The 72,089-nt window shown below is 43.1% G+C and overlaps 1 pseudogene; it reads right to left on the bottom strand.

The window, feature by feature from the left end:
* Window positions 1–29,347: 29,347 nt before the first annotated feature.
* Window positions 29,348–69,812, bottom strand: LOC132402338 (sin3 histone deacetylase corepressor complex component SDS3-like; annotated as a pseudogene).
* Window positions 69,813–72,089: the final 2,277 nt, after the last annotated feature.

Below are 72,089 nucleotides of genomic sequence, written 5' to 3'. Positions count from 1 at the left end.
TATGGTTTTATATTGATATATTTCTACACTATTCTTGGTTGGTGCGACTGTAACGAAACCCAATTTCCCTCGGGATCAATAAAGTATGTCTGTCTGTCTGTCTGATAGAGTAAATGCAGGCAGCCCTGAGGTTGGGTGAGACTAGAACTAGAAGTCATGGGTTAAGGGTGAAAGGTGGAATTTTTAAGGGGAACTGTTACATACCCCGTGGGTATCTTGTGACTGTCTCATGACCATGATGTAATTGAGTATCTGCTGAGCATGATGTAATGGTCTTGTGATGGTGGGTTGATGTATTTCCCGCCAGTGTGTGGTCATGTGATGGCCTGTTCTCAACAGGTATAAAACGGGGAAAGCCTGCTTTGACGCAGGAGTTTTTGTTGGGACGTTGTCTTAAGTCATCTGTTACTCCGTTATGCTGCGTATTTGGTTTCATAACGCAGTTTTGTTTTAAAGTGGAGTTTTGATTCTTACTGTAAGGTACATTGTTGACGTGCTGACAGTTTTGAAAATCACTGCCAGTTATGTTTGATGTATCCTTGAGTTAATTTTAAAGTCTAAGTATTGGAGAGTGAAGACTTACCGAAGTATGGAAACCTGAAGGATTGGGTAAAGTTGGTGTCGTCAGCGGTAATATAGGATGGACCTCATTGGATCTTCATTCCAGAATTAGTAACCTGCATCTGAGATAGCCCCTGCATTTGTAAAAGCAGAAAGGGTTGGACTCAGTGTTATTCACCAAGGAAAAGGTCAGTTCCTTCAAGCCATTTTTATTTCCTTTGTTGTAAATCCTTCGGGCAAGACATATTTCGGCTCGGATCAGCAGCAATGTCATGTCGTCGAGGAATTCGTTACTTCAGGGAAGTCTCTCCTAATTGACAGTATAAATTATTTGGACTTTCGCGTTTATCGCTTAAGAAACTGTGTTTACATTTATCGCTTTAAGAAATGTTCGAGTTGCTGTATAGCAGTTAACTTCCAGTTAAGTTAGTTGTTTGTTTATTTTTCATTTTAATTGAGCAGAATTTAAATAAATGTTTATTTGTTAATAAAAAAATGGTCTCAATTCTATATTCGTTGTTGCTATATTGTAACAGGAACAAAAAGGGGAACTTCTTTACTCAAAGGGTGGTGAGAGTGTGAAATAAGCTGCCAGTGGAAGTGGTGGATGTCCGTTTGATTTCAATATTTAAGAGAACTTTGGAAAAGTACATGGATGGGAGGGGTATGGAGGGCTATGGTCCAGGTGCAGGTTGATGGGACTAGGCAGAATAATAGTTTGGCAAGGACTAGATGGGCCAAAGGGCCTGTTTCTGTGCTGTTGCATCCTATGACGCTATGACTGTATTATGTCTTTGAAGAGCCTAGCTTCTGTTTTGTGTTTTGTACTATGACCAGTCATCAAGAGGGGGTACGTAAAGAGAGCTACTTTTTCAATCAGTTCCACTATCAAAATTAAAAAGGCAGATCTTTGCAGCAGTGTCTTGGAGCTGGACAATGACCAGTCGCTGAGTGAGATTCATTAGAATGGGCAAATAAAAATATCGCAAGTGCAAGTGGAGGGGCCATTTTTGTGAGTGTGCCAGCTTTGGCTCATTGGGCTGAGGTGAGGTCAAGCTTGGGTGAGGTAAAGTAACTGGCAAGTTTCTCTTCTTGTTCTTATTTGTGCATTCCTCATTTGTCAGGGCAGAGTAGTGCAGTGAGAATCGCTCCAGGGCTAGGGATTTGTACTGTACTGTGTGTGGGATGTGGGAATCCTGGGTGACTTCGTGCCCCAGGTGCACCAAGCCACGGCCCCTGAGAGGACATATTAAAGAGCTGGAGCTGCAGCTCGATGACCTTTGGCTCATGCAGGAGAATGAAGAGGTGATAGGTAGGACTTACGGGGATGTAGTCACCCCTAGGTTGCAGGAGAAAGGAAACTCAGTGACTCTCAGGAGAAAAAAGGAGGAATACACCTGTGGCCATTCCCCTCAATAAGTATATAATATTAGAAACTATTGAGGATTGTTGACCTACCTGGGGGATGCCATAGTAACTGGACCTCTGACACTGAGTCTAGTACTGTGACTCAGAAGAGCAGAGAGGTGAAGAGGTGCACTGAAGATAGGAGATTCTTTAGTCAGAGGAACCCAGACAAGGTTCTGTGGGCACAATAGAAACATCCTAGATGTCTCAATCCGAGATGTCTCAGATTGTGTCCATGACATTCTCGAGGGGGAGGATGAGCATCAGAAGTTACAGATATATAGCTCCTGGTTAGCCCCCACTCGGAGTACCGTGCTCAGTTCTGGTCACAGGAAGGAAGTGGAAACTATAGAAAGGGTGCAGAGGAGATTTACAAGGATGTTGCCTGGATTGGGGAGCATGCCTTATGAGAATAGGTTGAGTGAACTCAGCCTTTTCTCCTTGGAGTGGCGGAAGATGAGAGGTGACCTGATAGAGGTATATAAGATAATTAAAGGCATTGATCATGTGGATACTCAAAGGCTTTTTCCCAGGGCTGAAATGGCTAACAAAAGAGGGCACAGTTTTAATGTGCTTGGAAGTAGGTACAGAGGGGATGTCAGGGTTAAGTATTTTCCCGGAGTGATATCACAGAGTGGCGAGTCCATGGAATAGGCTGCCAGTGATGCTGGTGGAGGCAGATACAATAGGGTCTTATAAGAGTCTCTTGGATAGGTACAGGGAGCTTAGAAAAATAGTGTTATGGGTAACCCTAGGCAATTTCTAAAATAAGTAAATGTTCAGCACAGCATTGTGGGCTGAAGGGCCTGTATTGTGCTGTAGGTTTTCTATGTTTCTATGTCTTGGGTATATTTTGCACCAAAGACATAAGTAGGAAAGTTGAAGAGGTCCTGAAGAGAGATATTAGGGAGCTAGGCAGAAAGCTGAAAAACAGGACCTCCAAGGCAGTAATCTCTGGATTACAAGCTGTCCAACACACAAGTGTGTGTAGAAAAGGATAACTTGGCAGGTGAATCTGTGGCTGAGGTACTGGTGCAGTGGGCAGGTGTTCAGATTTATGGATTATTGGGATCTCTTCTGGGCAAGGTATGACCTATACTAAAAGGACGGCTTACATCTGAATCTGAGGGGGACCAATATCCTGGTGGGTAGGTTTGCTAGAGTTGTTTTGGGGGGTTTAAAGCAATTTGGCACAGAGATGTGAACTGGAGTGATAGTACTGAGGATGAGTTAGTTGGTTTACAAACAGAGGCAATATGTAGTGAAACTCCTGGCAAGCAAAGTTGGTATTAGGGCAAAAATGCAGTCAACAGGATGAACTGCAATGTAAAAGCTGACTAAATTGAAAAGGGTGAATACAGGACTGAATGTGTTATACTTGAATGCACATAGTATATGGAATAAGGTAGATGAACTTGTAGCACAGTTACAGATTGGCATGGATGCTGTAGGCATCACTGAATCATGGCTAAAAGAAGATTATAACTGTGAGTTTAACATCCAAGGATGTACATTGTATCGAAAGGACAGACAGTTAGGCAGTGGGGAGATGGGGCTCTGCTGTTAAAAAATAGAGTTCAGAGGCATGAGCGACAAGTTGACAAGACTTGATTGGAAAAGAATTCTGGCAAGAATAAAAGCAACAGGTGGAATTTCTGGAACCAATTCCAAAGGCACAGAATATATGGATCCCAAAAAGGAAGAAGTATTCTAAAGGCAAGATGACACAAATGAGGCTAACAAGAGAAGTCAAAGCCAATGTAAAAGCCAAAGAGAGGGAATATAATATAGCAAAATTTAATGGGAAGTTAAAGGATTGGAAGCTTTTAAAAACCAACAAAAAGCAACTTAAAAAGTCATTAAGGAAAAGGTGATATACGAAAGTCAGCTAGCCCAATAATATTAAAGAGGATAACAAATTTGTCTTTAGATACATGAAGTGTAAAAGAGAGGTGAGAATGGATACTGGACAGCTGAAAAATGAGGCTGAAGAGGTAGTAATTGGGACAATGGTTCCAGATGACTAGAGAATTACAATTGTCACTCCACTCGTCAGGAAGGGAGAGAGGCAGAAGAAAGGAAATTTATAGACCACTTAGTCTGACCTCAATGGTTGGGAAGATGTTGGAGTCGATTGTTAAGGATGTGGTTTCAAGTTACTTGGAGGCACATAATAAAATAGGCCATAGACGGCATGGTTTCCTCAAGGAAAATCTTGCTTGATGATTCTGTTGGAACTCTTTGAAGAAATCACAATTAGGATAGGCAAAGGAGAGTTGGTTGAAGTTATTAACTTGGATTTTTAGAAGGCCTTTGACAAGATACCACACATAAGGGTGCTTAACAAGTTAAGTGCCCCAACCATCAGGCTGTTGAACAAAAGGGGATAACTACACACATTTAAAGTCTCTTTTATCTTGTTACTTCATGCCTGTTATTTATTGATTTTTATTTATTTTCTGCAAATGCACAGTTTTATACAGTTCACAGTTTCTGATGTTTGCTGTTTACAGATCCTATTTGCAGTTACCGTTCTATAGATTTGTTAAGTAGGCTCACAGAAAAAGAATCTCAGGATTCTGATAATAGATGTATGTACTTTGATAATAAAATTTACTTTGAACTCTTTTTGAACTTTTGATGATATTACTGGAAAGATATAACATGGATAAAGTGGTGTCTGATTGGCAGGAGGCAAGGAGTAGGAATAAAGGGAGCCTTTTCTGTTTCACTGCCAATGACTAGGACTTTATTCCAAAGAACATAGAAGATTGACAGGAGATTTAATTGAGGTATGCAGGGTATGAGGGATATAGCTAGGGTTAAAGCAAGGAGGCTTTTTCCACCGAGGTTGGGTGGGACTACAACTAGAGATCATGGATTAAGAGTGAAAGGTGAAACATTTAGGGGGAGCATGGGGGAAACTTCTTCACTCAGAAGGTCGCAACTGTGTGGAATGAGCTGGCAGTGCAAGTCATGCATGTGAGCTCAGTTTCAAAGTTTAAGAGAAGTTTGGATATGTATGTAGATGGTAGGGGTATGGAGTGCTATGGTCCCACTGCAGGTTGATGGACGTTGGTAGTTTAAATGGCTCAGCATAGACCAGAATGGGCCAAAGGGCCTGTTTATATGCTGTACTTTTCTATGACTGTGACTGTAAGATCTTGAGTGTGTATCTTCAAACTCTTGTCCTCTTCTTTGATGGTAGGAATAAGAAGAGGACATGACCTGGCATGGTAGTCCTTAATAATGGATGCTGCCTTTCTGAGACATCACCTTTTGAAGGTGCCCTCGATGCTAGGGAGTCTAGTGGCCCATGATTGAGCTGGCTGGGTTAGCAAGTTTCTGCAGATTATTCTAATCCTGTGCAACCAGATGATGCAACCAGTTAGAATGCTCTACATGGTAATCTGTTGCTTGTCTTTGGTAATGTAACAAATCTCTTCAAACCCCTAATGAAATAAAGCCGCTGCAAATATTCAGGAACATTCCAGAACCAAAGACCATGAACCATAAGATAAAGGAATTGAATCAGGCATTTTGTCCATCACATCTGCTTCACCGTTCAATCATGGCTAATAGAATTGGCTGAGAACTCTGTTTCTCTCTCCATAGATGCTGTCCAACATGCTGAGAGTTCCAACAATTACTTATTTTATTGTACAGCTATTAAAACATATTTTGTCTTTCGATTTGGGGCTGATTATCAAAAACATTCACCACTTGATCAAAGTCTTAACTCAATGAGACTTTGTCTGTTTAATTTTTGACAATGTATAGGCATAGGTGAGAGTATTGTTAATAATTAATACATTACTTTGCAGGTGTCATGGTTAGTGCAACACTTTCATAGCTTTGTAAAATTTCAGCAATTTCAATGTCAGATTTTAAAGAAATCTATTTAAATTCTCGACCTCCCATAGTGGGAGTTTAGAAGAATGAGCGGGAGTCTCATTGAAACCTACTAAATATTGAAAGGCCTGGATTGAGTGGATGTGGAAAGGATATTTCCTATAGTGGGGGAGACTAGGACCAGAGAGCACAGCCTCAGAATATGATGTTCCTATAGAACAGGGAGGAGAAAGAATTTCTTTAGCCAGAGGATGGAGAATCTGTGGAATTCATTCCCTCAGATGACTGTGGCGGCCAAGTCATTGGGTATACTTAAAGTGGAGGATGATAGGTCCTAGATTATTAAAAATGTCAAAGGTTATGGGGAGAAGGGTTGAGAGGGAAAATAGAATGGTGGAGAAGACTCCATGGGCCAAAGAGCCTAATCCTGCTCCTATGCCTTATGGTCTTATGTTCTAATTTAAATTCTCAACCATCCATACTGGGATTAAAACTCACAATTGATAAATTATTAGTCAAGGTCTCCAGATTACTAATGAAAACAGAAAATGCTGGAAGCAGTTATCAGGTCAGGGAAAGTGAAGCAGTGTTGGTGTTTCAGATCAATGATCTTTCATAAGGATTGGATTAGCAGTCCAGTAACAAGCCCTTCACATCATCATATCTGTGTACACTTGTTTCCCTAGGCTCTGCCTTCCCCTGTTTCTCTCAAATTAATTGGCTCTCTTGGCCCTTGCTGCTCTGGATGACAACTTCCCATGCTGAAAACTTCCTGATATTCTGGCTCGACCTCCTCATTCCTCTTGACCTCAGCCAAATCCTCCTCTTACTCTTTCACTTAAAACATCTACATTTCTTTGAATGAGAAATATTAAGTTTTATTTGGATAGAATACTGGACTGTCACCAAATACCAGACGCATCTCCACATGTGGGATGTCACCGAAGATGCTAGGAAATCTCTACAGTTGCAGGGGCTTGTAAATTGTAAAGGTGATGCCTCAGGAAGGTGGCATCCATCACGAAGGACCCTCACCATCCATGACATGCCCTCTATTCATTATTACCATCAGGGAGGATGTATAAGAGAATGAAGTCGCACACTTCACATTTTAAGAACAGCTCCTTCCCCTCCACCATTAGAATTATGTTGAGGAACCAGCCCATGAACACCATTTTGTTTTGATCTCTTTTTACTCTACTCAATTAATTTAATTTATACAGTATCTATACATATATATACTAAATTATAATTTTTGTATTGCAATTTACTACAGCTGTAAAACAAAAAAATGTCACAACGGACACCAGTGATATTAAACTTGATTCTGATTTTGATACAGCTTTGTTCACTTGCTTTTATGTAGTTTCTAGACTGCTTGGGCCACTCAGTAGAAAAACAGACTTGTTAATTTATTTATTTCTTTAGTGATGCTATGCAGGGTAGGCCCTTCTGGCCCTTTGATCCAAGCTACCCCACAACTCCAGTCTACCTGAATCTAGTCATGGAGCAATTTACAATGACCGATTAACCTACCTGGAACACCTTTGCAATGTGGAAGGAAACCAGAACACCTGGAAAAACCAGGGAAGGATCTACAGAGACTCCTTACAGAACAGACCTGGATTTAAACTCCAAATTCAAGGATGCCCTGGGCTGGAACAGAGTCGTGCTAACCGTGACACTAGCCATGCCACAGATGGTTATCTCCATGGACTCATCAGCAATAGCAACACTAAGGCACATCTTAGGACTATAAGACCATAAGATATTGGATCAGAATTAAGCCATTTGGCCCATTGAGTCAGCTCTGCCATTTCACCATTGTTGATCCAATTTTCCACTGCCCCAATCTCCTGCCTTCTCCTCGTATCCCTTCATGCCCTGACCAATCAAGAATCTATCAATCTCTGCCTAAAAATATACAAAAAGACTTGGCCTCCACAGCTATCCAATGACAAACCATTCCTCAGATTCAGCACCCTCCGGCTTCAGAAGTTTCTCTCAATCTCCATTCTAAAAGAGTGTCCTTCTATTCTGAGGCTCTGTCCACAGGTATTAGACTCTCCCACATAGGAAGCATTCTTTTTATGCTTTTTCAGTTTATCTGCTATTTCGTTGTCCACCATTACTACCTCCTCAGCATTATTTTCCAACGGCCCAATGTCCATTCAGCCACTCTTTTACACTTTATGTATCTGAAGAATCTTTTGGTATTCTCTTTCATATTATCAGCTAGCTTAATTTCATATTACATCTTAATCTTTTTAATTACTTTTTTTTGTTGTCTTCTGTTGGTTTTTAGAAGCTTCCAATCCTTTAACTTCCTACTAAACTTTGGCCTTTTATATTCCCTCTCTTTGGCTTTTATGTTGGCTTTGACTTCTCTTGTTAGCCATAGTTGTGTCAACTTTCCTTTAGAATATTTCTTCCTCTTTGGGCTTCTGTAGTGGGCTCAACCATATGTTGTTCTAAAAAGCCATCTTGTAGGCAATCTAGAAATTCCCCCTCCTGGAATCCAGCACCAACCTGATTTTCCCAATCTACCTGCATATTGAAATCCCCCATGAGTATTGTAACATTGTCCTTTTGACATGCATTTTCTCTGATTGTAATTTGTAGACAACATCCTTACTACTGTTTGAGGGGTCTGAATTCAACTCTCTTCAGGGTCTTTTCACCCTTGTAATTCCTTAGCTGTATTCACATGATTCAACAACTTCTGACCCTATATCACCTCTTTCTAATGAATTGATTTCATATTTTTTACTAACAGAGCAATGCCAACCCCTCTGCCTTCCTGTCTGTCCTTTTGATACAATATGTATCTTTGGACATTAAGATCTCAGCTATAATCTTCTTTCAGCATGATTCCATGATGCCTACAACATCATACCTGTGCTGCAAGTTCATCTGCCTAATTCCATATATTGTGCGCATTCAGATACAACACCTTTAATCCTGCGTTCACTCTTTTTGATTTTGTCGCACCATGCCAAACCTTTGGATTCCTAACTTTGTCTGGGGCCTTACCAATATCTCACTCACAGCCTCTCCACCAACTGTTCTGGCACTCTGGTTCCCATCCCCCTGCAAGTCTAGTTTAAACCCCACCACTGAGCATTAACAAAACTTCCCACTAGGCTATTAGTGCCCCTCCAGTTCAGGTGCAAACTGTCCCTTCTGTACAGGTCCTACCTTCTCTGGAAGCCAGTCCAAATGATCCAAAAATCTTATGCCTTCCCTCCTACACCAACTCCTTAGCCACGTACTAAACTGTATAATCTTCCTAGTTCTGGCCTCACTAGTGCATGCATAGGTAGCAATCCTGAGATCATAACCCTGGAGGTCCTTCCCTGTAACTTAGCACTTAACTCCCTGAACTCCCTATGCAGAACCTGGTCACTCATCCGACCCATTTCATTGAAACCGACATGGAGGCTTTTCACCCTCCCACTTAAGAATGCTGAGGACTCGATCCAAGATACCCCAGACCCTAGCACCCAGGAGGCAACATATCATCCAAGAATCTCGTTCTCACCTACAGAACCTCCTGTCCATTGCACAAACAAATCCCCTATCACCAGAGTGTGGCTCTTCTTCCCTCTTCCTGTCTGAGTCACAGAGGCAGGCTAGCCTCAGTGCCGGAGACCCGAATACTGTGACTTTCCTCTATAAGAGAAAATCTTCAGATGCTGGAAATCCGAGCAACACACACAAAATGCTGGAGGAACTCAGCAGGCAAGGCAGCGTCTATGGGAAAAGTACAGTCAACATTTTGGGCTGAGCCCCTTCGACAAGACTCAGCTTGAAACATCGACTGTACTTTTTTCCATAGATACTGCCTGGCCTTCTGAGTTCCTCCAGCATTCTGTGTGCGTTGCCTTGATTTTCCTCTGTTGACAGTATCCAAAGTGATATACTTGTTGAGGGTGATGGCCACGGGGGTACTCTGCACTGGCTCTTTAACCCCTTTCCCCTTCCTGACTGCCACCCAGTTTCCTGTGTCCTGAACCTCGGGTGTACCTACTCCTCTATATGTCTATCACCCTTTCAGCTTCCGCAACGATCCGGAGTTCATCCACTTCCAGCTCCACCTCGATTTGATCGAAGCTGTAGCTGGATGCACTTCTTGCAGTTGTAGTGGTCAGGGACACTGGAGGTCTCCCTGCCTTCCCACATGCCACAAGAGGAGCAGTCCGGTATCCTGCCTGTCAGCTCTACCTAGCTGAACAGGTATAAAGAAGGGAAGGAGAAAATCTTGAGCTTTTCTTTCACTGAGTGAAGCTTCTCTTGGCTGAAGCCTCAAAGAGCTAAAGCCTTAAGATTACCACTCTAACTGTGCCCATTCAGACAATGGCCACTGTGCTTGCCTCTGCCTTCCTTTAATTTGCTCTTACTAATTAATCCCAAATGCCAATTGGCTGCTGTGCAAAGCTTAACTATGCTCCTATGATCTGCTCCTGCCTTTTACCTTTGGGTGGTTGACCAGATTGAAGATCCTCACCTCCAAGCTTCCAATGTCCTGATTGACTGCTGGACAAAACTCTACATCTTACATGACAAAATACCCCAGGAAATATTGTAAGTTACTGTATGCTCTTATAAGAGGGTTAGCTACTTTAAACTCCTCGGTGTTAACATTTCAGAGGAGCTGTCCTGGGCCCAGCATGTAAGTGCAATTACGAAGAAAGCACCACAGTGCTTATATTTACTTAGAAGTTTGCAAAGATTTGGCATGTCACCTAAGATTTTGACAAACTTCTAAAGATGTGTGGTGGAGAGTACATTTGACTGTTCGCACCACAGCCTGGTATGGAAACACCAATACCCTTGTACGGAAAGTCCTACAAAAATAATGGATCCAACAGGAAGGAGGTACAGGAGCTTCAGGACCCACAGAACCATGTTCAGGAACAGTTACTACCCCTCAACCATCAGGTTCTTGAACCAGTGGAAATAACTTCATTCAATTTCACTCACCCCATCACTGAATTGTTCCCACAAACTCTGTTTTAAGGAAGCTTCATCTCATGTTCTCAATATTTACTGCTTATTAAAGCCTTTCTCCTGGCTACTGAAACCTTTCCCGTTTGGTTCTCACTCAAATTGATCCACGGATGATGAAATTGCCTCTGCCCTCCAGCCTGTCCTGTCCCACCTGGAAAATGGGGTCTCATGTGCCAGACTGCTGTTTATAGATTTCAGTTTGGTGTTCAACACCTTCACTCTCCAGTAACTGGTGGGGAAATTGTCCTCGGTGGGTCCTAACACCTCCCTCTACAATTGGATATTGGCCCCTCCTTAGAGACAGTTAAGTGCACCAAGTTCCTGGGAGTTCACATTATTGATGGCCTCACTGGTCCCTTAATATCAACTCCCTGAACAAGAAGGCATAATCGTGGGTGCCTCCACTTCCAAAGAAAATTGAGGCAGGCAAGGCTCACCCCTCATCTTAACTCTATTTGACAAGAGCACCATTGTCTTGTCCTGTCTTTTCCATGCTGCACCAACTGCTGCCACTGGTGTATAAATGTGCTGGAACAGTGTGTGGTTAAGCGCTCACTGCCTTGGCTGAGGCTTGAACTAATGACCTTCAGATCACCAGCCCAAAGCCTTAACCACTTAGCCATGCCAAGTATCCTGACAAGTTGCATCTCCATGTGGTATAGGAGCAGTTGAGCATCAGACCTGAAGTCCCTATAAAGGTTTGTGAGAACAACTGAGAGGATCATAGGGGACTCCCTATCATCCATCAGATATATTTATCAGGAGTGCTGCATTCACAGGGCCATTAGTATTAGGACTCAGTTTCTCAAGTCCCGGCAACATCATTGTAAACCTTATTAATATACCTCCTGTAATTCGGTGACCAAAACTGCACACAATACTCCAAACTTGGCCTCACCAATGCCTAATACAACCTCACCATAACATTCCAACTCTTACACTCAATACTTTGATTGATAAAGGCCAATGTACCAAAAGCTCTCTTTACTACCTTATTTACCTGTGACGCCACTTTTAGGGAATTTTGTATCTGTATTCCCAGATCCCTCTGTTCTACTGCACTCCTCAGTGCCCTACCATTTACCTTGTATGTTCTACCTTGGTTTCTCCTTCCAAAGTGCAATACCTCACACTTGTCTGCATTAAACTCCACCTGCTATTTTTTCAGCCCATTATTCCAGCTGGTCCAAATCCCTCTGCAAGCTTTGAAAACCTTCCCCACTGTCCACTACACCTACAATCTTTGTATCATCAGCAAATTTGCTGATCCAATTTACCACATTGTCATCCAGATCAGATAGACAGACAGACATACTTTATTGATCCCGAGGGAAATTGGGTTTCGTTACAGTCGCACCAACCAAGAATAGTGTAGAAATATATCAATATAAAACCATAAATAATTAAATAATCATACGTAAATAATGCCGTGGAAATTAGTGCAGGGCCAGCCTATTGGCTCAGGATGTCTGACACTTTGAGGGAGGAGTTGTAAAGTTTAATGGCCACGGGCAGGAATGACTTCCTATGATGCACAGTGTTGCATCTCAGTGGAATAAGTCTCTGCTGAATGTACTCCTGTGCCTAACCAGTACATTATGGAGTGGATGGGAGACATTGTTCAAGATTGCATGCAACTTGGACAGCATCCTCTTTTCAGACACCACCATCAGAAAGTCCAGTTCCACCCCCACAATATCACTGGCCTTACGAATGAGTTTGTTGATTCTGTTGGTGTCTGCTACCCTCAGCCTGCTGTCCCAGCACACAACAGCAAACATGATAGCACTGGCCACCACAGACTCGTAGAACATCCTCAGCATCATCCAGCAGATGTTAAAGGACCTCAGTCTCCTCAGGAAATAGAAACACCTCTGACCCCTTCTTGTAGACAGCCTCAGTGTTCTTTGACCAATCCAGTTTATTGTCAATTCGTATCCCCAGGTATTTGTAATCCTCCCCCATGTCCACACTGACCCCTTGGATAGAAACAGGGGTCACCAGTGCCTTAGCCCTCCTCAGGTCCACCACCAACTCCTTAGTCTTTTTCACATTAAGCTGCAGATGATTCTGCTCGCACCATGTGACTAAGTTTCCCACCATAGCCCTGTACTCAGCCTCATCTCCCTTGCTGATGCATCCAACTATGGCAGAGTCATCAGAAAACTTCTGAAGATGATATAGATGATATCATTGATATAGATGACAAATTACAATGGACCCAGCACTGATCCCTGTATGATTTCTATGTACATTATATGGTTATGTACATTATATGCATGTATGTAGTTAAATGACAATAAACTTCACCTGACTGGACATATTTTTAATATTATTATTATCTTTGTTTTTTTATTGGCACTGTTTGTTCTTTTTTACACATTGTTTGCCCATTCCCTTGGGTGTGGTCCTTCATTGATTCTATTGTGTTTCTTGTATTTACTGCCGTAGGATTTTGTGAATAGAACATGCAAGAGTTATTTTATGTGCTTAACAATAGCTGCAGCCCTTTACATCCATTACAAACAAGCCGGAAACAGTTACCTTACACCGTCATTATGTCAGACACTGTCCCTTAAATTAAACACAGCAACTCAATGCTGATGTTTCTGAATTATGCAGGACTGTTTCTATTAAGAACAATATGTGTTGTCTGTTGCACATTACATTACTCTCTACAGTGATTGCTCACAGTGAAATGTATCTCAGGGTTGTGGTGTATTTGGTGACATGTGTGTACTTTGAACTTTGAACTATTGATTGCACCGTTGACTACGTATCTGTACATCTCTGTTTCTATCAGTCTCTATTGATCCCACTGTAGACTACAACTCTATCAATCTCTGTTTTAAACATGTGACCCCTTATTCTGGGGCTAGGTTTCTTGGTTCTAGACTGTTCAAAGAGAAGAAACGTACTCCTTGTGTCAGCCATGAAAAATCCCAGCAGAACCTTATTCACCTCAATAAGATTGATTTTTGTTCTCTGAAACTCCAATGGCCTAAACTGCTCAATTTTCTTCATAAGAAAGCTCTTAACCCCAGGAATGAGACAATTGGATCTTCCTTGCATTCCTTTCTCCAATAATGAGATGAAACTGGTATACGTTTCTACAGGTGTGGTCTCACCAAGAATTCCTGACTGTGGTACTCAATTCCCTAGGTATGTTCAATCTCGACCTTGATTATATTTAATAATCCGGACTCCACAGCTCTCTGGGGTAGGGAATTTCAAATATTTACAGTCCTTTGAGGGAAGAAATTCCTCATCATTTCCATCTTATGTTACTGACCTGAGTTCAATCTGCTCCATCTGACTTTCCAGCATTTTCTGTTTTCATTTAAACCTGTTGAAATCTTGAGAGGATAAATATAACTTACATTTACACTCAAAGCCCATTTTATTAGGTACCTCCTGTACTGAATAAAGTGGCCACTGAGTGCATGCTTGTGGTTTTCTGTAGCCCATCCACTTCATGGTTTGATGCGTTGTGTGTGTTCAGAGATGATGTTCTGCACACCACTGTAATGCATGGTTATTTGAGTTACTGTCACCATCCTGTCAGCTTGAACCAGACTGGCCATTCTCCATTGATCTCTCTCATTAACAAGGTGTTTTTACTTACAGAACTGCTACTCACTGGATGTTAATTTTTTTTCACTTTTCACACCATTCTCTGTAAACTCAAGAGACTGTTGTGCATGAAAATCCCAGGAAATCTGCTACTTCTAAGCTGTTCAAACCACCCTATCAGGCTCCAATAATCACTCCATGGTCAAAGTCACTTAGATCACATTTCTTCCCCATTCTGATGTTTGGTCTGAACAGCGACTAAACCTCTTGACCATGTCTCCATGCTTTTATACATTGAGTTGCTGCCACATGATTGGCTGATTAGATATTTGCGTTGATGAGCAGGTGTAAAAATTACCTAATAAAGTGGCTAGTCTGGTCAGAATTGCTGTGGCCAGTGAATTGTATGACTGAATTGACTTTATTCTTACATCCTTCACATATGTGAGGAGTAAAAATCTTTACATTACATCTCCATCTGAATGTGCAATGTGCAAATTATAGTAATTTATAATAAATATTATGTAAAATAAAATAAACAACAGAACAGTCAACATAGCTTAGAAATACAATTGTGTCAGTATGAATTAATCAGTCTGATGACCTGGTGGAAGAAACTATCCCAGAACCTTTTGGTCCTGGCTTTAATGTTGCAATACCGTTTCCCGGATGGTAGCAGCTGTAACATTTTGTGTTTGGGGTAACTTGGCTCCCAGTGACCCTTTAGTCCTTTTTTACACACCTGTCTCTGTAAATATCTCGAATAGAGGGAAGTTCACATCCACAGATACGCTGGGCTGTCCACACCACTCTCCGCAGAGTCCTGCGACTGAGGGAAGTACAGTTCCCATACCAGGCAATGATGCAGCCAGTCAGGGTGCTCTGAGTTGTGGCCCTATAGAGAGTCATTAGGATTTGGGGACTCATGCTGAATTTCTTCAATCGTCTGAAGTGAAAGAGGTGCTGTTGCACTTTTATCACCAGACAGCCGGTATGTGCAGACCAAGTGAGATCCTCAGTGATGTGTATACTGAGGAGCTTGAAGCTACTCACCTTCTCAACCCCAGACCTATTAATGTCAACAGGGTGAGCCTGTCTCCATTACTCCTATAGTCCACAACCAGCTCTTTGGTTTTTGAATGGTAATCGCTTGTTGAAATCAAATCAAATTATGTCCTTTTTTCATACTTGAACTTTTTAAAAGTAGAATATTCTACGTGCCAAAAGCAATCTACTGCAGGAACTCCGTGGGTCAGGCAGCATCTGTGGATGCAAAGGGATAATGGATGTTTTAGGCAGAGACCCTGCAACAGAGCACTTGCACCCAAGACGAAGGACCAAAAGACCCAGCCTCAGAATACAAAGAGGTTTAAAATTCAAAGCAATTATATTGCCAAAGTACATACATGTCACCATATACAACTCTCAGATTTATTTTCTTGTGGGCACATTCAAAGCAAAGTAACCATAACAGAATCAATAAAAGACCACCCAACTTGGGCATTCGACGAGTGTGCAGAAGACAACAAACTGTGTAAATGCAAAAAGAAAGTGGTGAATCTGTAGAATTTTTTTGTCACAGGCAACTGTGGAGGCCAACTCTTTTTGTATGTTTAAGGCAGAGTTTAATAGATTCTTGATTGGCCAGGTTAAGAAGGGATATGGGGAGAAGGCAGGAGATTGAGGCTGAGAGGAAAATTGGATCAGCCATGATGGAATGGTGGAGCAGGCTTGATGGGCCAAATGGCCTAATTCTGCTCCTATATCCTGTGATTTTATGGAAAGAAATAATAATAAAATAAATAAATAATCAATAAATAGAGACAAAGAGTCCTTGAAAGTGAGTCCATTGGTTGTGGGAACATTTCAATGATGGGGCAAGTGAAGTTGAGTGAAGTTATCACGTTTGGTTATTTTGAAGTTATTTCCTTTAGAACAGACATGAAGAAGAATTTCTTTAGCCAAAGGGTAAAAAATCTGCTTTTATTAATTGCCTCAGACAACTGTGGAGGCCTCCATTTTTCACTCATCCATGTGTCTACCTCTGCAAATTCCCAAAAAAGTTACATTGAAAAGAGACAATGATGCAGAAGGCATATGGTGTACTCAGTAACACAAGAGATTCTGCAGGTTTTGGAAATCGAGAGGAAAACACAGTAAATACTGGAGGAACCCAGGTAGCATCTATGGGGTAAATTAAGAGTCTGTAGCGGTGTGCTACAAGCAGCGCTAAAATTACGACACGGAGTCGGTAACTGCAGTCGAAGGAAAAACTTTATTCGAAAACTTCAGCCTCACTTTTAAGCCTCTGTCAACCGGCCCCCCATGGCGAAGAGGGCTGTGAACTGCGGTGCCAGAACCGATGGGAACTCCGCCAGGACCCTGGTGAAGTCGTTGTCGGACAGCGTGATGGAGCCGAGGTGAGGGGCTGGCAACTGGGCCGCGCCCAGGGAGAACGTCTGAAAGGTCTCGGCGTGTACCAGTCTCTTCCTGGGCAGGTCAACCAGCAGGCTGTGAGCTCGCAAAAAATCCGCACCCAGAAGCGGTTGGGCTACGGCGGCCAGTGTGAAGTCCCACATGAACTGGCTGGGGCCGAACAGTAGCTGCACCTGACGGGTGCCATAGGTCCTTACTGTGCTGCCATTCACGGCCCTCAGGGGGGGACCCGGTGCCCTGCTGCGGGTGTCGTAACTCGTCGGAGGTAAAACGCTGATCTCAGCCCCAGTATCGACCAAAAACCGGTGTCCCGACCTCCTATCCCACACATACAGGAGGCTATCCCGATGGCCAGCCGCCGTAGCCATCAGCGGCGGCTGGCCCTGGCGTTTCCCGGGAACTTGCAGGGCGGGCGGCAACGGCGGGCTTCTGCGCCCCACCGCTGGTGGTAGAAGCACCAGTGGTCATTGGGCCGGGGGTTAGTGGGCTCTGCGGCCGGGCCTGGACTGGTTTGCTGCCGGGAGCGTGGCTGGGAGATCTGTGCGAAGGACGCCCCGCTCACCTTTTTGGCGTTCCACAGCAAGTCCGCCCGGGCTGCCACCTTCCGGGGGTCACTGAAATCCGCGTCGGACAGCAGCAGGCGTATGTCCTCGGGCAGCTGCTCCAGGAATGCCTGCTCAAACATGAGGCCTGTGTGTCCCTCGGCCAGAGACAACATCTCATTCATTAAAGCCGATGGAGGTCTGTCGCCCAAGCCATCCAGGTGCAGTAAACGGGCAGCCCGCTCGCGCCGTGAGAGTCCGAAAGTCCTGAGGAGCAGGGCTTTGAATTCCGTGTACTTGCCGTCTGCCGGGGGCGACTGTACGAACTCCGCGACCTGGGCAGCTGTGTCCTGGTCGAGGGAGCCCACCACGTAGTAGTAGCGGGTGTCTTCTGAGGTGATCCGGCGAACGTGGAATTGGGCTTCGGCTTGCTGGAACCATAGGTCCGGGCGCTGTGTCCAGAAACCCGGCAGTTTCAACGAAACCGCATGAACAGAGGCGGCGTCGGTCATTTCTGGTCCAAAAATCGTTTGGACCGTCGGGGTCACCAATTGTAGCGGTGTGCTACAAGCAGCACTAAAATTACGACACGGAGTCGGTAACTGCAGTCGAAGGAAAAACTTTATTCGAAAACTTCAGCCTCACTTTTAAGCCTCTGTCAACCGGCCCCCCATGGCGAAGAGGCTCCAAAGCTCTGTGCTCGCAAACCCCCGTAGGCTATCTAATTGTGAGTCGGTTTGGATACGCTAGGAAATGAGGCGCTACAAGTCAATGTTTCACCTGGGCTCACCTTCATTAGTGGGCCATGCAATATGATGTTTGTAATGATGTTTTCCAACTTTATGAAACATTAGTTTCCCCCTCCCCTCCCTCTCACCCCACTTTTTCTCCTTAAATACATGTTATAGAGTTGACAGCACAGTAAGAGGCCTTTTGGCCCATCTAGTCTGTGCCAAACCATTATTCTGATAGGTCCCATTGACTCACACCCAGAACATAGCCCTCCATACCCCTAAACCACATACTCATGCAAACTTCTCTTTAGTTGCAATTGATCCTACATCCACCAGTTCCACTGGCAGCTCATTCCACACTCTCACACTCTCTGAATGAAGACACTCCCTCTCAGCTTCCTCTTAAATGTTTCATCTTTCACCCTTAACCTATAACCTCAACCAATCTCAATGGAAAAAGAAGCTTACATTTATCCTATCTATATATGACCCTGGTCAGACCCCACTTGGAGTACTGTGCTCAGTTCTGGTCACCTCACTATGTGGAAACAATAGAAAAGGTGCAGAGGAGAGTTACAAGGATGTTGCCTGGATTGGGGAGCATGTCTTATGAAAACAGGTTGGGTGAACTCGGCCTTTTCTCCTTGGAGCGATGGAGGATGAAAGGTGACCTGATAGAGGTGCATAAGATGATGAGAGACATTGATCTTGTGGATAGTCAGAGGCTTTTTCCCAGGGCTGAAATGGTTGCCACAAGAGGATGCAGGTTTAAGGTGCTGGGGAGTAGGTACAGAGGAGATGTCAGAGGTAAGTTTTTTTTACGCAGAGAGTGGTGAGTGCATGGAATGGGCTGCCGGCAACAGTGGAGGAGGCGGATACAATGGGTCTTTTAAGATACTTTTGGTTAGATACGTGGAGCTTAGAAAAATGGAGGGCTACGGGTAAGCCTAGTAATTTCTAAGGTAAGGACATGTTCAGCACAACTTTGTAGGCCGAGGGGCCGGTAGTTTTTCTGTTTCTATATCCCTCATAAGTGTATATACCTTTATCAAATTTTCCATAATTCCTAATTCAATGAATAAAGTCCAGACCTATTCAACCCTTCCCTTCACTCACTTTACACCATAAACATGCATCAACCAATCATGTGGCAGCAACTCAATGCATCTAATAATGCAAATATGGTGAAGAGGTTCAGTTATTGTTCACATCAAACATTAGAAGGGGGAAGAAATGAGACTGGCTCAAGCTGACAAGAGGGTAACAATAACTGAAATAATCACACGCGATAATGAAAGAACTATCCTGGTCTGCACAATACATCAAAGTGGATGGGCTGCAGCAACAGAAGGTTACAAACATACACTCAAAGACCACTTTATTAGGTACAGGAGATGCCTAATAAAGTGGACACATGGTAAATAACTCAGGGCCTCAAGTCCAGGCAATCTTCTTTGTCTTTTCTTTGTCCTCTTTCAAACTTCTTGATACCTTTCCTCTTGGTTTGCGCGTGCATATCAGGAATATTAGGAAACAGTTCAGAGGGTGAGGCTTGAGTTTTATAACCTCAGGCAGTTACACAGATATGGGTCTGTGAGTGACGATTTGGCAGATAGAGTGTCCTGCTACTTCTGCATCATGACCCAAACACAGGCAAATTATAATTCAGCACGGCTGTTCCATAGTTATGTAGTGTTAAACCATATTAAGTAACAGCTGTCTCCAAATTACTACACAGCTCCCCTGATGCCTCAATGGCTATTCATTGCCATTCCCTCTCCAGTGGGGGATGCATTCCATGCTGGAAGCCATCAAGAACGTAATTGGATGCATTCAGTGGAGATGTACACAGGGCAAACACAGTCAGACAAGGTGATCCGACCAAACTCTTCATGTATCAGAAGCGCAGAGAGATTACGGTAAACAATCTGTGCCAGCAACCTCTTGGTGGGGCAGAGGTTGCTGGGACAGATTGCTAAATGCAGAATGTGCCAAAAACCTCTTGGGAGTTGTCCAGACATATTAGAGGTCCAATGTGTAATCAGTCATGTTGGGACTGTAATCTGTTCCATTCACACTAGTAAATATAGGGGGAGAGGACCATAAGACCTTAAGATATAGGAGCAGAATTAGGCCATTTGGCCCATTAAGGCTGCTTCGCCATCCCATCATGGTTGATTTGGCGTCTTCCTCAACCCTATTCTCTTGTCTTCTCCCTGTAAACTTTGACACCCTGACTTATCAAGAACCTATCAATGTCTACTATAAGTACAATCAATGATTGGCCTCCACCTGATTCACCACAGATTCACCACACTCTGGCTAAAGAAATTCCTCCTCATTTCTGTTTCAAAAGGATGTGCTATTCTAAGGCTGTTCTCTTTGGCTCTGGACTCTCCCATGATTGCATCCACTCTATTTAGGCCACTTTCAATATTCAATAGGCTTCAATGAAATCTCTCTTCATTCTTCTAAACTCCAGCAAGTACAGGCCCAGAGCCATCAAATGCATTTCATATCTTCATTTGTTATGTGTTAGTCATATGACATGGACAGTCATGGTCTTTTCATGCTCGTGATTGTTCTTGGCACATTTTTCGACAGAAGTGGTTTGCCATTGCTTTCTTCTGGGCAGTGTCTTTCGATGACCCCAGCCATTATCAATACACTTCAGAGATTGTCTGCCTGGTGTCAGTGGTCTCATAACCAGGACAAGATAGGACAAAGTCAGCATGGTTTCCTTAAGGGAAAATCCTGCCCAATGAACCTGTTGAAAAGATTACAAGTAGGATAAATAAAGAAGATGCAGTGGATATTGCATATTTGGACTTTCAGAAGGCCTTTGACAAGGTACCACACATGACGCTGCTCACCAAGTTAGGAGTCCATGGTATTACAGGAAAGTTACTAAGATGGTTAGTGCATTGGCTGATTGGTGGGAGGCAGTGAGTGGGAATAAGATAATTATTTTCTGATTGGCTGCCAGTGACTAGTGGTGCTCCACAGGGGTCGATGTTGGCACCACTTCTTTTTATGCTGTATATCAATAATTTAGATGATGGAATATATGGCTTTGTTGCCAAGATGGCAGATGATACAAAGATCAGTGAAGGGCCAGGTGCTGTTGAGGAGACAGATAGAATGCAGAAGGACTTGGACAGATTAGGAGAATGGGCAAGAAAGTGACAAATTAAATATAAAGTTGGAAAACGCATGGTCATGCACTTTGGTAGTAGAAATAAACATGCAGTTTATTTTCTAAACAGGGAAAAAAATCCAAAAATCTGAGATGCAGGGGGACCTGGGAATTCTTGTGCAGAACATCCTAAAGGTTAACTTGTAGGGCTGAATTGGTGGTGCGGAAGGCAAATGCAATGTTAAACTTCCTTTCAAGAGGTCGAAAATACAAGATCAGCGATGTAATGATGAGGCTTTATAGGGCATTGATGAGGCCTCATCTTGAGAATTGTGAACAGTTTTTGGCTCCACATCTTAGAAAAGATGTGCTGGCATTGGAGAGGGTTCAGAGGAGGTTCACCAGGATGATTCCAGGATTGAAAGGGTTATCATATGAGGAAAATGTGATGGTTTTGGGTCAGTACTTGCTGGAATTTATAAGGATGGAGGGGGGGATCTCATTGAAACCTTTTGAATGTTGAAAGAACTAGACAGGGTAGATGTGCAAAGGATGTTTCCCAGGGTGGGAGGGTCTAGGACAGGAGTGTACAGCCTCAGGATAGACGGGTGTGATTCAAACCAGAGATGCGGAGAAATTTCTTTAGCCAGAGTGTGGTGAATTTGTGGAATTTGTTGCCAAATGTAGCTGTGGCAGCCAGGTCGTTGGGTTTTATTTAAGGCAGAGGTTGATAGGTTCTTCCTTGGACATATCATCAAAGGTTACAGGGAGAATGGGTTTGAGGAGGAGAATAAAAGAATCAGCTATGATTGAATGGCACAGCAGATTCAATGGGCCAAATGGCCTAATTCTGCTCCTATGTCTTATGGTCTAATTGACTTCAAATATACACCAGCTGCTCATACAACCATCCACCACCTGGTCTCATGGCTTCACTTCAACCTGATTACGGGCTAAGCAGGTGCCACACTTTGCCCAGGGGTGACAAATCTCCCACCCGCCGCCCTACTTCAAACATTAAACTTTATATTCCTGATTTCATATTCACTTACCTCCGCTGAACCCTCTCCAAACCCAACACATTCTTTCTTAGACAAGGTGCTCCAAACTGCTCATACTACTCCATATGTGGTCTAAAAAAATGGCTTATGGTGATATCAGATGGGTTGCTTTGTTAAACAGGGAGTGTTCTGTCTGTGGAAAAGGGTAATAAATCAGCCATGATGGAATGGTGGAGCAGACTCGAAGGGCCAAAGAGTCTAATTCTGTTCCTATCTCTTATGGTCTTAATCTGAAAGACAGAATGTCAGAAGAATGAAAATAGGATTAATGTAAAGTTAATAATAGAAGCATTTCCTGATACAAATTTGTAAAGTGATATGGAATAAATAGATAGTCCACAAGACCATAGGACAATAAGACTAAGGAGCAGAATTAGGACATTTGGCCGATCGTGCCTGCTCCGCTATTTCATCAAGGCTGATCCTCACAGCCTCAATTTCCTGCCTTCTCCCTGTATCCTTTCATGCCCTGACCAACCAAGAATCTATCAACCTCTGCCTTAAATATATGTAAAGACTTGGCCTCCACAGCTGCCTGTGGTAAAGAATTCCACAGATTCATTACTCACTGGCTAAAGAAATTCCTCCTCATCTCCGTTCTAAAAGGATGCCCCTCTATTCTAAAGCTGTGTCCTCAGGTCTTAGACTCTTTCACCATAGGAAACAACCTCTCCTCATCCACTCTATCATCTTTCACCATTTGACAGGCTTCAATGAGGTCACCTTTGATTCTTCTGAATTCCTGTGAATACAGGCCCAGAGCCATCAAACGTTCTTCATTTGGCAGGCCATTCAATCCTGGAATCATTTCTGCAAAATTCCTTTGAACCCTTTCCAGTTTCAGCACATCCTTTTTGAGACAAGGGGCCGAAATCTACTCACAGTACTCCAAGTGAGGAATCACCAGTGCTTTATAAAGTTTCAAGAATACATCTTTGCCTATGTATTCTAGTCTTCTTGAAATGAATGCTAACATTGCATTTGGCCATAGGCTCAAATTAATCTATAGGGAAACTTGACAGGGACTGCAAATCCCTTTGCACACCAATGTTTTGTATTTTCTCTCCATTTAGGAAATAGTCAACCCTTTCATTTCTTTGACCATACTGCATGACCTAACACTATATTCCATCTGCTATTTCTTTCCCCTTTCTCCTAATCTGTCTAAGTTCTTCTGTAGGCTCTCTACTTCCTCATAACTACCTGCCTTTGCACCTACCTTCATATTGTCTGCAAACTTTGCAACAAAGCCATCAATTCTATCATCAAAATCATTGACATATAACGTAAAAAGGATCAGTCACAACATAGACCCCTGCAGACCACAATAGTCCCCGGCAACCATTCGGAAAAGTTTCCTTTCATTCCTACTCTTTGTTAGAATCTTTCCTATAATACCATGGGCTCATAGCTTGTTAAGAACCCTCATGTTTGGCACCTTGTCAAAGGCCTTCTGAAAATCCAAGTACACAACATCAACTGATTCTCCTTTGTTTATCCTGCTTGCTATTTCTTCAAATAATTCCAACAGATCTGTCAGACAAGATTTTCCCTTGTGGAAACCATTTTGACTATGGCCTATTTTATCATGTGCCTCCAAGTACCCTGAGACCTCATCCTTAATAATCAACTTCAATATCCTCCCAACCACTAAGGTCATAGACTAACTGTCCTGTAGTTTCCTTTCTTTTGTCTCTCTTCCTTCTTGAAGAGTGGAGTGACATTTGCCATTTTCCTGTCTTCCAGGACCATTCCAGAATCAAGTGATTCTTGATAGATCAGTATTAATGCCTCCACGATCTCTTCTGCCACATCTTTCAGAACTCTGGGATGTACACCATCTGGTCCAGGTGACTTATCTGTCTTCAGACTTTTCAGTTTCCCAAGAACCTTCTGCCTGTTTATGGTAACCTCACTCACTTCATGTCCCATGATAATACTGCCAATGTCTTCCATTGTGAGGACTGATACAAAATACTTATTCAGTTCATCTGCCATTACGACCTTACCAGCATCATTTTCCAGCAGTCCAATATCTACTCTCGCCTCTCTTCTACACTTTATATATCTGAAGAAACTTTTGGTATCCTCTTTAATGTTATTGGCTAGCTTACTTTCATATTCTATCTTGACCTTCTTATTGACTTCTTAGTTGCCTTCTATTGTTTTTTTAAGCTTTCCAATGCACTAATTTCTACTCTATTATATTCCCTCTCTTTGGCTTTTATGTTGGCTTTGACTTCTCTTGTTAGCCATGATTTTGTCATCTTTACTTTAGAGTACATCTTCCTCTTTGGAATGTATATATTCTGTGCCTTCTGAATTGCTTCCAGAAATTCTGGCATTTCTGCTCTGCCATTATCCCTGCTGGTGTTCTTTTCCAATAATTTCTCGCCAGTTCCTCTCTCATGCCTCTGTAATTCTCTTTACTCCACTGTAAAACTGATACATGTGACTTTCACTTCCCCTTCTCAAATTTCTGAGTGAATTCCATCCTATTAAAAATCACTTTCCCCTAAGTGTTCTTTTATCTTAAGCTCTCAATTCGGGTTCATTGCGCAATATCCAATCCAGAGGGCTCAACCATGATCTGCTCTAAAAAGCCATCTTGTAGGCACTCTAGAAATTCCTCCTCCTGTAATTCAACACTAACCTGATTTTCCCAGTCTACCTGCATATTGAAGACCCCCATGATTATTGTAGCATTGTCCTTTTGGCATGCATTTTCTATCTCCCACTGTAATTTGTAGCCTATTGGCCCATTGAGTCTGCTCCACCATTCCATCATTACTGATCCATTTCTCTCTCAACCACATTCTCCTGCCTCCTCCCTGTAACCTTTCATATCATAACTGATCAATACTCTACCTCCACCTCACAAGCACCCAGTGAACTGGCCTCCACAGCTGCCTCTGGCAATGAATTCCAGATTTTCCTCCCTCTGGTTAAAGAAATTTCTCCTCATATCTGTTCTAAAGGGACTCCCCTCTAGTTTGGTTGCTGTGCCCTCTGGTCTTAGACTCCCCCACCAAAAGAAACATCCACTCTATCGAGACTTTTCAACATTCAATAAATTTCAATGAGATTCCACCCTCATTCTTCTGAATTCCAGTGAGTATTCCCAGAGCCTTCAATCACTGCTCCTATGAAAACCCTTTCATTCCCACAGTCATTCTTGTGATCCCTCTCCAATAGTCCTTTGCCTAGTCTGGGTATACCTGATATTAGAGGGTATAGCCTTGAAGTGAAGGGGGAGAGTTTATGAGAGGCTATCAGGCAAATTTTTTACACAGAAAGTGGCAGGTGCCGGGCCTGGGGAGGTGGGGGAAGTAGATACAAGTGGGTGGTTTAAGAAGTATTTAGACAAGCAAATGAACAGGTGGGGAGGGGAGGGATGTAGATCATGTCCTGATTCAAATACAAGTTCAAGTTTATTGTCATTTGACTGTAACCAAATGAAACAACATTCTTCTGGACCATGGTGCACCCAGAGAACATATATCATTCACAGAACATTAGACAGAAGATTTCCACAAATAAGCTAATAAATATAATTCTAAGTTCATGTAGTGCCCAGCACGGGTAAACAGTAACCAGTAAACAGCTTGCTGTCCTAGTGATGAGACCTCGGAGGTGGCAGGCTATCCATTAGTCTCACACCCTGAGGGAGGAATCTGTTAGCTGGGCTGGCCGTCCTAGTCCAGTGCTTCTGTACCTCTTTCAAAGTAGTGTCCCAAAGAGATTGTGGGATAGGTGGCGGTGATCCTCAGCAATGCAGATTAATGTTCCAATTTATCTGTCACATGTACACTAAAACATACAGTGATATATGTCATTTGTATCAATGACAAACACATTCTGAGATATGCTGCCCCAAACAAGAAATTCCATGACATATGTCAGTAATAATAAGCCCAATTCTGTGGGATTAGCTCGTCGACAACTTGATTAGCTTAGAGGAGTTGGGCCAAACTATCTGTTTCCATATTATAAGGCCTTATTAATCTATGTCTCCAGCCCACTTGAAATATTCCAAGGAGTCTCTTTGAACTCATTGGAACTCTGAATGGTTTGCATTGGTACCTCTCTTCCCCCATAACTTTCTTTACTTTAATCACTTATCTCTATTCAGGCTCACTCCTTGAGTATAAATTATATTTCCTGCTTGCCTGTGACTTGACTCTCTGTGGTAATTACATTTTAATAAAGTTTTGTGGAATACTTTTTAAATGGTAGGCAAGATTTAGTATTTTGTCTGATCTCCAGCAAGTGACCGGGGATGAGGCAGCGTGACAGGAGAGCACATGGATCAAATGGTTTTCTCTGAATCGCAGAGCCTGAAATTATCCAGAAAGAATATTTGTGGATGAATGCTTAATTATTTCATGCAAAGTTCCTTCCCCTGTTATTTTGACAGGTTACTGCCTTCTGGACATGGAAATTTCTTACAAATGTATTCACAAGTTAGCATTTGACCGGTATAATTCCAGAGCAGCATTGATTTTTAAAGATGTAGAATAACACTGCACTGACAGAGAAATGGTGCATAGCTGCACGGTACATGGCCAAAAGGATTTCATGGCTACAAGGTTTCCTGCATTAGAGTGCCATGGTAGTGTAGCGGTTAGCGTAACGCTATTATAGCTTAGGGTATCAGAGTTTGGAGTTCAATTCTGGCATCTGCTGTAAGATAGGTTGTCTGTTCTTCCCGTGGATAGGTTGTCTGTTCTCCGGGTGCTCTGGTTTCCTGCCACAGTCCAAAGATGTACTGGTTAGTAGATTAATTGGTCATTGTAAATTACCCTGTTTTTAGGCTAGATTTAAGTCAGGGGTTGCTGGTGATGCAGCTTGAAATGCTGGAAGGGCCTATTCCGCACTGTGTCTGTAAATAAGATACAAATTTCTACCACCTCCTCCTTTTCTGGGTTTAACACTGCTTTAAGTGAGTGGTTAACTCAATGCTTTACAATACAGGCGACACAGGTTCAATTCCCACTGCTGCCTGTTAGGAGTCTGTATGTTCTCCCTACGATCGCATGGGTTTCCAGGGACGTATTGTTAGTAGGTTAATTAGGCACGTGGGTCTAATTTGGCAGTGGGAGCTTGTTGGGACAGAAGGGCCTGTTACAGTGCTGTATCTTCAAAGGAAAAATTTTATATGAATAAAATATAAACAAATATCCAGATATTAAAACAAACACATAACTTGGGATGTAGTTTTGCAATTACCGAGCAAAAGCAGGCAAATAAGGTACATGAGGAGGGAGATTAGGAGATCATGATTTCATTGCTTAGTGTATGAGAGGTCCATTCATTTCCAGTCTTTTCCTTTCTTCCAGCCCTTTCTAGTCCTGATGAAGGGTGTCAGCCCAAAACACTGACTCTTTACTCTTTTCCATAGATGCTACCTGCTCTGCACTTTGTGTGTGTTACTTTAGATTTCCAGCATTTGCAGATGCTCTCGTGTTTGTGAGCCTGTCAACCCCGATCTTCTTCCTTCTCCCCGTATCCATTCATGCCCTGACTAATAAATAATCCATCAACCTCTACCTTAAATGACTTGGCCTGTGGCAATAAATTCCACATTCAGCACTCTCTGGCTGTGGAAGGAGTGTAGATGGAGTCAGCGGTCTGGTTTGTGAGGTGGACTGGAATTTGTTCCCAACTCTGCTATTTTATTGCAGTTTTGGGCAGATTGGTTTGCCATAGCAACCCGTGATGAATCCATATTGGGTTCTTTCTATTGTGCATCTATAAAATTATGCGAGGATAAATGGGGGCATGAAGAATTTCCCCAGCCTTCTGAGGAAGGAGAGACATTGGGGTGCTTCCCTGGCCATAATGTCCAGGCGACTGGACCAGAACAAATCACTGGTCGTGTTCACAACAAAGAAATGCAGGGCAGATTGGGAAAGGTTTTTTACTCCAAAGGATCAGTTCAGTTTTATTAGAAATCTGGCCACTTCATCAGTTAGATTTGCATTCAGATTTAGACCAGACCACAAACAGGAGAAAATCTGCAGATGCTGGAAATCCAAGCAACACACACCAGACCATCTGTCTCTCTCTGTTTGGTGTTAGGTTGATCCCAGATTCAAGATGGAAGGGTTAAAGATGAGCTGAATTAGTCTACTAATAGAACAGAGAGCGCAAAACCACAGTATGGGCCTTTTGGTCCAAAATGCTGTACTGATCTTATAATCTATGAAATTGCTAGCTTTTTTTATTGCCCTAAGATTTACTTCCCTCCCACAAAGCCCTCCATTTTCTGTCATTTTATTTATTTAGAGACCTACTGCTCAGGAACTCCCAGCAACTCCTGATTTAACCATGACGTTATCATGGGGCAATTTATAATTACCAAAGAACCTACATGGTACATCTTTAGAATGTGGAAGGAAAATGGAGGATAGTGGAGGAAACCCTCACATTCCACAGGGATGACGTAAAGACTTCTTACAGAGGACATTGGGGTTGAACTTCCATGCCCTAACCGTTATTCTATCATGGCGCCCATTGTGTATGTGGCCTGGCTACACAACAATGTTATTAATAATAACACTAGAGATGGGAGCTAAGTTTCATGGTTCTTTACTGGCATAATCCAAACTTTAACACACATATAAACAGATCCACACGTGCCTAATAGTGCATGAAATGACTTATTACTATAACATAGTCCCTTATTATAATGTAGGCCATACGGTACACTCCTCCCTTCTATTTTAATAGCATATCAACTGTTTTTTTTACTGTGGTACTATGCTAAACAAATATGTTTACCCTTAACATGCAAATGCTTACCATTTGTTTACTTAGTAACTTAATAATATCAAATTATAACAAGCCTTTTTTTAAAAACTTTTGGTCTAAGACCTATTCATAACTCAAGTCTCGGGGGGGGGGGGGTCTTCTCTGCCTCTCCGGGTAATGCCTGTCAATAACCTTGATTGTTTTCATACAGATTTCCATATAAATTCATGAAAAGTTGACCTCTGAGCATAGGGATTTGAGAAGATGTGTGTCTTCAATTTTCTAGGCAGCAGATTGCCTCTGTATAATGAAGATTCCACTGTGGAGCTGTCCTAGATATATATACACATCTTTGTTCTATTGCTTGTCTTCCTTACCCATATCTCATTTGTTCCAACTGAGCTAATTCCACGGCCAATCTTCATAATCTCCTTACATTCCAAATAGATGGCCTGACTTTTATGATACCATCTCTTATCGTAATATACCTTTCCATCTTCTATTTGTGCTTCATGCCTTTGTGCAGGTGATTCAGCAGGAGTGCTGGGAAGATGCTCAGGAGAAGATGGAGATGCTGGTCTTTTCAGAGATTTAAGCTTGTTGAGAGTTTGCAGATCTTCCATTATCTGTTTATCTGTTAACAAGTAATTTAACTGTGCAGGTGCAGGTTTTGGTCTTTTTGTCTGTAATTGGAACAGGGTCATCAGGTCTCCTCATTAGTTTCCTAGTCACTATTGGCTTTACCTCCATAGAATCTCCTGTGAGTTCCATTGTTAGCCTCTCATTCTCAGTCAACTTTTTCTTTTCTTCTAACTCAATCTTTTTGTCTTCAAATTCCTTCACTGCTGCTTTCTTCTCTTTAATATAATTCCTTTCCACTTGTTCTGTCTCCAGTTGCAGAAAAAGCTCTGCATTTTGTAACCTTTCCTTGTATAGTTGATCTAGCTTCTTCATCCTTTTCTGAAACTCCTGCAAAGTGCCTTCCTGTAACTGCTGTAGCTGTCTTTTGAGAGATGTCAATTTCTCCTGGTACATCTGCTCCTTTACTTCCAGGTAGTCTTCATCATCCTGCTTATTGGATGTATCTGTCTCCCTTGCATCCTCTGTATCTTTATCCGAATTGCAGCCACAGATACTGCATTTGTCTCATCGTTGACGTTATCTAGCTCGTCCTCATAATTGTAATAGTTGACAAAGGGGTGAGAGGAAAGCTGCGGACATCTTCCCCACTGAGCTGCCCTCCTTTGTTGACAAATCTAGTGCCTTGATGGTGTGCAAATCTAACTGGATTTTCTTGAAGTCCCAGCAACAATGGACCTCCATTTTTTAATACATAGAGGTTCAGCTGCTGTGTTTTGTCTCCATAGGTCACTGGCATTTTAATTCTACCTTTGGAACACACTTTCTGTACTGTGTAAGTCTGTAACAGTAGTTTAGTTCGTTTCAGAGGTATGTGAGAAAACAGTCTTTTGTAGTTGTGTACAGAGATCACTGTTCATATACAGAGCTTGTGTCCAACTCCATTTTCAGTCTCACACCTGCCGCTTGTGGAGTGATCCATATTACTCTTCGATCATCTGTCTCTTTCACGCTGTGAAGTTGCAGACAAGACAATTCACTTTTGTCTGAGTAGTTTTCATCAGATCTGCTTTCTTCCATTTCGTGTACATTGTTGTGATTTCCTTTCTGGGGTTTCTTGTTTCTGTGTATTTTGTCCTTCATCTGCTGTTTACTAGCTTTGCATACTCTGTCACTGTGGCCCTGTTTGCTACAGTTTCTGCATTCTTTGTCTTTAAAACAACAGCCATCAGGGTCATGTGACATGTTCCCACAACGATAACATTTATTTTCTTCATTTCTGTTCAGTGACATTTTATTTATAGCATATTCCAGAGGTTTTTGTTGTATCTTTGAAGCACCCCGGGCTGCTGTTTCCATTGATATTGCAATGTTCATTGCCTTCTCTAACGTAAGGTTTTTTTTTTACCCAGGAGCTCCTTCTGTGTGGTTTCACAGTGCTTGCCACACACTAACCTGCCCCTCAATGCATCTGATAGACCCGCTCCAAATTGAAGATGTTCTGATAATTTGCGCAATTCAGCACAATATTCAGAAATGCTTTCATTTTTGTTCTGATTCCGTTTGTGAAATTTAAGTCTTTCAGCAATGACCAGTGCTTTGGGGTTTAAATGCTTTTGGAGAGTGTCTACTATTTGCTTGAATGTTTAGTCAGCTGGCTTTTCAGGGGTTAACAAGCTCCATAGCAGCCCATATGTTTTTGCTCCCATAATACTGAGTAGGACACCGGCTTTCGTTTCATCATTAACACTGCTAGCTCACAATATAACTCCACTCTCTCAAAGCAAGTTTCCCAGCCTTCAATTCCACTATCAAATGCTGCAATGGTTCCAATCATCGCCATCTTTGTTATGTTAATTTAGCCCCATTTTCCCCTTGTTTTCTTTTTGACTCATGTTGATTTTGCTAGCGCCACGAGCGCGCTCCATCTAGGTGTGTGTTGCTCCTTTTTATCTCCCTTCTGGGGCAGGCAGACCTTCAGTCCCCGGGGGTCAGCACCAGCTTTGGTCTTGCCTGGACGTGCTGCAGCTCCGACTGTGTCTCTTGGTCTCCCGACGTTCCTGACACGGGCTGTGCTCCCACTTCCTTTCAGACTCGCAGCCTCGCTCTGCCTCCTTCACCCACTCCTGAATGGCGGGGTGAAGGAGGAAGTGTAAGGGCAGGTGTAGCAGTTGTTCTGCTTGCAAGGAGGAACAAGTGCTACACCTGCCCTTACACTTCCTCCCTCACCACCATTCAGCGACCCAGACAGTCCTTCCAGGTGAGGCGACACTTGACCTGTGAGTCGGCTGGTGTGGTATACTGCGTCCTGTGCTCCCAGTGTGGCTTTTTATATATTGGTGAGACCCGACGCAGACTGGGAGACCGTTTCGCTGAACACCTATACTCTGTCCGCCAGAGAAAGCAGGATCTCCCAGTGGCCACACATTTTAATTCCACGTCCCATTCCCATTCTGATATGTCTATCCATGGCCTCCTCTACTGTCAAGATGAAGCCACACTCAGGTTGGAGGAACAACACCTTATATACCGGCTGGGTAGCCTCCAAACTGATGGCATGAACATTGACTTCTCTAACTTCCGTTAATGCCCCTCCCCTTCTTACCCCATCCCTGATATATTTAGTTTTCTTTCTGTCTCTCTGCCCATCAGTCTGCCTGTTCTCCATTTCCCTCTGATGCTCCCCTCCCCCTTTCTTTCTCCCTAGGCCTCCCGTCTCATGAACCTTTCTCTTCTCTAGCTCTGTGTCACTTTCACCAATCATCTTTCCAGCTCTCAGCTTCATCCCACCCCCTCTGGTCTTCTCCTATCATTTTGCATTTTCCCCTCCCCCTCCTACTTTCAAATCTCTTACTATCTTTCCTTTCAGTTAGTCCTGATGAAGGATCTCGGCCCGAAACGTTGACAGCGCTGGAGATGGGAGCTAAGTTTCATGGTTCTTTACTGGCATAATCCGAACTTTAACACACATTTATACAGATCCATACACGCCTAATAGTGCATGCAATGACGTGTTACTACAACATAAAGTAGTCCCTTATTATAATGTAGGCTATACGATACAGCACCAATCATCTATTTGCTTATCAAAGAGTTTCTTCAATGTCCCTAATGAATTATCCAATGCCACCCCCTTTGCCACCTCCAAAAACCTACCTTTGACATTTTTTCTGTGTTATATGCCCTCTCATTTGCTTTTACTTTGTTCTTGACTTCCCTTATCAGCCACTGTTGCCTTGTCCTCTGAGGTTATAATGAGGAGGATCTCACTGAAACCTATTGAATATTGAAAGGCCTAGAGTTGACATGGAGAGATGTTCCCAGTCATGGGAGATTTTAAGACTAGAAGGCCCAGCCTCAGAATACAAAGATGTCTGTTTAAGACAGAGGTGAGGAGGTACCCCTTTAGCCAGAGAGTAGTGAATCTGTAGAATTCATAAAGTTTAATGTCACAGATGACGGTAGAGAACAAGTCACTGGATGTATTTAAACTAGAAGTTGATAGGTTTGATTCCATAACGATGTTAACAGTTACAGGGAGAAAGCAGGAGAATGCGGTTGAGAGGGATAATAAATCAGCCATAATGGAATGGCAGAACAGACGCAGTAAGCCTTATTCTGCTCCAGTGTCTGATGATCTTAGGCACAAAAACTGTTTCATCATTGTAGCATGTGTGATCTAAACTAGACCTGATGAGAGAGTGGATGTCACCGGGAAAGTAACTGCGGCTGGCTGAGCCAAGGACACATCTCTGGACACCTGACACTGTTGTATCCTGAGACCCTTGTGTCCGGCACTTTGACAGCTGCAGCTTCATGTTTTGTGTCAAGTTTGACCCCAGTCACCGGAGACTTTGACTTTTATTGATTCCAGCTTTGCTGGGACTCCTCTGGGCCCTGATCTGATCAAGTGTTGTCTTGATGTCAGGGCATTGTTCTCACACCTCTGCTGTAGCTTCCAGCCATTGAACTGATTCTGGTATTAAGTTTGTGATGAGGGAAGTGACTGTGTTGTGATAGGAAATGGTCACATCAAGCATATGTCACTTATTAACAGATGTAGTTGTCTCTTTCCATCATTCTATAGATGAAAACAGGGGAAGCAAATATTATTTATTTATTTATGATTATTATTTTGTTGTCACAGACTTGTATACAGAAACATGTTGAGAACACCATGAAAGATCACATCCACCCTGCTCATGGACTGTTTGTCCCACTCCCACCAAGGAAGAGACTGCATAGCATCCACACCAGGAACACCAGCATTAAAGATAACTACTTTCCCCTAGCAGTAAGGCAGATCAACACCTCCACCCATTAACCCACTCCTCCACACCCTAACCCATCACTACTTTATCGTTTCCTGTCAGAATCACCTTATGTACAGACATGCCTGTGTCTAGTGTCACTATATGGACATACAATCAACCTACATATATAAGCTATCTTTTGTATTTATATTTATTTATTATTGTTTATCTTTATTGTGTTTTTTTTTTGTGCTGCATCAGAGCCAGAGTTACAATTATTCCATTCCCCTTTACACTTGGGTACTAGAAATGACATTAGGTAATCTTGATCCATATCCTTCCTTTTACCTTACATCTAAACATCTTCTAAAAGTCTCTAATGTAAAGAGATTTATCTAGCAACTTTTAATGACATTGAAACTTCTAAATCAATTTACAAACCAATGAACTACTTCTTGCAACCTTGTCAGTTTTAAAATGCTGGAATTTTGGAATCTGAACAACAAGTTTGATGCAGCCAACTTCCACAAAACAAGAATGTGAAGAAGTCTAGAGTATTGGCATTTATTGATGCTGACTCTGGGAAATATATTCCAAAAACAGCAGGGATGTGTCCCTTTTCTGTGATAATTAAATTGTGCGATGGATTCTTTAAAACACATCAGATCCTCTACACTATAATGTCTTACCTTCCTTGGGTAGGCTGCAATCGGAGCAAGATGTCATTTGTTGATGATGCAGAGCAAGGTTTAAAAAGAGCTCCAGTGCTTACGGTTCTTTACAGTGGGCTACAATGACTGCATGAGGTCGCTCGCTGGTGAGGCAGTGAGAGGGTTAAAAAGAGCTCCAATGTTTTTTTTCTCAGCAGGCTGCACTCAGCACAGGGCCAATATAAAGAAGTGAGGACTAAGCAGAGTGGCCATTGTTGGAGTGGGCCAGTGCTAGACTGGTTAGGCTTTGGCTCAACAGGCTTGGGCAACCATAGGCAGGGGTTCTAAGTAAGTAAGTTGCTAGTAATTTACTTCCTGTTAGTACACAGCTAGTGTGCTGAGAATGAGCTCAGACATAGTGGTATGTTCCTTGTGTGAGATGAGGGAACTCTGAGAGACCTCTCGTCTTCCTGATAACAATATCTTCATGCAGTGCATCGAACTGCAGCTTGTTCAAGACCATGTTAAGTAACTGGAGCCGCAGCTCAATGACCTTCGCTTCATATGGGAGAATGAGGAGGTGATAGTCAGGAGCTACAGGGTGGTAGTCACCCCTAGGTTGCAGGAGCCCAGTCCCCGGGTTCCCAAAAGGAAACAGGCAGTCAGTGCGGAGTTTCCCAGAGGCTGTTCCCCTCAATTATAAATATATCACTTTGGATACTCTTGTGGGGTATGATCTGCCGGGGTGAGTCACTGAGTCTGGCTCTGTGGCTCAGAAGCGAAGTGGGGAGGAGAGGATTTCAGTAGTGATAGGAGATTTATAGCTAGAGGATCAGAAAGCAGATTATGTTGACGTGAAGGAGACATCTGGATGGTATGTTGCCTCCCAAGTGCCAGGGTCAGGGATGTCTTGGATCAGGTCCGCGGCATTCTATAGGAGGAGTGTGTGAACAGCTGGAAATTGTGGTATATTGTGGTACCAATGACATAAGTAGGAAAAGGGAAGGTGTTCTGAAAAAATATAGGGAGTTAGGCAGAAGCCGAGAAGCAGGACCTCCAGGGTACTAATCTCCATAATGCTGCCTGTGCCACGTGTCTGTGAGGGTAAGCATAGCAAAATTTGGTAGATGACTGCATCGATGAAGAATTGGTACAGAGGGCAGGGTTTCAGATTGCTGGATCTTCTGGGGAAGGTATGACTGGTACAAAAAGGATGGGTTACACCTGAACCCAAGGGGGATCAATATCCTTGTGGGCATGTTTACTAGAGCTGTTGGAGAGGGTTTAAACTGATTTGGCAAGGGAATGGGAACTGGAGTTATAGAGCTGAGGATGGGGTAGTTGGTAGACAAGTAGAGACAATGTGTGATAAGACTGAGGATGGACAGGCAGATGGTAAAGCATATTGCAATCAGTGGGTTGAGTTAAAGTGTAACAGGGAGCCAAAGTCAAAAAGGGTGATGAATACAGTACTGAGGGCGTTATATTTGAATGCACACAATATATGGAATAAGGTAGATGATCTTGTAGCACATTAGAGATTGGCAGATATGATGTTGTGGGCATCATTCAGTAGTGGCTGAATGAAAATCATAGTTGGGAGCTTAACATCCAAGGATACACATTAAAAGGATAGCACATTGGCAGAGGGAGTTGGATGGCGCTGTTGGTAAAAAGTGAAATAAAATTGATAGAAAGCGGTGACATAGGATTGGAAGATCTAGGATCATTATGGGTAGAGTTAAGAAACTGCAAGGGTAAAATGTCCTTGATGGGAGTTATACACAGACCTCCGAACAGGAACCAGGATGTGGCTACAAATTACAACAGGAGATAGAAAAGGCAATGCCACAGTAATCATTGGGTTTTCAAAATGCAGGAAGATTGGAAAATCAGATTGGTGGTGGATCCCAAGAGAGGGAATTTGTAGTATGTATGTATTGTAGAAGAAAGGAATTTACTGGCCAGTTGGATTGAGTTCTATTGTAAGAAAGATTTTGGAGTCTATTATCAAGCATGATGTTTCAGGATATTTGGAAGCGCATTATAAACTAGGCCAAAGCCAGCATATTTTTCTTTGTGGAAATCTTGACTAACCAATCTGTTGGTATTTTTTGAGGAAATAACAGGCAGGTTTGACAAAGGAGAGTCAGTGGATGTTGTTTATTTGGAATTTCAGAAGGCCTTTGACAAGGTGCCATACATGAGACTGCTTAATAAGATAAGAAGGAGCCCATACTATTACAGGAAAGGCGTTAGCACAGATAGAACGCTGGCTGATTCGGAAGAAGCAATGAGTGGGAATAAAGGGGGCCTTCTCTGGTTGGCTGCCAGTGACTAGAAGTGTTTCGCAGGGCTCAGAGCTCGGACTGCTGTTTTTATGTAATATATCAATGACTTGGATGACAAAATTAATAGCTTTATGGCCAAGCCTGTAGACAATATTAAGATGGGTGGAAGGCAGGTAGCATTGAAGAAGCAGAGTAGCCACAGAAGAACATAGACATATTTGGGGAATGGGCAAAGAAGTGGCAGATGGAATACAATGAAGGGATGAGCATGGTAAAGCACTTTGGCAGAAGGGATGGATTATTTTCCAGAAGGGGCGAAATTCAGAAGTGCTGAGTGACTTGAGAGTCCTTGTGCAGGATTCCCTAAAGATTAACTTTCAGTCAGTTGTAAGGAAGGCAGATGCAATTGTTAACATTCATTTTGAGGGGATTAAAATACTAAAGCAAGGATGAAATTCTGAAGCTTTATAAGACATTGGTGAGATTGCACTTGGAGTATTGTGAGCAGTTTCTGGCCCTTTATCTAAGAAAAGATGTGCTGGTCTTGTTTGGAGATGGTCCAGAGAAGGTTTTCGAGAATGATCCCAGGAATGAAAGGATTAGCATATGAGGAGCATTTGACATCTCTAGGCCAGTACTTGCTGGAGGTTATAAGAATGAGGGGTGATCTCGTTGTAAAATATTGAATATTGAAAGGCTAGATAGAGTTGACATGGAGATGTTCCCTTTAGTGCAAGAGTCTAGGACCAGAGGACACAGCATCAGAATTGATGGATGTGCATTTAGAACAAAGATCAGGATTTTCTTTTTTAGCCAGAGGGTGGTGAATCTGTGGAATTCATTGCCACAAACAGCTGTGCATGTCAGTTCATTGAGTATATTAAGGCAGAGACAGATAGGCTCTTGATCGGTCAGGGCATCAAAGATTACAGAGAGAAGGCAGGATAATGGGGTTGAGGGGGTTAATAAATCAGCCATGATAGAATAAAGAAGCAGTCTCGATGCAACAAATTCTGCTCCTGTGTCTTACTATGGTCTCCGATAGAACAGATCTCCCTCACAAATGTGCATAATATCCTAATTGAAAAGTTATTACCCTTCAACCATCAGTCTCCTGAACCAGCACAGACATTTTCACTCACTGCAACACAAAACTGACCATTGAATGCACTGTCTAAGACGCTACAGCTCATATTCTCAGTTTTATATTTTGTTTATTTATTGATCATTATTACTACTTTTTTTCTTATTGTATTTGCACAATTTGTCAGTTTTGGTGTGCAGTTTTACATTGATTTTATTGTACTTCTTTGTCCTACTGTGAATATCTGCAAGAAAGTGAATCTCAGGGTAGTATTTGGTGGCATATACATATTTGTTAATAAATTTACTTTGAACTTTAAACTTTGAAATATTTGATCTTTGCTTGGAGCAAGGAGCCCACTGCTTGAATTTGGGATTAAGATGGGAGGCTCCTTTCAGGCCAAACTTTTATGTCATAAACTTTCCATGATTTAGAGATTCTGAAAGGGCCTTGGGCTGATTAATACTCAGGTTACACAGAGTTTTTGAACAGCAGAGGCTTTTCGTCCCATCATGCTTTGCCTCTCATCAATCACAGCTTTCTATTTCCTGGGAAATAATTGTTATACAGACATTCAGAAAGTACGCACCACCAAGTTGACTTTCCAATTTCTAAAGCATAACAGCTGACCAAGCACTGAGGATTAATGTGTTTTCAAATTGGAGCACTTGAAGAATGTGTTTCTCCATCCAGGGATAAAGTCTTCGAATAATGCCCTCAGTACTCTGCTATTGGGCAAGTCACTTTTTAAAAGTTTATCTCATTAGTTAGTGGTGTTGGACATGAGAAGTCAAGAGCCAGCGAAGCCTTGTGGTGAAAGTTAGGTTGGGGAGAGTAGGTGGGCAATACCAATAGAATGCAGAACATACATTGAGTGGCTACTTTATAGTGTAGAACCAGAATCAGAATCAAGTTTAATATCACCAGCATATGCACTGAAATTTGTTGTTATGCGGCAGCAGTACATTGCATATAAAACAATATAAACTGTAAATTACAGTAAGTGTATATATTATTAGTTAATATTATATAAAGTAATATATATTATATAAATTCAATAAATAGTGCAAAAAGAGAAAAAAAACAGTAGTGAGGTAACGTTCATGGGTTCAATGTCCATTCAGAAATCGGACAGCAGAGGGGAGGAAGCTATGCCTGAAGTATTGAATGTGTGCCTTCAGGCTCCTGTATCACTTCTCTGATAGCAGCAATGAGAAGAGGGCATGACTTGCATGATGGGGGTCCTTAATGTTGGATTACGCCTTTTTAAGGCATCACATTTTGATCAAGTTCTCAATAGTTTCTTCCCTGATGGGGGCAATGGGAAGAGAGCATGTCCTGGATGTTGGGGGTCCTTTTTTTATGGATGTTGCCTTTCTGAGGCAGAGTTCCTTGATGGTGGGGAGGGTTGTGCCCATGAGGGAGCCTCTGCAGTTTTTCGCGTTTTACAAAACTAAAACTGGCAAGAAACATAAAAATAGTAAAAGTGTATACGTTCATAAAGGGAGTGAATCAAAATAAGTGTTCACCTTTTGGAGGATAAGACAGGGGAAATTAATGATGGAAAATAACAAAATATTATCTGTTGATGTATATGTGACAAATAAGCTAACCTTTAGAATCCTTTCAACAAATGTGTGAAACAGGCCCATTGAACTGGAGGTCACAGGTTAAGGGTGAAGGGTGAAATGTTTAAGGAGAACCAAAGGGGGAACTTCTTCATTCAGGGGGTAGTATGAGTGTTGAATGAGCAGCCAGCTGAAGTAGTGGACGCTGTGTTCGATTTCAGCATGGCTGGAAAGGCCATCATCTGGGTGCAGGTCGATGAAATTTGGCAGAATAATAGTTCAGCATGAATTGGATGAACTTCACCATGGGCAGTCCTATGCCCAACTGCAAAAGGAGAAGGGTTGAGCATGGGGCTAGCAACCCCATGTGGTAAAGACTCAGAGCTACAGAAGCTCCAAAGACAGGGAGGGGAAGGATCTTTGCCGAGAAAGTGTATGAAGTCATGTGGTGAAAGCTGAAGTCACAGGGCCGATTAAACTCCAGCTCAGGACAGAGGCCTCTGGTGGTCTGCTGCTGGTGACCTGTGCCCCAGTAGGGGTTTAATAAGAAGGATTAGATGGGCTGAAGGACATAATTCTGTGTTGTAGTGTTCGAGGACTGTATGGCAAAATATTTTGTTCCTGTCTTCAGAAGATTAAGCACTAAGAGCTAGCAAATTAAAACACAGAATCGAGCTAAAGGAGAGAGAGGAAATTAGACTATCACAATCACCAGAGCAGAGTTAACAGCCAACGAATAGGACTAAGTCCCTTGCCCTTGAGATCTGTGTTCTGGGGTCAGAAAAAGGTGGCTGAGCACTATGCCAACAACTTTAAAGAAATTTGAGACAAAGCAGCTCGCTTGACTGACAGCCCATTAATCCGTGCAAACATTTACTTCCTCTGTCACCAGTGTGCAGATACTGTCGTGTGCATTGTCCACCAGTAATGCAGTTATCATTCATTCAGCCTGTACAAAATCTCATGAACCTGGGAGTCCTCCCACCTAGAAAGACAAAGCCCGAGGGTGATGAGAGAGTGCAATGAGCTGACGGTGGAAATCGTGGATGTGGGTTCGATTGCAGCAATTCGGAGTACATACATAGAAACATAAAATTCACAGCACATTACAGGCCCTTCAGCCCACAATGTCATGCAGCCTGTGTAACCTACTCTAGAAACTGCCTTGAATTTCCCTACCACATAGCCCTCCACTTTTCTAAGCTTCATGTACCTATCAAAGAGTCTCTTAAAAGACCCTATTGTATCCATCTCTACCACTTTCACTGGCAGTGCATTCCACGCACCCACCACTCTCTGTGTGAAAAACTTACTTCTGACATCCCCCTTGTACCTATTTCCAAGCACCATAAAACTATGCTCCCCCATGTTAGCCATTTCAGCCCTGGAAAAAAGCCTCTGGCTATCCACATAATCAATCCCTCTCATCATCTTATACACCTTTATTGCATCACCTCTCGTCCTCCGTTGCTCCAAGGAGAAAAGTTCACTCAATCTATTCTCATAAGGCATGCTCCCCAATCCAGGCAGTATCCTTGTAAATCTCCTCTGCACAATCTCGATAGTATCCACATCCTTCCTGTAATGAGGTGACCAGAACTGAACACAGTACTCCAAGTGACATCTAACCAAGGTCTAGCCAAGAAACAATGGGCCTACCAAGACAGTCCCGGATTTATGGATCTTGGGTAAAGTTCTTGGATTCTGATGAAAGGTCATAGCCTGAATTGTTAAGTGTTAATTCCTTTCATAGATGCTGCTTGTCCTGCAGGGTTCTTCCAATATTATAAGTGTGTTGATCTGGATTCACAGCACCTGCAGAATCTCTTGTGTTCTTAGACCATAAAATACAAGACATTCAAAATACATTTATTATCACTATCTATATGCAGTGTACAACCCAGAGATTCACTTTCCCCACAGATAGCCACAAAACAAAGAAAGCTATGGAACTCATTCAAAGAAAAACATCAACATTCTCCCCCCCCCCCCCACAAAACAGTACTCCAACTGGGGGCTAATTGAAGTCTTATATAGCTGTAACATCATCTCACGGCTCTTGAACTCATTCCCATGGTTGATTGAAGGCCAACACATTAATTTCCCAAATATTCATTGGCATCTCCCTAGAGCAAGGGATTTAGATGGACTGAAGTTTGTTAGGTGTGTTCAGAAAGGTTTCCTGATGCAATATGTAGATAAGCCTACAAGAAGAGAGGCTGTACTTGATCTGGTATTGGTGTCTGGTCTCTTAGTGGGAGATCATTTTGGAGATAATGATCACAATTCTATCTCCTTTACCATAGCATTGGAGAGGGATAGGAACAGATAAGTTAGGAAAGTGTTTAATTGGAGTAAAGGGAAGTATGAGGCTATAAGGCAGGAACTTGGAAGCATAAATTGGGAACAGATGTTCTGAGTGAAACATAGGGCAGAAATGTGACAAATGTTCAGGGGATATTTATGCGGAATGCTGCGTAGGTATGTTCCAATGAGATATGGAAAGGATGGTAGGGGATAGGAACTGTGGTGTACAGGGGCTGTTGTAAATCTAATCAAGAAGAAAAGAAAAGCTTATGGAAAGTTCAAAAAACTAGACAGTGATAGAAATCTAGAAGATTATAAGGTAGGCATGAAGGGGCTTAAGAAAGAAATTAGTAGAGCCAGTAGGAGCCATGAGAAGGCCATGGTGAGCAGGATTAAGGAAAACCCCAAGGCATTCTACAAGTATGTGAAGAGCAAGATGATAAGATGTGAGAGAATAGGACCGATCAAGTGTGACAGTGGAAAAGTGTGTATGGAACCGGAGGAGATAGCAGAGGTACTTAATGAGTACTTTTCTTCAGTATTCACTACGAAAAAGATCTTGCCGATTGTAGGGATGACTTACAATGGAATGAAAAGCTTGAGCACATAGATATTAAGGAAGAGCATGTGCTGCAGCTTTCAGAAAGCATCAAGTTGGATAAGTCACTGGGACTGGACAAGATGTATCTCAGACTACTGTGGGAGGCGAAAAAGGAGATTGCTGAGCCTTTGACGATAACCTTTGCATCATCAATGGGGACGGGAAAGGTCCTGGAAGATTGGAGGGTTGCAGATGTTGTTCCATTATTCAAGAAAGGGAGTAGGGATAACCCAGGAAACTATAGACCAGTAAGTCTTATTTCCATGGTTGGTAGTTGACGGAGAAGATCCCAAGAGGCAGGATTTATGAACATTTGGAGAGGCATAATATGATTAGGAATAGTCCGCATGGCTTTGTCAAAGACAGTTTGTGCCTTACGAGCCTGATTGAATTTTTTGAGGATGTGCCTAAGCACATTGATGAAGGTAGAGCAGTAGATGTAGTGTATATGGATTTCAGCAAGGCATTTGATAAGGTACCCCATGCAAGGCTTATTGTGAAAGTAAGGAGGCGTGGGATGCAAGGGGACTTTGCTTTGTGGATCCAGAATTGGCTTCCCACACAAGGCAAAGAGTAGTTGTAGACGGGTCATATTCAGTGGCGTGCCTCAGTGATCTGTTCTGGGACCCCTACTTTTTGTGATTTTTATAAATGATCTGGATGAGGAACTGGAGGAAGTGCCCAAATACCAACATAAATTAATTATAAAACATTATCAGTGCAGGTGGAATTCCACTAACCAAAACACAAGAGATTCTGTAGATGCAGGAAATCCAGAGCAACACACACACAAAATGAAGGAGGAAATCAGCAGATCAGGCAGCATCTATGGAAAGGAATAAACCGTTGACATTTTGGGCCAAGACCCTTCATCAGGACTCCAAAACTTAGTTCAAGTGGTTGAATTTAATATCAGAGAATACAACCTGAAATTCTTAATCTTCACAAATATCCATGAAAAAAAACATAGAATTAATGACAGAAGCATATTCAGTAGGGTAATTCTAGGCAGTTTCTAGATTAGGTTACATGGTTGGCAAAGCATTGTGGGCCAAAGTGCCTGTATTTTGCTGTAGATTTCTATGTTCTTAATACCCTAAAGTCCCCCTCCTCCTCATGCACAAGCAGCAGAGAGGCATTGACCCTTCCCCCACTTGCACCAGCAAAAACATTGAGTTCCCTCTCCCCTCCACCCGACCATGCAAGTAATAGCAAAAGCCTCCAAAGAGACATTGATCACTAAATATCAGAAGAAATAGCAAAATGCCAAAATATAATTTTTTGCAAGACCAGCTGAGAAGAGGTTGTCAGGGAAAAGTGACTGGCAGGTGGCAAACATTCAATGTAAGGATTCTAACTAGGAAATATTTAACTTAACTGCTCAGAATTTACACTTGGCTATCTGCTGGAATAATCTACTTGCTAACCTTTTATTGATTAATTTTCAGTTAGTTTTAAATGAATGTCTGCTGCGATGTACGTGTGTAGAAGAGCAATGATCTCCATTTAATCCGAGGTACTTCTGAGAGTGGAAAGATGAGAAAAAGTCAAACGAGATCATCTTTTGTTCCAGATAAATCTTCTCTATACTGCCAAGAATATAAAAAAAATCAATCTGCTGTTACCCATATTTTCTCATATTAAATTCAGATTGTTTTTGCCATTGACTGGAAACCCAGCTTCAAGATTTCCTTGAGTACTTCACTATTCTTCAAAACAACTGATATTATTTATTTAGTTGTGTCTACATTCTAATTTTGCAGCACAAAACACAATTTGGTCATCTTTACCTTATCTTTCCCATATGTTGCAACATAGAACATTACAGCACAGTACCGGCCCTTCAGCCCACGGTATTGTTCAGTCCTTTAAAATTAATCTATGATCAATCTCACCCTTCCCTCCTTCATGGCCCTCCATTTTTCTATCATTCATGTGTCTATCTAAAAATAGAATGCCACTCACCCTAAACTCAAGGGATTTTGCAGATGCTGGAAATCCAGAGCAACACACATGCAGAGTGATGGAGGAACTCAGCAGATCAGCCAACATCTGTGGAGAGGAATAAACATTCAACATCTTGGGCCAAGACACTTTGTTAGGACTCTAAACCTTAGTTCAAATGGTTCAATTTAATTTCAGAGATTATATTGAGTCTCTTAAATGTTCCTAATGTAGCTGTCTCTACCACTACCCCAGCAAGGCGTTCCACACAAGTACCATTCTCTGTGTAAAGAACTTACCTCTAACGTCATGCGCCCCACCCCCATACTTTCCATCACCTTAAAATTATGTCCTCTTGTATTAGCCATTACTACCCTGAGAAAAAATGTCTGTCTGTCCACTCAATCTATGTCTTTTTCATCTTGTACACCTCTATCAAATCACCTCTCACCCTCCTTCACTCCAGAGGTAAAGTCTTAGCTCACTCAACCTACCTTCATTAGACACCCCCTCTAGTCCAAGCAGTATCCTGATAAATCTCTGCACCTTCTCTACATCTTCCACATCATTCCTATAATGAATCAACTAGAACTGAAGACAATATTCCAAGTGTGGTCTCTCCGGGGTTTTAAAGATCTTCCCTCCAATCAGAAGTAGTTCACTCCTCAGCATTTGTGAATTTAACAGTGAGTAATTGATTCTAAACTATTTACCTGAATTTATCCAGCTAACTTGTAGTCAGCTGAACTTCCTGAATCTTTCCTTTGGAATTAATTCCCTATAGGTGAGATGGAATCAGTCCTGTTCTTTCCACCATTCCACAGCATTTGGGCATTACCCTTTGTGGGTAATGCCCAGACTTACTATTCTTCCTCCATAGACCAGTTCCTGCATAGATAGTTGCAGCAGTCAACTATCATCTTCTTCTCCATCTCCTCCTTCTTCTTCCTCTTCTCCTTCTCCTCCTCCTCCACCTCCCATCTTTCTCATCCTTCTCTTCTACTTTCTTTCCTGTCTCCTCCTCCTCTTCCACCTCTTACTCCCTTCCTTCTCCTCTATCTTCTTCTTAATCACCAAAGTATTGAGTACATGAATTGGGATGTCACATTGAAGTTATGTTAGATGTTGATGAGGCCAAATTTGGAGTATTGTGTGCCATTCTGGTTACCCACCGACAGGAAAGATATCAATTAGGTTGAAAGAGTGCAGAGAAAATTTACTAAAATGTTGCCAGGAACTGAGAACCTGAGTTATAGGGAATGGTTAAATAGATTAAGATTTTATTCCACGGAGTGTAGGAGAAGCAGGGGAGATTTGAGGGAGGTATACAAAATAATGAGGGATATGGATCAGATAAATACAAACAAGCCCTTTTCAATGAGGCTGGGTAAGACTAGAACTAGAGTTAAAACATTAAAGGTGACAAGTAAAATGTTTAAACAACACACACAAAATGCTAGTGGAACACAGCAGGCCAGGCAGCATCTATAAGGAGAAGCACTGTCAACGTTTCGGGTTGAGTCCCATTGTTTAAGGGGATCATGAGAGGGAACTTCTTCATTAAGAGGGTGGTGTGAGCGTGGAACGAGCTGTCAACAGAAGTGGTAGATACACATTAATTTTCTACATTTAAGAGAAGTTTGGGTAGGTATATGGATGGTCCATGTTCAGGTCAACGAGTCTAGGCAACATAACAGATCTAGATGGACTAGTTGGGCCAAGGAGCAATATCTGCGCAGTTCTATGATTCTATCACCAATCTAGAGTGTAATTAAGTTGTCTTATATCCCAATGGACAATCTAATAGAAGAAAGAAATTTCAATTTCAACTGCACCTGCTAAAAGACATTTGGACAGGCATATGAGTAAGAAAGGTTAGAAGGATATAGGCAAAATGAGGGCAAAAGGGACTACCTCAGGCAGACATCTTAGGTTGCATGTAAAAATTGGGCTCTGTTGTGTACCTCCATGACCAATTGAACATCAAGCAGTGACTTTGTTTAAAGTTCTTGACTTAATTTAGTTATTTGTCCTTAAATATATTACTTTCTTAGGCTAGTTATTAGGATGGGATTTATCTTCTGGAAAGTTGCTCACTAACTTAACTAATGTCACTACCACATCCATTGATTCTAATTCTTTGGGGCAGTCTAAAAATACACCATTATGAATAAAATTATTTTTCCTCCTCTTTTCCTTCCTCTTCCTTTACTTCATGTGCTAATATTTAGAACATAGAACATAACACACTACAGGATCTTCGTACCTTTTTTGTGCCGACACTTTAACCTGCTTCATGATCAATCTAACCCTTCACTACCATGAAATGGTCCATATTTCTTTAGTCCATGTTCTATCTAAGAGCCTTTTAAGTCTCACTAACAAATTAGCCTCTTCATTCCACAAACTTACCACTCTCTGGGTAAAAAACATATAACTGACATCTCCCCAACGCTTTCCACAATAAGGTTATGTCTCCTTCAGAATCAGAATCAGATTTAATATCACCAACATGTGTCTTGAAGCCTGTCAGCTTTACAACAGCTGTACAATAAAATACTTGATAAATAAATATAGAGAAAAAACCTAAATTGTACTAAGTATATTTATGTCTATTAAATAGTTCACTTAAACTAAGTAGTGCAAAATAAAACAAATAAAATTAGTGAGGTAGTGTTCATGGGTTCAATGTCCCTTTAGAAAATGGATGGCAGAGGGGAAGAAGCTGTTCCTGAATTGTTGAGTGTCTGCCTTCAGATTCCTGTACTTCCTTCCTCCTGGTAACAATGAGAAGAGAACATGTCCTGGGTGGTGGGGATGATGGATATAGCCTTCCCAAGGCACTGCTCTTTGAAGATGTCTTGGACACTATGCAGGCTGGTAGCCAGGATGGACCTAACTAATGTTGCAAGTTTCTGCAACATACTTAATCTTGTGCAGTAGTGACCCAAACTAGATGGTGATGCAACCTGTCAGAATGCTCTCCACGGGACATCTGTAGAAGTTGTTGTAGTTGACAAACCAAATCTCCTCAAACTCCTAATGAAATACAGAAACTGTCTAGCCGCCTTTATTGCTGCATCAATATGCTGTGTCCAGGTTATTGGAGATATTGACACCCAGGATCTTGAAATTGCCGAATTCTGTACTAGTCATTTGGCCCTGGGAAAAAGGCTCTGGCTATCCACTCTAATCATGCCTCTTATCATTTTGCACACCTCTATTAAATCACCTCTCATCCTCTGTTCTTCCAAAGAGAAAAACACTGGGTCGCTCAACATAGCTAATCTCCTTAAATCCTGAATGGAAGAGATTCGTCTATCTCAGTCACCTAGTTTCATATGTTGATATTAATTGAGGGCTAACTATCGGCTAGGATCCTGTTCCTCACAAAATAGTATTGTAGGATCTTTGACTTCCACCTAAAACACCCCACCATCGAGCACATCTATAAGGAGTGCTATTGCAGGAAAGCAGCATCCATGAAGATCCCTCACCATCCACTCCATACTCTCTTCTTGCTGATGCCATCAGGAAGGAGGTACAGGAGCCTTAGGACCCACACCACCAGGTTGAGGAACAGTCACCCTTCAACCATCAGGGTCCTGAACCAGAGTGGATACCTTCACTCACCTCAGCCCTGAATTAATTTCATACCCTTTTGACTCAGTTTAAAGGACTCTGCAACTCATGTTCTTATTATTAATTATCTATTATTATTATTTTGGTTTTCTTTTTGTATTTGCACAAGTTGTTGTCTCTTGCACGTCGGTTGTTTGCCTGTCTTTGTGTGCAATTTTTCACAGAGTGGAACACGCCATTCTGGCCCTTCATGTCTGCTGCCAGAAACCCACCCATTTAAAAACAAGACAAAATCCGCAGATGCTGGAAATCAAAGCACAGAAAATGCTGAAGGAACTCAGCAGGCCATCTATGGAAAAGAGTAAATAGAAAAGAGGAGACGTTTCAGTCTGAGACCCTTCATCAGGATTGGAAAAACACGCGAAAAGTCAGAGTAAGAAGGTGCAGGGAGGGCAGGAAGAAAAACAAGGTAGGAGGTGATGGGTGAAACCAGAGGAGGGGGGCAGGTGAAGTAAGGAGCTGGGAAGCCAATTGGTGAAAGAGATAAAGAGCTTGAGAAAGGGAAATCTTGATAGAAGAGGATAGAAGTCCATGGAAGAAAGGGAAGTGTGAGGAGCACCATAGGAAGGTGATGGGCAGGTAAGGAGATAAGGTGAGAGAGGGAAATGGGAATGAGGAATGGTGAAGGAGCCGGTGGGTGGGGGGGGGGGGGGAGGCAATTACCCAAATTTTGAAAAATTGATGTGCATGCCATTAGGTTGGAGGCTACCCCAGATGGGTTATAAGATGTTGCTCCTCCAACCTGAGTATGGCCTCATCATGGCTTGGACTGACATGTCCAAATGGGAATGGGTGGCCACCATGAAATCCCACTTTTGCTGGCAATGTTCAGTGAAGCAGTCTCCCAATCTCTGCCAGGTCTCATTGATATATATAGGTGGCCGCACTGGGAGCACTGGATACAGTAGATGACCCTAACAGACTCATAGGTGAAGTGCCACATCATCTAGAAGGACTGTTTGGGGTCCTGAATGATAGTGAGGGAGGAAGTGTGGGGGTGGGTGGGCACTTGTTCCACTTGCAAAGATAAGTACCAGGAGGGTGATCAGTGGGCAGGGATGAATGGACAAGTGAGATGCACAGGGAGGGATCTCTGTGGAAAATGGTAAGTGGGGGAGAAGGGAAATATATACTTGGTGGTGAAATCCAGTTGCAGATGGCAGAAGTTATGGAGAATTATGTGCTGGAATCAGAGGCTGGTGGGGTGGTAGGTAAGGATGAGAGGAACCCTATCACTGGTGGGGTGGCGAGTAGATGGGATGAAAGCAGATGTGCATGAAATGGAAGAGATGCAGGTGAGGGCAGCTTTAATGGTGGTGGAAGGAAAGCCCCTTTCTTTGAAGAAAGAGGACACTAATTCTAGAATGAAAAGCCTCATCTTGAAAGCAGATGCAGTGGAGACAGAGGAATTGAGAAAAGGAGATGAAACTTTTATAAGTGACAGGATGGGAAGAGGTTTAGTCCAGGTAGCTTTGAGAATCAGAGGATTTATGAAACATATCAGTAGATAAGCTGTCGACAGAGATAGAAGCAGAGAGATTAAGAAATGGTAAGAAAGGGAGGTATCAGAAATGGACCAGGTAAATTTGAGGGCAGGCTTGAAGTTGAAGGCAAAGCTGACAAGCTCAGTATGGTTTCAGGAAGTAGCACCAATGTAATTGTCGATGCAGTGTATGAAAATTTGGGGAGTGATATTGGTGTAGGCTTGGAACTTTGACAGTTCCACATAGCCGACAAAAAGGCAGGCATAGCAGGGACCAATGCAAGTGCACATGGCTACAGCTTTTGTCTGAAGAAAGTGAGAGGAGCCAAAGGAGAAATTATTGTGAGTAGGACCAGTTGCACCAGACGAAGGAGAGTGATGGTAGAGGGAAACTGTTTGAGTCTGGTGTCCAAAAAGATATGGAGAAGTTTGAGGCCTTCCTGGTGGGGGATGGAGGTGTAGCAAACACCCATAGTGAAAATGAGATGATCATGGCCAGGGAATTTGAAGTCATTGAAAAGATTAAGAGCATGTGAAGTGTCATGGATGTAGGTAGGAAGAGACTGAAATGGGGGGATAGGATTGCAGATCTAAGTTTGGGGAGGCAGGAACAAGCAGAAACAGTGGGTGTATCCAGAAAGAAGCAGAGAGCTTTGATACACCAGTATCAGTCCCCAACTTTTCCTGCGCTATATTGACGACTGCATTGGTGCTGCTTCTAGCATCCATGCTGAGCTCGTCAACTTCATCAACTTTGCTGCCAACTTCTACCCTGCCCTCAAGTTGCTTGATATGACAACCATTGCTTGGTATGACCACAAAAAACTGCAGGGGTTTTCTGAGACAGCTCAGCACATCACGGAAACCAACCTCCTCTTCATGGCAAAGCAGATCAGGCCATCTATTAACGTTCTGAGATAACTTAAAGAGAACTGAAAACAGAGTGTGCTGTACCCAGAGCAACACACATAAAATGCTGGAGGAGCTCAGCAGGAGAGTTCTAGTGAAGTGCCTCAGCCCAAAACATCGACTGTTTATTCCTTTCCATAGACGCTGCCTGACCTGCTGAGTTCCTCCAGCATTTTGCGTGTGTTGCTCTTGTATTTCAACAGTGTCATTAATAACCACAAAGTGTGCCCAAAGCACTTTACAGACAGTGAAGTGGTTTCAACGAGTAATTATCTTCTGAAATGTAGGAAATCCGGTCGGCCATTTGATTTCACTGCTCCACAATTCCAGCTTGGATACAAGCATGTAAACATGAAATGCAGGCCCACACCACATCATTTCCAAGTAATTAGTGAAAAATAGGAAAGCATCTGCTTCTATTGTGCCGATTTTCATTCTTTGGCTAAATGGTCTGCAGCAATAGGTCGATTTATTTATTTATTTAGAAATTGATGCACCATCAATAACTCTGAGACGTGGGTTAAGGTAGGCTTTTATTGGCTGGAAGAAAGCACAAGCAGCAAGTGACCATCACACAACATCCTGGAGACTGAGGAAGGGGCTGTGCCTCCAATCGCCTTTATACTGGGGTCTGTGGGAGGAGCCACAGGAGCAGTCAGCAGGGGGAGTGTCCAGACAGGTATATGTAGTTCACCACAGAGATGCAGTGCAGAACAGGACCCACTGCTGGCCCAGCAGCCCACAGTGGAATTTGTTGCCACAAGCGGCTGTGGAAACCAAGTCATTTGGTATAGTTAAGGCAGAGGTTAATAGATTCTTGATTAGTCAGGGTGTGAAGGGATACCTAGAGAAGGGAGGAGATTTGCGGCAGAGAGGAAAAAAATGAATCAGCCATGATGAAATGGCAGAGCAAACTCAATGTGCCAAATGGCTTAATTCTGCTCCTATATCTTATAGACCTTGGTCTTATTTATTCCTAGCCTAATCACAAGATATTAATCTAGTAACCAGTACATTCTGTACTGCAGGAGGAAATCCACATGGTTCTCAGGGAGGAATGTACAAAGTCCTTATAGATAACATCAGAAGTGAACTCCAAAGTGTAATGCACTGAGCTGTAATAGCATCACACTAATAGCTATGCTACACGGAATTTAATTCCTAGATAGTTAACATTATGGTAAAGAGAAAACAACCATTTGTACCAAAGAATAAACAATAACTAATAGTAACACAAGAGATCCTGCAGATACAATTAACAACAATTGGTAAACCAGTTTATTAATGCCACACGTACCAAGGAGTTTATGCCACTGGTACCTTACATCTTGAATAATGTGTTTTTCAGCTGCAAACCCCACCATTCATAAACCTATCAATCTTACTCCTGACATTCTCACAAATGTTCTGTATTGCTGGAAATCGAGAATCATGCACACAAAATGCTGGAATAACTCAGCAGGTCTGGCAGCATCTATAGAAATGAATGAACAGTCAACGTTTTGGGCTAAGACCCTTCTTCAGGACTGGGAAGGAAGGGAGAAGAAGGTGGGGGGGGGGGTGTGGAGAAGAAGGTGGGGGGGGGTGTGGAGAAGGAGTATAAGCTATGAGATGATAGATGAAGCCAGGTGTGTTGGGGAGGGGGATGAGGTAAGAAGCTGGGATTGGTGGAAAAGGTAAAGAAGTTATAGAAGAAGGAATTTGATAGAAGAGGAGAGTGGAGTATTTGTGAAAGGGAAGGAGGAGGGGCACCAAAGGGAGGTGATAGTCAGGTGGGGAGAAGAGAAAAGGTAAGAGGGGATCCAGGGAGTGGAATGGAAGAAGAGGGAAAGGAGAGTGGGAAAAATTATTAAAAGTTGGCAAAATCAAAGTTCATGCTATCAGTTTGGAGGACAGTCAGATGGAATATCAGGTAGCTTAAGATCAGAAGACATAAAGCAGAATTAGGCCTCTGGGCCCATTGAGTCTACTTCGCCCTTACAGCATGGCTGACTTATTACCCCTCTCAACCCCATTCTCCTGCCCTCTCCATGACCAAGAAGCTCTGCTTTAAATATGCTCAATGAATTGGACTTTACAGCTGTCTGTGGCAATAAATTCCATAGATTCACTATCAGCTGGCTAAAGAACTTCATTAGCTCTGTTCAAAATGGAGATCCGTCTATTCTGTGCTGAGTGCTCTGGTCCTAGACTTGCTCTATCAAGGAAACATCCAATCTATCTAGACCTTTAAATATCAATAGGTTTCAATAAGATCCCCTTTCAATCTTCTAAACTCTAGCAATTACAAGGCCAAGAGTCATCAAATGCTCCTCATATTTCGGCACGGACTAGGAGGGCCAAGACGGCCTGTTTCTGTGCGGTAATTTTTATATGGTTATATGTTAATCCTTTCATTCCTGAGCCTCCTCTGGACCCTTTCCAATGCCAGAACATCTTTTTTTAGACAAGGGACCAAAAACTGCTCACAACACACCAAGTCTGACCAATACTTTATAAAGTCCCAGCATTACATACTTGCTTTAACATTCTAGTTCTCTAGAAATGAAGGCTAACTTTGCATTTTCCTTCCTTCAGCTTGATAACAGGCTCTTCCATTCCAACAAACCCACGCCACCCAGCTACACCCATATGACCAAGTAACCTATTTGCACTGCATGTGGAAATTGGTGGACCCAGAGAAAATGCATGCGGTCATGTGGAAACGAACAGAATCTTTACAGACAGGAATCGAACACATCAAGGTTGTTGAATGGTATTATGCAAACCATTAGGCTATTGAGCCAGAAGGAAGGGGATAAATCAGAAGGTTCTGGGCTAGTTCAAGTGAAGATGATCCACACTAACTGTTATGTTACCATTCTTCCGTATTATAACTGCATTGAAACGTAGAACTAGAACTTGAAAGCAACACACGCAAAGTGCTGGAGGAACTCAGCAGGCCAGGCAGCATCTATGGAAAAGAGTACAGTCGATTTTTTGGATCAAAACCTTTTAGCAGGACAGAACATTTTGACTATTATGAACAGTTTTGGGCCCCGTATCTAAGAAAGTTTGCTGAAATTGGAGAGGGTCCAGAGAGGAGGTTTCCAAGAATGATCCTGGCAATGAAAGGGTTAATGTGCAGAGCATTTGATTTTTTATTTTTATTTTATTGAGCTGCATTACAGAACAGACCTTTCTGGCCCTTTAAGCCTCTCCACCCAGCATTCCCTGATTTAATTCTAGCCTAATCACAGGACAATTTACAATGATCAATTAACCTACCAACTGGTACGTCTTTGGACTATGGCAAGAAACTGGAGCACCTGGAGAATACTCATGTGCTCACAGGGAGAATGTACAAATGCCTTACAGGTGAGGTTAGAAGAATGAGGGGGGATCGCATCTCATTGAAACCTAGTGAACATTGAAAGGCCTAGAAAGAGATGTGGAGATGATGCTTCCAATAGAGAGGGAGTCTAGAACCAGATGGCACAGTGTCAGAACTCAAGGATGTCCCTTCAGAACACAGATAAGAAGGGATTTCTTTAGCCAGAGAATAGTGAATCTGTGGAATTCATTTATTGTAGATACTGTGGAGGCAAGATCATTGAGTATATTTAAAGCAGAGGTTAATATGTTCTTGATTACTCAGGGCATCGTAAGACCATAAGATATAGGAGCAGAAGTAGGCCATTCAGCCCAGCCAGTCTGATCTGCCATTCAATCATGGGCTGATCCAATTCTTCCAGTCATTCACTCTCCCCTGCCTTCTCCCCATTCCCTTTGATGCCCTGGCTAATCAAGAAACTATCTATCTCTGCCTTAAATACACCCAATGACTTGCCCTTCACAACAAGAAATTTCACAAATTTACCACCCTCTGACTAAAGTAATTTCTCCATATCTCTGTTCTAAATAGACGTCCTTCAATCCTGAAGTCGTGCCCTCTTGTCCTAGTCTCCCCAACCATGGGAAATAACTTTGCCATATTTAATTTGTTCAGAACTTTTCACATTCAGAATGTTTTTATGAGATCCCTCCTCATTCTCCTGAACTCCAGGGAATACAGCCCAAGAGCTGCCAGATGTTCCTCATATGGTAACCCTTTCATCCCCGGAATCATTCTCGTGATTCTTCTCTGAACCCTCCCCAGTGTCAGTATATCCTTCCTAAACTAAGGAGCCAATACTAAACTAATACTCCAAGTATTGTGTGCATCAAAGGTTATGAAGAGAAGGGAAGAGAATAGGCTGGAGAGAAGGCAGTAGAATGGGGTTGAGATGGAAAACAAAACAGCTATGATAAAATGGCATAGCAGACTTCATGGACTGAATGGTCTAATTTTGCATCCATACCTTAGGATTTTATATTGAAAAGCCCAGATAGAATGGATGTGGAGGGGATGCTTCCTATAGTGGAGGAGACTGGGACCAGAGGGCACAGCCTTAGTATAGAAGGTTAGAACAGAGATAAAGAAGGAATTTTTTATGCAGAGGGTTGTGAATCTGTGGAATTCATTGCCTTGGTTGCATGTGGAGGCCAGATCAATGAGTATATTTAACATGAGTGAGATAAGTTCTTGATTAGTAAGGGTGTTAAAGATTATAAGAGATGGCAGGAGAATAGGGTTGTGAGGAATAATAAAGCAGCCACAACGAAATGGTGGAGCAGTCTTGATAAGTAAATTGTCTGATTCTGCTCCTATGTCTTATGTCACTATCTTGGTCCATCAGTTGAAACAGAGGAGAGGGAAATCTGAGCAACGCACACAGAATGCTGGAGTAATTCAGCAGGTTAGGCAGCATCTATGGAATTAAGTAAACAGTTGATGTTTCAGACCAGGACCCTTCATCAGGACTGGAAAGGGGAAGATGCCAGGATGAAAGGGTGTGGGAGGGAAGGGGAAGGAGGCTAGCTGGAAGGTAATAGTTGAGGCCAGGTGGGTGGAAAAGATAAAGGGCAGGAGAAGATGGGATCTGATAGGAGATGAGAGTGGACCATAGGAGAAAGGGAAGGAAGTGGGTATCTAGGGGGATTTGATAGGCAGGTGAGAAGAGGTTACAGGCCAGAGTGAGGAATAGAAGAAGAGGGAAAGCGAAAGGGGAGGTAGTAAAGGTGCTGATGTCATGGGAACAAAATCTTTTTATTCCAGAATTTTCCAGAACAACAGCATCTGAAAAAGGTAGAAGTAATCTTTTTCTTTCCTCAGTTTTGTTGTTGTTTGTTCTCCATTTAAACTGCAACGGTTCTTCCTTTTCAGTCTTGATGAACATTCCTGGCTTGAAATGTCAACTGTTTATGTCTTTGCGCAGATGCTGCCTGACCTGTTGTGTTCGTCCAGCACTTTGTGTGTGTTGTCTTGGATTTCCAGCATCTGCAGAATCCCTCGTGTTCATGATCCTTCGTCTTATTTAGGGAATCCTGCCACAAATATGCTGATGTTACTTGGTTCTTCGTAAAGTGCAAAAGGACACTCTGGCAGCTTCCAGCCTGAGAACTGTTTAGAAATCCTAATGAAGGGTCTCAGCCTGAAACATGCACTCTTTATTCTGTTCCAGAGATGCTTCCTGCCATGCTGAGTTCCTCCAGCATTTTGTGTATGTTACACTAAATTCCTCATTTTACCTTGCACTACTAGGCAGAATATACCTTCCGCCTCATGTTTCCTGCTTAAATATGCTGTCAGTAACTGTTACTGATCAGCGATGGAGACAACGTTCTTATCTGTTTGACCTTTTTGGATGTAGACACTGAAAGCTTATGGCATTTAAGGAGAAGTTCGGGGGGGAAGTTTCAAGCAGTTTACACTTTGCATGATTGTAGGAAAATCATTTCAGAGGCTTTGGTGCTTCAGAAGCAATATGCACAGGGTGTGGGCGTACTGTCAATTTGCAATCTGCAGCTGCTCTCTCCAGTGCCTTCAGAGCTTGCTCACACAAAAAAAAAATACAGGGGTAACTGCTTTCTTGAGCACCTCCTCTCCATTGGCCTAAAACCAGAATTCCCAGTGGCCAACCTTTCAAATTCCTATTCCTGTTCTTGTTCCGACAGGCCGGTCTTTACCTCCTCTTCTGCCTTGATGAGGCCACTCTCAGGGTGGAGAGCAACACCTTATATTCTGTCCAGGTAGCCTCCAACCTGTTGGTATTAAAATCAATTTCTCCTTCCTTTTACCTCTTTTATTTTCCCCTCTCCTTCCCTCTTCTTCAACTCCCCACTCTGGCCTCTTACCTCTTCTATTTACCTCCTCCTGGTGCCCCTCCTTCTTCCCTTTCTCCCATGGTCCATTCTCCTCTCCTCTAGCCCTTTACTTTTCCCACCCACCTGGCTTCACTTGTCACCTTCTGACTAACAGCCTTTCCCTCCCCTCCACCTTTTTATTCTAGTATCTTCCCCATTCTTTCTCATACTGAAGAAGAGTCTGGGCTCAAAATATCATCTGTTTATTAATTTTCATAGATACTGCTTGACCTGGGGAACTCATCTGGTATTTGTGTGTGTTGTTCTGGGTCTAGACTATAGCTTTTATACAGGCCTGCTGGATGTGTAATCAGCTTTGAATTATTGCATACCCAAATTATTCACTAGATGTTTGCATCCCAATCAAAATGTGTTTTTCTTGGCCTTCTCAAATTCTCCTCGCTGAGGATGTGGTCCTGATGCAGGATTTCAACCTGAAAAGCCAACTATTCCTTTCCTCCCACAAATCCTGCTCAGCACACTGGCTTCATCCAGTGGTCCTGAAGAAGGGTCTCAACTTTACGACTCCTCCCTTGGAGTGTCAGACACCCTGAGCCAATAGGCTGGTCCTGGACTAATTTCCACTTGGCATAATTAACTTATTATTATTTAATTATTTATGGTTTTATATTGCTATAATTCTATACTATTCTTGGTTGGTGCAGCTGTAACGAAACCCAGTTTCCCTCGGGATCAGTAAAGTGTCTCTGTCAGTCTGTCTGTCAGCTCAATACATTGAGACCATAGATGCTATCTGACCTGCTGAGTTCCACCAACATTCTGTGTGTATTATGCCGGTAAAATTGTCTGCTGCTTTGGATATGGAACGTAGAGCACAGAACGGAACAGCTCAGTACAGGAGCCTCAGCCCACTCTACCGTGTTGACATTTTAGCCTCCTCCAAAGTCAGTTTAACATTTTCCTCCTATTCCACTATTCTGCTTTCATCCATGTGCCCAAGAGCCATGGAATGTGTGGTTTATTCTGGGTGCTCTGCTTTCCTCCTACAGTCCAAAGATGTACTGGTTAATTGGGCATTGTAAATTAGGCTAGGGTTAAATAGGTGGGTTGCTGGGCGGTGTGGCTCACTGGGCTGGAAGGACCTACTCTATGCTGTATCTCTAAATAATAACTATATACATATAAGCAGCATTATAAAAAGTGAGTCCTAGAATCCCCCATCCCCAGCAACATCTGCCAAGTTCACTGGAAGCACATGAGAATGGTTTTCACTTCTCATCTTCCCCAGGATCTCTAGATGAGGAAGACAGTGAGGTCAAGAGTCTACCTTATTGTACTGGGGGCAGTTCAAAGGTTCGAATGGTTCAAAGGCTCATTTGTTATCAGAGCATGCTACTCAGAGATTCTTCAATTCTCCTGGTAGACATGACGCCAAGAGAGAAAAGAAAGATCATCAGTCCCCAAATCCCAACTCTCCACAAAAAGAAATAAACAAAAGCTAAACAGGCACATCAGCCCATGGGTCCCTGCTCCCGTAGAAAAATTGAGCAAAATAGATCAGGCAGATCGACCCCAGATCCCTCCTCCTACACAAAAATATGAACAAAACAGATCACACTTATCAAACTCCAAACCCCGCACAAAAGCCGAGCAAAACAGATCAGGCTCATCAACCTCTAAACCCCTACTCCTGCACAAAAACTGAGCAAAAAGGAACAATTGTTGCACAACAGTGGGATAGAAGTTGTGCTTGAAACTTGCTTTCAGCTTCTTGTGTTTTCTGTTCATTGCAAGAAGGGGAGAAGAGTGAATGTTCAGGATGGGGGGGGGATCTTCGATTATACAGGCTGTTTGCTGAGGAGGCGAGAAGATTCAACTCTCCCTGGAGTGAGAGTAGGAGCAAAAAGAGGCTGATAGGGAGTCCTGTTTGAGGCATACAAAATGATGAGGGGCATAAATTGGATAAACGGTCAGTCTCTTTCCCAGGTTAGAAATGTCAAACGCTAGAGGAGAAAAGTTGAAATGAGGTATATACAAGGCAAGTTTGGTTTTTGCCTCAGAAAATTTTATTGCATCAGTGAATCGGCCGATATAATCAAACACCCTCAACATTTTCTCCTCTTCCCTCTCCCATTGGGCAAAAGGTAAGAAAGCCTGGAAGTGTGTATCACCAGGCTCAGGGACAACAGTGACAACCTTTAAGATCAATCTAACCTTTCCCTCTTACGTTACCCTCCATTTCTCTGTCACCTATATGTCTATCTAAGCATTTCTTAAATGTACCCGCTGACATCATGACTAATCCAGAACCAATCAATCTCCACTTTAAATATTCCCGGTATTTGTGGTTATGGTAAGAAGGTGGGGGAATGGGGTTGGGAGGGATAATAATGGTATGCTGAAGCAGGCTCGATGGCTGACTGTGATTGCTCCCACAGCCATCTGTGAAATGAATGCCACAGATTCACTGCTCTCTGGCTAAAGAGATTCCTCCTTATCTCTATTCCAAATGGATGCCACTCTGTTCTGAGGCTGGCCCCTTTGGTCCAAGACTCTCCCACTAGAGGAAATATCCTCTCCACATCCACCCTATCCAGGCCATTCAATATTTAATAGGTTTCAGTGAAATTCCCCCTTCATTCTCTTAAACTCCAGCGAGCGCAGCCCCAGCGGCCTCAAATGCTCCTCATATATTATCCATTCCTTTCATTCCTCGAATCATCCTCATGAACCTCCTTTGGACCCCCTTCAATATCAGCACATCTTTTCTTAGATTTGGGGCCCAAAACTGTTCACAATACTCCTGGCTGACTTATGCCCTGGAAAGCCTCAATGTAACATCCTTGCTTTGATATTATCGTCCTCCTGAAATTAATGCTGTGAATTGAATTTATTTCAGCCTTACATCAATCCCACAACATGAGGGAGTAAAATTCTTTGTGTTCTCACTCCGTTGCAATGGACAGACGTGAATTTATAAGGTTCGTAGAAAGAAGCTGTCCCGTAGCCTGTTGGTCCTGGCCTTAATGCTGTGGTACTGTTTGTCAGACAGAGGCAGCTGGAACAGTTTATGGTTGGGGTGACTGATATCCCAGATGATCTTCCAGGCCTTCTTTCCGCACCTGCTGCTGTAAATGCCTGCAGAAGAGGGAAATTCACATCCACAGATGCTCTGGGCTGTCCGTACCCCTCTCTGCAGTGCTCAGCGATCAAGACTGGTGCAGTTCCCATACCAGCTGATGATACAGCCAGTCAGGATACTCTCAATTGTGCCCCTGTAGAAGGTCTTGAGGATTTGGGGTCTCATGATGAACTACTTCAGTCGCCTGAGGTGGAAGAGATGCTGTTATGCTTTTTTCTTTTGCCACACAGCCAGTGTGCACAGTCCAGGTAAGATCTTTGGTGATATGTATACCAAGGAACTTGAAAATACTCACACTCTCAACTACAGTGATAAATGATAGGTGATTAGCTTGCTCTTCAGTAAATTGTCACATTATTCCCATGCATGGATAAAATCAACATATCAGCCTTTGATTTCATACTTTTAGTGGCAACCTTATTGGACACACCTGGACACCTGCTCGTTAATGTAAATGTCTAATCAGCCAATCATGTAGCAGCAACTCAATGCATAAAAGCCTGCAGACGTGGCCAAAAGGTTCAGTTGTTGTTGAGATCAAACTTCAAAGTGGGGAAGAAATATGATCTAAGTAACCTGAACTGTGGAATGATTGTTGGTGCCAGATGGGGTGGTTCGAGTATCTCAGAAACTGCTGATTTCTGAGAATTTTGATGGACAACAGTCTCTACAAAGTACAGAGAGTGGTGTGAGGAATGAAAAACATTCAGTGAGTGGCAGTTCTGTGGGTGAAAATGCCTTGTTACTAAGAGCGGTCAGAAGAGAATGACCAGACTGTTTCAAGCTGACAGGAAGGTGATAGTAACTCACATAACCGCATGTTACAACAGTGGTGTGCCAAAAAAGCACCTCTGAATGCCTAATATATTAACATTGAAGTAAATAGGCTACATCAGCAGAAGACCACAAACATATACATACTCACTGGCCACTTTATTAGGTGCAGGAGGTACCTAATAAAGTTAACAATGATTGCATGTTATTCAGTAAAAAATGTTGCCACAACAATTCTTCAGTATTCTGCTATAGCATCTGTCTGCATGATGTGCCAAAAGATCTCTGAATGTTTGAACTTACAACCCAGAGACAAAAAAAAAAATCACATCTCTAACGGTTTGCCAATTGCCCAATATAATCCTAATGCAATTAACACATCCATTACAGAATCAGGCAAGTGGAGGGCAAAAGACAGATGTTCAACCTATTTTGAGATGCCAGCTCTTTGATATTTACTGATTCTGTTTTCTGTCCAAGGCTTTGAGTTCCTAATGTGTGGGATCCAGAACTGTTCTCAGATGGGATTGTGTCATAAATTTGGGAATGTTTAGCTTTGGATTCTATCTTAACCGAGTGAAACATCTACATCCTCTCATGGCACCTTGTTAAACTAGTGGTTGCTAAGTTACTGGGCCAGGGTCGACAGCCCTGGTCTGATGGTGCTGAGACAAGGGCTCTAATCCTCTCTGGATGGCTGGCAATTTTCAGGCAGTTAATTAAATGATCTAGGATAACAGAAATGTGTAACTGTTAGACACTTGATAAACCATCTAAAACTCATTTGTCCTGAGTGGATGTGGAGAGGATGTTTCCAATAATGGGTGATCTAGCACCAAAGGGCACATACTCAGAATAGAGATGAGGAATTTAGAACAGAGATGATGAGGAATTTCTTTAGCCAGAGCTTGGTGAATCTGTGAAATTTATTACCATAGATGCCTGTAGAGGCCAGTTCATCTGGTATATTTAAAGCGGAGGTTGATAGGTCCTTGATCAGCAAGGATGTCACAGGTTATGGGGAGAAGGTAGGAGAATGGAGTTGAGAGGGATAATAAATCAGCTATGATGGCATGGCAGAGCAGACTTGATTGGCTGAATGGCCTAATTCTGCTCCTAAGCCTTATGGCCTCATCATCTTATGGTCCAGAGTATGCCAGAAGTACCTGCTGATCTGTGTGACCTCTGAACACTGCTCTCTATAAGCTCAGGATTTCACTCAGTCTTTCCCCTCTAACGTCCCAAGGTCTCCATCAGAACCAATCAGATATTGTTCCTGGGATTCCCTTGATTAGAAATTGGAACATGGACTAGTACTTAGTTGCATAGCTGTCTCTAAGGAGTTTGTATGCTCCGCCCCCCCCCCCCCATAACCATGTGTGTTTCCTCCAGGTGCTCCGCTTCCCTCCCAAATTCCAAAGGTGTACAAGTTAGAAGGTTAATTGTTCATTTGGGTGTGATTGAGTGTTGTGGGCTGTATCTAAAATCAAAAGAGCACAAGATCATGACCAAAGTATATAGGAGTAGAAATAGGCCATTCAGCCCATCGAAACATCTCCACCATTCTATATTAGTTGGGCTGATTTATTATTTTTTGCAACCCTATTCTTCTGACTTCTCCCTGTAACCTTTGACACCCTGACTAATCATGAACCCATCAATGACCCCTTTAAATATTCCTAATAACTTGGCCTCCACAACCATCTGGCAATAAATTCCATAGATTCACACCCTCTGGATAAAGAAATTCCTCCTCATCCCTGGTGTAAGGAAATATCCTTATACTGTACTTGGAACCTGTGCCCTCCGGTCTGAGATTGCCCCATTATAAAACATTCTCTTCACATTTTCTCTATCTAGGCTTTTCAATATTCAATAGGTTTTAATAAGATCTCCTCCCATCTTTTAAATCCCAGTGAGTAAAGGCTCAGGGCCATCAAATGCTCTTCATATGTTAATCTTTTCATTCCTGGGATCATTCTTGTGAATTTCCACTAGATCCTCTCCAATGGCAGCACATCCTTTCCTAAATAAAGGACCCAAAACTGCTCACAATACTCCAGATGTGGTTTGACCAATCCCTTATAGCAGTGGTCCCTGACCACCAGGCCGTGGACCGATAGTTGGGGACCACTGCCTTATAGGGACTCAGCATGATATCCTTGTTTTTATATGCTTGCTTTTAAAGCAGAGGATCAGGTCCTGCTGAGTTCCTCCAGCAGATAGTTTGTTGCTCCAGGTTACAATACCTGTAATCTCAGTTGTTTGTGGTCAACTGTCTACATAACAGATCTACTTGGGGAACAGGAGAACAATATTTCTGCACTTCAAACTACAATTAATTTCTTCCTCCAATTCACTGGATGTCTTTAGACACCTTCTAGGGAAATCCAGAGTTAGGGAAGGCAAATATATGGTGGGCCCCATTAAATCTTGTAGGAGTAATTAGGAGTAATGTTTTATCTAATGAGAAGTTGGAACTGGGAGCATGGTATCACACAGCAGTTGAGGCAAATTATAAGATGCTTTGTGACTACATGAGGAGAAATGGTAAAGAGGATGTGCTACAATTGTGTCAAGTCAATTTGAGTTTATCATCATATCCACAAACATAGTGATGTCCGTTTGTTATGTACCATGTTGTATAACGTGGGCAACCACGGTCTTTCCATGACCATGATTGTTTTTGGCAAATTTTTCTGCAGAAGTGGTTTGCCATTGCTACCTTCTGAGCAGCGTCTTTACAAAACGGCTGACCCCAGCCATTATCAATACTCTTCGGAGATTGTCTGCCTGGCATCAGTGGACACATAACCAAGACTGATGATATGCACCAGCTGCTCATACGACCATCCACCACCTGATCCCATGGCTTCACGTGACCCTGATGGGGGGGCTAAGCAGGTGCTACACCTTGCCCAGGGGTGACCTGCATGAAAGGAGCACCTTATACCTCCTTTGATAGAGACACCACCACCCACGACAGTTGAGGTACGATGTGATAAAAAAACTAGCTTGCAGTAGCATCAGAGGCATGTAGGTACAAACAACACGTAGAATATAAATGAAACATCCATTATACATAAGGTTATATAATGCAATGAAAAAATGACTGCATAAATGCAGGAGCCAAGTGTACAGGAAATATAGACATGTTGGGTGACAAGTCCTTGGCAGTGCAAGAGGTGATCAGTGGAGTCCCATTGTTAGCGTTCTGACGGTCAGACCAAGAACCCAGTGCTTGTAGGAAAGTAGCTATTCCTGAATCTGGTGGTGTGAAAGTGATAATGGGACAGGAAATTTATGTGGGCCTAAGCCAGCCAGATTGTCAATTATTTATTGAGATACAGTGTGGAATAGGTTCTTCAGCCTTCGAACCATACTGCCCTACAATCCCCCAATTTAATCTTGGCGTAAACACAGGACAATTTACAAAGACCAAGTTGCTGTTATGTTTTTGGACTGTGGCAGGAAACCTGATCACCTGGAGGAAACCCATATGGTCACGGGTAGAATGTACAAACTCCTTACAGGCACCGGCAGGAATTGAACCCGGGTTAACCAGTTAACGCTTAACCCAGGTTAAGTGGTGTGTTAACCACTATGCTACTGTGCAGCCCCATTCTTTTAACATTGCCTATTCCAACAATATTACTTTCATATAACATTGCTTACCTTAAGGTACTTCGGTACACATTTTTGAGAATGATGATGGCAGATTAGGGTGTTTGAAATCTGCATGTAATCTCCTGAGTAATCTGGTGTGAGGTGTAGTCACCTGGCACTTGAGAGACTGAGTTAAGGAAAGGGGTTGAGCAGTCTGGGACTGCATTCAATGAGGCACAAAAGAATGAGGGGAGAACTTACAGAGGTGTATAAAATTATGTGAGACATTGATGGGGTCAGTGGAGTGGCAGAGGGAGATCAATCTGGAAAAATGTGAAGTGACACACACAACATGCTGGGGGAACTCAGCAGGTCAGGCAGTATTGATGGAAATGAACAGTCAACAGCCTTCTTCAACACAGAAAAGGAAGGAGGAAGTCACCAAAATAAAAAGGTGGGGGGAGGGGAAAGAGGCTAGCTGGAAGGTGATAAGTGAAGCCAGGTGGATCGGAAATGTAAAGGCCTGGAGAAGAAGAAACCCAACAGGAGAGGAGAGGGGAACACAGGAGAGGACTTCTCTACCACTCCAATCTCTTTGGAAGGTTGAACAAGGAGGCAGAATACAGTGTTAATGGCAGGATTCATAGCAGCAGGGAGGAACAGAGGATTTTGGGGTCCATGTCCACAGATCCCACAAAGTTGACACGCAAGGTGATGTGGTATTTAAGAAGTTACGATGTGGTGTTTTGGGGATTGAGATCAAGAGCCATGATGTAATGTTGCAGCTCTATAAAACCCTGGCTAGACCACACTCGGAGTATTGTGTTCAACTCTGGTTATCTCATTATTGGAAGGACGTGGAAGCTTTACAGAGGGTGCAGAGGAGATTTTCTCTTTGAAGTGCAGGAAAATGGAGATGTACAGCCCAGAGCAGAAATAACTAACAGAAGGAGACAAAATTTTAAAGTGATTGGAGGAAGGTATGGGGAATGTCAGAGGAAAGCTTGCTACACAGAGGATACTGGGTGCTTTGTACGTGCCGCCAAGGGTGATGGTAAAGGTAGATTCATTGGGGACATTTATGAGACTCTTAGATAAGCACATGGATGAAAGAAAAATGGAGACCTCTGTGGGACACAAGGGTTGCATTGATTTTACTTACTTACTGCCCTTTCTGCCACTGGAGTTTAGGGCAGCAATGAAGATCCTCCATCTCTGTCTGTGCTTGGCCACTTAGATGTAGAAGGATTCTTCATTGCTGTTTCTGTAACAGTTTTGTTTTACCAGTCAGGATTATTAGCCCAGAGCTGAACCCCGAAACCTGGGGGGCCACTCTTAGTCTGGCCTCCATCCTTTGACCTGTTTGGCATGGGTGACCCTACCAAGACCCAAAGCAAAAAGCCCTGACTCCAATCAACATAGCTCTCAGGGTCATTGAGGCATATAAACCTCCGAACAATGGCGAGATTGTGGTTCTATTTGAGGTAAATTGACCTTGAAATAGGTAAAAAGGTTGATGCAACATGGTGGACCAAAGGGTCTGCTCTGTGTTGTACTGCTTTATGAATGTAGCCAATCTTTTTGTTGGGGCTAGGGAATGAAGAACCAGAGGGTATAGTTTCATGGTAAGAGGGGAGTCAATTAATAGCAAACTGAAGGGGCAACCATTTTACGTAATGAGTGGCCAGTATATGGAACGAGTTGCCAGAGTAAGTAGCTGAGGTAGGTACTTTGACGTTTTAAAATGTACTTGGACACGGACACGGATATGAAAGTTTTAAAGGGACATGGACAAACTGCAAGCAAATAGGATTAGCTTAGATGGGAATCTTGGTCGGTATTGGAGAGGATTCAGAGCAGGTTCAGGGCAATGATTCAGGGAATGAAAAGGTTATCATATGAGCAGTGATTGAAGACTCTGGGATTGTATTCGTTGGAATTTACAGGAATGAGGTGAGATCTCAATGAAAACTGTTGAATATTGAAAGGTCTAATAGAGTGGATGTGAAGAGGCTGCTTCCTTTGGTGGGGGAAGCCTATGACCAGAGGACACAGCCTCAAAATAGAGGGACATCCATTTAGAATGGAGGTTACAAGGAGCTTCTTTAGGCAGAGTGTGGTGAATCTGTGAAATTCATTACCGCAAGCGGCTGTGGAGGCCAAGTCACTGGGTGCATTTAAAGAGGAGGTTGATAGGTTCTGGATTAGTCAGCGTGTCATAGATCATGGGGAGAAGGCGGGGTAATGGGTTTAAGAGGATAAATGGATCAGCCACAATGAAATGACTGAACAGACTTGATGGGTCAAATGGCCTAATTTGGCTCCTGTGTCTTATGGTCTTATTTGAGCCAAAGGGCTGTTTTCTATGCTGTTTATGGCTCTACTGATAGAGCTAGGCTGCCCAGACTAAGCCAGAGAAGAGAATTTCAGGAATTCTACGAGAGATTAGGCCAAGATTGCCAGCGTCCAAATCCTGTCTGACATCTTACAGCTAATAGATAGAGAAAACCTTCTCTTTCCTTCGACGAGCAGGGCAGACTGAGGTCTCCAGAGATATGAGCTAAGTATAGGGTCGCCTGTAACGCATCCACCGAATATCATTAGTGACGAGCCTTCGGAGCTCGACTTGCTTCAGCTGCAGTGATGATTGGCAAAATAATCTCATTCCATTTATTTCTTTTCTTCAATATTTTACATTAGGGAGAAAATGGCAGCTTCATGACAGATACAATTATATTTTAAATCAACATAAGCGTCAATATATTTCAGGTTGATTGCATTTATATTTGTAAAATTGACAATATGCTTTAGTTATTATACCAGGGCCTCAAAATAAACATAAGAACATAGAACACTACAGCACAGTACAGGCCTTTCGGCCCACAATGTTGTACCATCATTTTAACCTACTTTAGTTTGATCATTCTAAACCTTCCATCCCACATTCTGTCAGCCCATTATGTTATTAGTGTTTAGGGCAGCAGTGAACGTTCTCCATCACTGTCTGTCCATATTGTCGCACACAGATGTAGAAGGATTCTTCATTGCTGTTTCTGTAACAATTGTTTTTTGACCCGTCAGGGTTGTTAGCCCTGAGCTGAACCCACAAACCTGGAGGACCGGTGGACCACTCTTCATCTGGTCTCTACCCTTTGACCTGTTCAGCAAGAGCCAAAGCACAAGGCCGACTCCAGCCAACATTGCTCTCCGGGTCTTTGAGGCATGCAAGCCTTCAAACCCTACAGTAAAGTTCTGGTCTTCTTGGAGGTTCCCTCCCACATAACCCTGAATTTTTCTATCAATTATGAGTTTCAGGTCATATATGGGCATATCCGAATGGGAATGTGAAGGAAGAGTTGAAGTGGGTGGCAACCGGGAGATCTTGTCTGTTGTGGCAGACGGAGTGGAGGTGCTCGACGAAGCGGTCCCCCAATCTACGTCGGGTCTCGCCGATGTAGAGGAGGCCGCACCAGGAGCTACATTGATGACTACATTGGTGCTGCTTCCTGCACTCATGCTGAGGTCGTCAATTTCGTCGACTTTGCCTCTAACTTTCACCCAGCCCTCAAATTCACTTGGTCCATCTCGGGCACTTCTCTCCCCTTTCTCGATCTTTCAGTCTCCATCTCTGGAGACAGACTGTCCACTGACATCTTCTATAAACCGACTGACTCCAATAGCTACCTTGATTATACCTCTTCCCACCCTGCCAAATGTAAAAATGCTATTCCCTATTCCCAGTTCCTCCGTCTCTGCCGCATCTGCTCCCAGGATGAGGCCTTCTGTTCCAGGACATCTCAAGTGTCCTCTTTCTTTAAAAATCGTGGTTTCCCTTCTGCCGTCATCAATGATGCCCTCACCTGCATCATTTCCCGCACTTTGGCCCTCACCCTATCCTCCCGTCACCCCAACAGGGACCGTGTCCTCACTCACCATCCCACCAGCCTCCGGATCCAGCATATTATCCTCCATAACTTCCACCACCTTCAACAGGACCCCACCACTAAGCACATCTTTCCCTCTTTACCCCTCTCTGCTTTTCGCAGGGATCGTTCCCTCCATGACTGTCTGGTCCACACGTCCCTCCCCACAGATCTCCCACCTGGTGCTTATCCCTGCAAGCGTAAGTGCTACACCTGTCCCTACACCTCCTCTCTTACCACCATTCAGGGCCCCAAACAGTCCTTCCAGGTGAGGCAACACTTCACTTGTGAGTCTGTAGGGGTAATCTATTGCATCCGGTGCTCCCGGTGCGGCCTCCTCTACATCGGCGAGACCCGACACAGATTGGGGGACCTCTTCGTCGAGCACCTCCACTTCATCCGCCACAACAGACAGGATCTCCCGGTTGCCACCCACTTCAACTCTGCTTCACTTTCCCATTCAGATATGTCCATACATGGCCTTCTCTACTGCCATGATGAGGCCAAGCTCAGGTTGGAGGAGCAACACCTCATATACCATCTGGGTAGTCTCCAGCCCCTTGGTATGAACATCAAATTCTCCAACTTCCGGTAATTCCCTTCCTCTCCCTTCCCCCATCCCACTTTCACTCTGCCTCCTCTTCTACCTGCCTATCACCTCTCTCAAGATTCTGCCTTCTTCTACTACCCACAGTGCTTTCCCCTTTCATTCCTTCTTCACCTCTCCTGCCTATCCCCGCCCTGCTTCCCTTCCCCACCCCTTGATATTTCCTCTGGTTGGTTTTTCACCTGCACCTTCCACCTTCCCCCACCTTCTTTATAAGGTCCCTGCCCCCTCCTTCTTCAGTCCTAATGAAGGGTCCCGGCCCGAAACGTTGACCGCTTGTTTCCACGGATGCTGCCTGACCTGCTGAGTTCATCCAGCTTGTCTGTAACTGTTGATGTGACCACAGCATCTGTAGTGTACTTTGTGTTAACCTGGGTTCACTGACCTCTGGTGCAGTCCATGTGGAGTTTGCAAGTTCTCCCTGTGACTCTGCCTCCACTGTCACTGCCTCAGTAAAGCAGACAACATTATCACCCTGCACGTACTCTCTTCTCCACTTTCCCATCAGGCAGAAGATACAAGAGCCTGAAAGCACGTCCCACCATCTATCCCATCGTCATCTGACTCTTGAACGGATGTCCTGTATGATAAGATGGACTCTTGGCCTCACAATCGACCTTGTTCCTTATTGCTTATCTGCACTGCACTTTCTCTGTACCTTTTGCATTTGATTCTGCTTTCTGCTATTGTTTTACCCTGTTCCAGCTCAAAGCACTGTATAATGATCTCATCTGTATGAACAGTATACAAGACCAGCTTACCTGCACAGTATTTAGTGACTGCTGAGGTTGCTGATGAGGACATTGTGGGAACTGAGGACTTCTACAGACCTCCGGCTGTCCATCCCATGGGATGATGATGGTTCCTTTCAGTCAGTCAGTGCGATTTGATATGTGCATTCTGGAGTGGCTGTACAGACCAATCCTTGACAGGCACGGCTTGCCACATACTTAACAGGTGAGGTCTGGAGGGGCAGCAGGGGCAGAAGCTCTTTTGTTGTGCTTCCTGTGCCTTTCCTCTGTTGCCTCCATGAGCTTGTTCTCAGCAGCGTCCACACCTTTTCTGACAGCATGCCTCCACTGTGAGTGATCTTGAGCCAGATCCTCCCATGTTGATGGGGCAATGTCGGCTTTCTAGAGGCTCCTGTGCAGAACATCGTTGTACCGTAGTCGCTGGCCTCCTCGTTTTCAGGTACCATTGGACAGTTGGCTGTACAAGATGTACTTGGGCAGTCTTCCATCAGGGATTCTGACAACGTGTCCTGCCCTGCTCAGTTGGGCTGACATCGCCGAGGTTGAAACTGCTGGCATTCCAGCTCAAGAGAGGACCTTGGGATTGGAGACCTAGTCTCACCAGGTGATCTTCATCAGAGAACGTAAGTGACGCTGGTGCAGTTGGTCAAGCTGGCGTAAGTGACTCTGATATGGGCACCACGTCTCACATCCATTTAGCAAGACTGATATGACATCGGCCCTTTATACCTTGCACTTGGTGGCCAACCTGATGTTCTGTGACCGAACTCGATCTTTCAGCTGACCAAAGGCAAAGAAGGCTTTCCGGGTTCTTGACTCAATTTCAACATCCAGAGAAGCTGAGGATGTTATTATGCTGCCCAGGTAGCAAAACTTGTTGACAGCATTGAGACGAGCGTCATCAATGAGGACAGTTGGTTCTTTGTAGCTTGAGTCAGGTGCCGGTTTGTACAAAACTTCCGTCTTTTTCAGGCTGATTGTCCGTCTAAAGCTTTTGGCTACTTTGGCAAAGTAACTGGTGATCTCTTGTAAGTCTTCGAGAGAGTGGGCAACCAGTGCACAGTCATCAGCAAACTGTAGCTCATGTGCCGCAATGTCCCTGACTTTTGTTTTTGCTCTCAGTCTTGTGAGGTTGAGGAGCCTGCCATCAACCCTCGTTTGTAGGAAGACCCCTGACTTCAGATCTGATGAGGCATTCTAAAGAACAGCAGCGAAGAATAGTCCAAACAGAGTAGGAGCCAGAAAAGAACCCTTTTTTATGCTGTTGCTGATGTCAAATGGGTCTGACAACTCACCACACATGTTGATGTGGCCTTCCATGCCCTCATGGAATGGATGGATGATGTTGGTTAGGTTGGGGGGCAACCGAATTTTGGCAGGAGCTTCCACAGGCCATCTCTACCAACAGTGTCAAACGCTTTGGTTAGATCAACAAATGTGACAGAGAGACTTCTCTGCTGCTCAACACATTTCTCTTGGAGCTGCCTCAGTGAGAAGATCATGTTCACTGTACTGCGGCCTGTTGAAAACCACGCTGGCTTTCTGGAAGGATGTTGTCACTGATGTTGGACACCAAGCGTCTAAGGATGATCTTCGTGAGACATTTTTCCGCAACTGACAAAAGAGAGATGCCACGGTAATTGTTGCAGTCTCTCTTGTCTCCCTTGTTCTTGTAGATGGTCACAATTGATGAGTCTTTGAAGTCTTGTGGTAGTTCTGCAGCTCCCCACAACTTGGTAACAGCCGGTGCAGGCATGATGCCAGTGTATTACCACCATACTGGTAGATCTCGGCTGCGACACCGTCAGGCCCTGGTGCTTTGTTGGGTTTTAGCTGTTTGATGGCTTTGATGACCTCGTGAAGAGTAGGGGGAGCATCTACCTCGAGGGTGGGTCGAGGGTGCACTCTTCCCAGTGCTTCATCGGTGAGGTTCCTGGTCTGTTCAGCAGCTCATGGAAGGGTTCTTCCAATCTTTTCATGTGCTCTGACTTCTCAGTGAAGATGGATGTACTGTCCTTGCTCAGGAGTTGTGCAGTGCCTTGTTTTGATGGACCATACACAACATTGATTGCTTCATAATCACTTCTTGAGTCATTACAGTCAGCGAAGGCTTGAAACTCCTTGAGCTTGTTCTCCTAGTCTTTCATTGCTCTGAGCTGCCTCTGCAAGTTGATTTTTCACTCAAAATGACACGTTTATTGGAACTTGGGTTTGGGTGTGGAAGAAGAGCCTGGTGTGCAGCTGCCTTAGCTCTTAGAAGGTCTTGCACAGATCAATTGCCCTCATCAAACCAGTCCTGATGTTTGTGCTTGACTTTCCCCAAGGTGTCCTGGGCAGCCTGTAGACCATTTCTTTGAACGCATTCCAGTGTTCAGTAATATCGTCTGGTGGATTCTCAGCCAGTCTGCTTAGAGCAGTTTCCATAGAGGCTTTCAGGTCATCAGCACACTCTCGGTGTTTCAGTTTGGTGGTATTCAGTTTTTTGGGTGGTTTGTCATCATTCAGTCTGCGTGGCGGTTTGATCGATAGACGTAGATCCAACCACACCATTTGATGATCAGTTGAGCACTCAGTTCCACGCCTAACTCTGGTGATATGAAATTCAGAGATGTCTCGTTGTCGGGTGATGACACAGTCAATGAGATACCAGCTTTTAGATCGTGGATGTATCCATGTGCATTTGAGCTTGTCTGGCAATCTGAACAGTGTGTTAGTAATGCACA

This window comes from Hypanus sabinus, chromosome 11, assembly GCF_030144855.1.
Source record: "Hypanus sabinus isolate sHypSab1 chromosome 11, sHypSab1.hap1, whole genome shotgun sequence".
Taxonomy (NCBI): Eukaryota; Metazoa; Chordata; class Chondrichthyes; order Myliobatiformes; family Dasyatidae; genus Hypanus; species Hypanus sabinus.
Note: the sequence above shows the minus strand (reverse complement) of the source record. Positions and strands in the feature narration are given on the sequence as shown.